General features: G+C 41.6%; 1 protein-coding gene and 1 pseudogene across 1 annotated transcript; one reads left to right on the top strand and one right to left on the bottom strand.

The window, feature by feature from the left end:
• Window positions 1-17,134: 17,134 nt before the first annotated feature.
• Window positions 17,135-25,883, bottom strand: LOC118704802 (annotated as a pseudogene).
• An 11,899-nt stretch (window positions 25,884-37,782) lies between these two features.
• LOC118704799 (GTPase IMAP family member 4) lies at window positions 37,783-45,026 on the top strand. The gene is made up of 3 exons (XM_036412745.2): window positions 37,783-37,846; window positions 39,863-39,934; window positions 43,876-45,026. Exons 2-3 carry the CDS (start codon window positions 39,877-39,879, stop codon window positions 44,805-44,807), a joined length of 990 nt encoding a protein of 329 aa, XP_036268638.1. The 5' UTR covers window positions 37,783-37,846; window positions 39,863-39,876; the 3' UTR covers window positions 44,808-45,026.
• Window positions 45,027-72,089: the final 27,063 nt, after the last annotated feature.

The following is a 72,089-nucleotide window of genomic DNA, read 5'->3' as shown; positions in this document are numbered from 1 at the left end:
GCCCTACACGGGAGTCCGGCGGATAGTCTATAGGAGCCCTGGGCATCCGGACCAAATTCCATACACTGATATCTGGATTGATGTTCTTTTTGATAACCCCAAATGATTGAAGGAGTGTGGTTGTCTCCTTGACAAAGGAAAATTGGGAAAGAGACCTCCCAGGTCCATCTTACTCGCCCGGCCACAGGCGAGCAGAGAGAAAGAAAGAAACCTTTAATTTGTTTAAAGCTGAGTGCTCTGGTGGCAGCACCGCCTTCGTCACCTGGGACCCGTTTGCTCCCTGCCTCCATTCACCTCCAGGAGTTGAGTAGCTGGAGGCAGCAGATAAATTAAAAACTGGTTTCCCAAGTCATTGTAAGCAGCTTTTGAAATTCCCCACCATGAGGCGGAAACTACCTCGTTGATAACGATAACGGTAAAGGCTAGGAGTCTTCAGCTAAAGAATGTGTTCAGCTGCATTTGAATGCTAATGTGATCTGCAGAGGGTGGCAGGTAATTCCATGGCCTTGCTTACAATGTTTAGTTTTTGTCATTGATACCAGCTAAGCAGAGTCTTATATTGTAGCTACTTAAGTATGAATTGTGATTGACCTATGATTTTCTGACATTGTCTTAAATCCTAGTAAACTGCCTCTGGTGTGGAGAGGTCTAGGGGAGGCCGGAGAGCGAAAGACTATTAGTTCTCCTACAAAGAGATTATTCAGTGCTTTGTTTGAACTTGCCAGCTTTAAAAGTTCAAAGTATAAATTGAATTAGGAAAAGTTAATTGCAGTAACTAGATGCCTAGAATATGGCAGGCTAAACTGTATTATATATGTTTAGAATAAGCAGTAATGATTCTCATTTGTCAGATGAAAAAGTATGTAATGCTTAATTATTCTAAGTCGGGTTTTCTGAACTTTTGTATTTGATTTGTTTTGTTTTGCTTTTTTCATATGCCATTGTTGTCAATTTGGGCTTGTACCTGCATCTTGTATTTTGTACATTCGGTTGTTTAAACTTTGGGAATCATTTTTGGTTTCAGTCATGTGTATCTACTTTATAGGCTTAAGTAGACTTCATCACAAAGGTTTATAATTTATTTAGAATTGTGTTAAAACAATGTGAAAACGTGGTTTAACCCCCCGTAACTGCTTGGACACTTTTCACCGTGTTCTATTAGGGGATTTAAAGGCACAGTTAAAATTCTCCTGTGCCCCTTTTCAGTCTTATCAGAATCTGAGATCTTTATCTGTAGGAAGAATGTGGCAGTTTAAAATTCAAGCGGCTATTGGGAACAGAGTGCTAGACCTGCTCTCTCTTCCCTCTGCCTTTCCTAAATATTCTAAAATAATGGTTATACATAGGAAGAAGGTTTAAGAGCTAATGTAAAATAGTGAAAGTTTTTATAAAAGTTGTACATGTGATGAGAAGGTAGGGAGCGACTGACAGTCTATCTCCAAATTCTAGTGGCCGGCCTCAGAGGAGCCGCGCGTCGGCCCACCAATTTGGCTAAGGTAAGGGATGTCCTTCAGGGACCCACGGAGCCTCCCTCGGTCTTTCTTGAGCGACTAATGGAAGCATTCAGGCGGTACCCTGCGACCGAGGGGCAGCGGGCTTCGGTGGCTATGGCCTTTATTGGCCAATCTGCTTTATACTTTGCAGGACTTAGTTAGGGAGGCAGAGAAGGTGTAGACAGGAGAAGAATCTCACGCGCATCTTGGCAGCAGTGGTAGGTGATAAGGGAGAGGTAAGGGTAGAACCTGGGCGATCGCCTCCCACTCGACCGAGATCAATGTGCCTACTGTAAAGAAAAAGGACACTGGAAGAGAGAATGCCCAAGAAGGCAGAGGAAGGAGAAGGAAGCCAAGACCATTTTGGCCTTTCATGAGGACAGTGACTGAGGGGGACGGGGCTCGGAACCCCTCCCTGAGCCCAGGGTAACCATCCAAGTGGAGGGGAAACCAGTAGAATTTCTGGTGGACACAGGAGCACAATAAAAGCTCCCTTGGGGCCGATATCTAAGAAAACTTCTTGGGTCATTGGGGCCACCGGTAATGAGCAATACCCGTGGATGACTAACCGGACTGTAGATCTTGGGACTGGGACGGTCACCCACTCTTTCCTTGTGACCAAAGTCTCTTGTTGGACGAGGGGAGAGTCCAATTCGGGGCCCCCGTGACATTGAATCCTGCCTCTCTGCTACCAGAAGCAGACTTGGAAAAGAGAGAGATTCTGCATTCCTGTCAGAAGATATTGGCTGAAGAAACGGGGGCCAGGCGGGATCTCAGAGACACACCCCTACCCGGGTCCCCCCTCACTTGGTTCACAGATGGCAGCAGCTACCTCTCAGACGGGAAGAGGAGGGCAGGAGCCGCAGTAGTCAGCACGGATGAGGTAATCTGGTCTAGCAGTCTGCCAGAAGGCACCTCAGCACAGAGGGCAGAACTCATAGCCTTAACACAAGCCCTCAGGTTGGCTGAAGGAAAAAGAGTCAACATCTACACTGACAGCAGGTATGCCTTTGCGACTGCTCATGTGCATGGGGCCATTTACAGACAAAGAGGACTCCTCACCTCAGCCGGAAGGGAGATTAAAAACAAACCCGAAATTCTCTCCCTCTTAGAGGCCATACATGCCCCCAAAGAAGTTGCCATCATACACTGCCCAGGGCACCAAAAGGGGACATCTGAGGTGGCGGAGGGGAACAGGAAGGCAGATGTTGAAGCAAAACAGGCTGCCTTGGGACTAAACATCCTGCCGCTAGCAAAAGTCTCTTTGGACCCTCCTAGGTCCTTCTCTTACTCCCCAGAAGAGGAGGGGGAGATGGCCAGAAAGCCTGGCAAATACGTCAAGGATAAGTACGGGGTCTGAAAGGATAAGGCAGGTGAGAAGATAATCGTCCCTGAAGAAATGGCAACACCGCCTCACCCATCTGGGTCCAAAATCCGAAAGCTCACCTCCCTAGCCGAGAGAACTGTCGCTAGCTGCAAGGCATGTCAGCTAGTAAATTCCCACCCCTCGCAAGTCTCTCAGGGGAAAAGGGAAAGGGGAAATAGGCCGGGCAGCTATTGGGAGGTTGACTTTACGGAAGTCAAGCCGGCCCGGTATGGTTATAGATACCTTCTAGTCTTTATAGATACCTTTTCAGGATGGGTTGAAGCTTTTTCAACGAAGAGCGAAACGGCAACCACAGTAGCCAAGAAGATTATTGAAGACATCTTTCCCCGGTTTGGAGTTCCAGAGGTAATTGGTTCAGATAATGGGCCGGCATTCATCGCCCAGGTAAGTCAGGAAATTGCCAAGGTGCTGGGGATTAATTGGAAATTGCATTGTTCATATAGACCCCAAAGTTCAGGACAGGTAGAAAGGATGAATAGAACGTTAAAAGAGGCTATGACTAAATTATCCTTAGAAACTGGCGTGACAGACTGGACAGTCCTCCTTCCCTTTGCCCTATTCCGTGCCCGGAATACGCCCGGGCCCCTGGGAGTAACCCCTTTTGAAATCCTTTTCGGGGCCCCACCACCACTCACTGCTGACCCGTGGACAGAAACTCACGCCCCTCAATCCCTGCTCGCTAGGTTGAAGGCGTTGGAGACGGTCCAAAAGGACGTGTGGGTCCCTTTGGCTGACCACACCAGTTCCAGGTTGGGGACTTTGTCTACGTTCATCGTCACTGGACAGCCAACTTGGAACCCCGGTGGAAGGGACACCCACCGCCATCAAGGTAGACGGCATCGCCTCCTGGATCCATGCCTCTCATGCCAAACCTGCACCACCGCCTGACGATGGATGGACTGTGGAGACTGCTTATAGACACTCTTTGGGGATGGTGGCTGCCACTGACTCCTACTCGCGGCGGGTCTTGATGATGCCCCGCCCAATCAGTTCCCCTTTTATGGGAGAACAAGGAGTGAGGCCCGGCGGTGTGGAGGGGCTGAGGTTTTCTTTTGTAAGAGCTGGTTTCAATAACCCTAGCTGTCTTGCTGGGGCTAGGGGTAACCGCCGGGGTGGGGACTGGGACAGCAGCTTTAATCCAAACCCCACAGTATAGAAGGGCTCAGAGTGGCAATACGAGCCATTGAACAATCCATCACTATCCCTGACCTCGCTGTCTGAGGTAGTAAGGACGGTGGCCTGTGTGCAGCTTTGAAAGAGGAGTGTTGTTTTTATAGATCATTCAGGCATGGTGAAGGACTCTATGGCCAAACTGAGAGAAGCTCAACAGGGGTGGTTTGAAAATTGGTTTATTCTGCTCCTACTTCTAACCCTCGGGCCCTGTATCGTACCTCTAACTGGGCAAGGGGAAACAGAATATGAGTTCCAGGGTTGAAACTCAGTCCTGAGAAGAGGAGGGAATGTAAGGTCAGGCCTGTTTCTAACTGCCCAGGAAACGGCCAAGAAATTGCAATCTCAACCTTATGTTTGCATTTCCCCAGGCCAATTTGCCAATTTCCCCAGGCCAATTTCCCCAGGCCACCTGCGTGTGGTTTCTGCCTATAAAAGCTTGTAACTAACCTCTGTTCAGGGCTCTCAAGCGGCAGTCTTTTTCTGGACTGCTGCTTGTGGGTCCCTGCGCAGCGCTTGGAATAAACCTCCTGCTCTTTGCATCAAGACTCGGGCTCTGCGTTTGATTTGGGGTCGCCGCTCATCCTTTGGACCGGGGGTCTTTCAGGCCTTACAGGCCAGCATGGGAGGGCAGTTGGGAGGGACTAGACCTACAAGGGAGGGCAGTTGTGGGTGATCAGGCCAATAGGGGAAGGCAGTTGGGAGGGACCAGATCTGCAAGGGAGAGCAGTTGGGGGTAATCAAGCCTGCAGGGTAGGACAGTTAGGGGTGAACAGGCTGGCAGAAGAGGAATGTTGAGGGCCACAAGGTCTGCAGGGAAGGGCATTTAGGTAGGACCAGGCCTGTAGGGGAGGGCAGTTAGGGGTGACCAAGTCTGCAGGGAAGGGCAGTTGGGGCAATCAGGCTGGCAGAGGAGCAATTAGGCATTAATCAGGTTGGCATGGGAGTAGTTAGGGGGTGATCAGGCTTTCAGGCAGAATTGGTTAAGGGCAATCAGGAAGGCATGCAGGCGAGCAATTGGGAATCATCAGTCCTGGATTGTGAGAGGCATGTCCGACAGGCCTAATAGGGTCGGGCCTAAATGGGAATTTGGACATTCCTGGAGGGGTCCCAGATTAGAGAGGGTGCAGGCTGGGCTGAGGATATCCCCCACCCATGCACGGATTTCATGCCCTGGGCCTCTAGCATTTCTTATAAGAATGCAGAGATGAATTTCACTTTTTGTTAAAACTACAAAATGATTTTGGAGTTCGGCTTGATCTACCCCTAAGATCTCTCTCATTTCTCCTGAAAGCTTTGTTAATGTAAAAAATAAATAAATAAAAATATTAAAATATTTTAAAAAAACAACACATTGAAACCTGTAAAGAATTTTTTGTGAGTTTATTTGAGCCAAACTGTCAACAATTGCCAGGAATTAGTATCTCAATGGATTGGGATAGTGCTCCAGAGAATGACAGACTTTTATCTATTTTTATACATTGCAATCAAAGGAGGAGACATAGTTGGGCTACATGAAATCCATTGGTGATGGGTTCAAGAGGCAAGAGAAAGCATAGAAGGGAAACCTCTGGGATTGGATATAAAATGATAGACACATACTTAGGTGGGTACAGGATAGTCAACAGTCAACAATTAATACGATAACAATAACAATTGAGGACCCCAAGGGGTCCAGAAAAAGGGAAGTTAGAAGTTACCCAGACATTTCAAGAATATGATATGATATCATAGACAGAAAAAGATAGATAGGCTCAGTTAAGGTAAAGTTTGACCTTGTCAGTGAAGGTACAAGCCTAGTACATAACTACCGACCATAACTGCTTTTAGTTAAAGTTTAATTTCAGAACATTTTTTGTGGTTACTTTAGGTCTCTGAGTTTTCAAGTCTGCCAAGCAGGCCTTCCCTGAGTTTATAGGTTAGCATGTGGCCCCTTTCTTCTAAACATCCCCCTTTTGGTCATGAATCAATCCAAAGGATACATTGATGACCAACCTTTTGGTTGGATAATGGAGTCCCTCTGTTCTAGGAAGGCTTATTTGTGGGAACCCCTTTCACATTCTGCATTGTTCAGGGTTGTGATTCAGGTTACAGGTTCTGAAGAAGGCTGCACACAAATGAAAAGAATTTGGGAATATTGGGGGCTAGGTGGGAGCCTACCTGTAGTGGGAGGACTCCTCCCTGCTCTGGCCTTGCTATCCCTTTTATTGAGACTATGGTAAACACCCATAGCCCTTAGGCAGGAAACTCCAATAACAGAAATTTACATAAGACAAACAGAGGCTGGGGCTGCTGCAGCTAACAATGTTTCAACTAAACAGTGAGGGAACTAACTGTGACCTTTCAGAGCAATGAAGGTTGTTGACAATGATCAGTTTCTGGCATGTCCCCTATTTCTTTCCTTTAAAAAATCTTGCATCTGCATACTAGAAATAAACGTACAAGAACAAAAAATCTTTAAGTCCCAATTTCAATGTCCAACAGTTTTGAGTACAAGTCAGCAACCATATCTGCATGGTGGACAAATGGTGGCAATGCAGGTCTGACCCTCTCTGATTTGGTCCTGGGTAACCTGTAGCGATGCACAGCTGCTGACTGCTAGCATGGCAAGGCATCATCAGCTTCTCCCATCTCTGGACTGTTTCTCCTTTTGTCGTCCAAGGCTTGAGTGAGGGCTATTAACTCGGCCTTCTGGGCCGAGGTACCTCGTGGTAGTGCCTGAGCCCAGATCACAGTGTCCAAAGTGACAACGGCTGTACTGGCCACTCTCTCTCCGTCCAGGAGGTAGCTGCTGCCATCTGTGAAAAGAGTTACCTCGGCATCCGCTAGGGGTTGGTCCTTCAGGTCTGGGCAGGTAGTGGTGTGTCCAGATAATCTCCACAGTGGTGGAGAGACAACGTCCCGTCCGTCTCCGGCAACAAGGTGGCAGGATTGAGCGCCGATGTCTGGCGGAATTGAATGCGGGGAGGGTCTAACAACAGTACCTGATACTGTGTGATCCGGGCATTCGTCATCCACCTGTCCGGAGGGGTGCGGAGCAGCCCCTCAAGGTTGTGGGCTGAAGTCACCTCCAGGTTCTGGCCAAACGTCAGCTTGGTGGCTTCTCGCACAAGGAGGGCAGCTGCTGCAACAGTTCGTAGGCACCCCAGCCAGCCAGCGGCAACAGGATCCAGTCTCTTAGACAAGTAAGCCACTGGCCTCTTCCAGGGTCCTAGAGTTTGGGTGTCCTTCGGCCACAAAAAGCTGAAAGGGCTTCTCCAGGTCAGGTAGGCTGAGGGCCGGGGCTTGAAGGAGGGCCTGCTTAAGAGTTTGGAAGGCCTCTTCCTCCTTCTCTGTCCAAATTAAAGGTCCTGCTCCCCCAGCCGTAGCTGCGTGGAGGGGCTTAGCCATTTCTGCAAAGCCTGGTATCCACAGGCGACAATAGCCCACAGTCCCTAGGAATTCCCGGACCTGCCGCTTAGTCTTTGGGACTGGTATCTGGAGGACCGCTTGGACTCTGCTCTCTGCTAAGGACCGAGCCCCTTCCTTTATTCGAAAACCCAGATAAGTAACTTCCTTGCTGCACAATTGGGCCTTGCGGGCGGAGACACGGTATCCTTGTTCACCCAAGGTCCTTAACAAATCCTCAGTCGCCCTAATGCACTCGCTTTCTTCCTTGGTTGCCACTAGGAGGTCATCTACATACTGAAGGAGTGTGGCTTCAGGGTGCCTGGCACGGAACTCTTGCAAATCTTGACTCAGAGCCTCATCAAACAAAGTGGGGGAGTTCTTGAACCCTTGGGGTAGTCGGGTCCAAGTCAGTTGGCCCGAGTCCCCTTCCTCAGGGTCTGTCCACTCAAAAGCAAATAGCAACTGACTCTGAGGGTTCAAAGGAAGGCAGAAAAAGGCATCCTTCAGGTCCAGGACACTGTACCACGTACGGTCTGGTGATAAAAGGCTTAAGAGAGTGTACGGGTTAGGCACGGTGGGATGGATGGTTTCCACCCTCTTATTTACTTCTCTTAAGTCCTGAACCATCCTGTACTCTCCTGTACCCTGCTTCTTAACGGGCAGGAGAGGGGTATTCCAGAGGGACTGTACTGGCACAAGTATCCCTGCTGCTTTAAACTTCTGGATGTTTTTCTTCACCCCTCTCCTTGCTTCCAGGGACATGGGGTACTGTTTAACCCTCACTGGCTGGGCGGTGCTAATAAGCTGGACCTGAATGGGGGGCTGGCCCTTGGCCAACCCGAGAAGGTTCGTCTCTGCCCAGACCTCTGGTATTTCTTTTTGCCATCGGGCTAAGGGGTTTCTCCTCCAGGGGGCTTCTTCCTTAAATAGAAGGTATTCCTCCTCTGCAGGAACAGTAATTAGGAGTTTGCCCCCGTTCAGCTCCACCTGAGGCTCGTTCCTCTCATCAAAGGTGATGGTGGCCTTTAATTTGTGGAGAAGGTCTCTTCCAAGAAGGGGGTCCGGGCACTCTGGTATTACAAGGAAGGGATGGGTTACTAGGCCTTTTCTCAAGTCCATAATTCTTCCCTCCGACAAGGGATAACTCTTGGTAGTGCCGGTAGCCTCTACTACCCGCACTCTCTTGGAGGTGTAGGGGCCCACTGGGGCTTGTACTACAGAATGCGTGGCCCCGGTATCCACAAGAAAGTCAATGAGTTGCCCTCCTACCGAGAGTTTTAGCCTGGGCTCCCGGAGGGCGGAGGGGCCTCGAGACCCCTAGTCCACCTCCTCCACTAGGACGGGGACAGGGCCTTTTGTCTTCTTTTCCTTTAGCTGGGGGCAGTCTTTCTTCCAATGTCCTTCTTCCTTGCAATAGGCACATTGGTTCTTGCCTAACGATTTCTGCCCGTTGCCCTTGCCTTTTCTAGGTCCCCCTTTCCGGTCCTTGCCTTCTTTGGCAAGTAGGACCTTGGCCATTTTCTGAGTTAACTCTTGGGTAGTTTTTACTGGGTCTTCCCTCTGATCGTATACCTTCTGGGTTATGGCCACCAACTCAGAGAGAGACTTGCCCTGGAAGCCATCTAACTTCTGTAATTTCTTCCTAATATCTGGTGCTGACTGGGAAACAAACTGGATTACCACAGCAGGTTGGTTCTCCGGAGCCCGAGGGTCAATGGGCGTCCAGGTCCCGTAGGCCTGAAGGAGCCTCTCAAGGTAGGCCGTCGGGCTCTCATCAGGGCCCTGCCATATGTCAGTTACTTTAGTAAGATTCGTGGGCTTGCGAGCTGCTGCCCGGAGCCCCCTCAAGAAAACCTGGCGATACTGGTGGAGAGCTTCCTCTCCTCCCCAGGTATTTGGATCCCACGCGGGCCTGTTTGAGGGAAATTGTCTCTCAATTTCCAGCTCATTCGCGGTGACCTCCCCTCTCTGGTCCCGCACCTGTTTTCTAGCTTCAGCTCGAATTCTCTCTCTCTCCTCCGTGGTGAAAAGGGTACGGAGGAGTTGTTGGTAATCATCCCAAGTGGGCTGATGTGTATAAAACACGGATTCCAGAAGGGTGATAACTTCCTCTGGAGCCTCAGAGAAGGATGGATTCTGATTTTTCTAATTATAGAGGAATTGGCCGTCCTATCTCATCTCTCTCACCAGTCTCCCTCAGTGGGAACACTCCCATGGGAGGTTCAGGAGCCCCGAACCCTACCCCACTCCGCGTGTGGTGGGGACTGCTGATAGTGGAATTGGGGCTCTCTCTCTCCTCCCGCGGGGCCTCCCGGGGAGGGGCTGTTGGCTCTGGAGGCGCCCGATATGGCGGGGGGCCCTCACCCCTTCTGACCCGCCGGGGACTCTCAGGGGGCGCCTGGAGAACCAGGACTTTCTTTCCTCCACCAGCTCCCTTTGCCCAAAACACCCGGGAAGTCTCTCTCTTCCCTCTTTCCCTTCGGCAACCACAGTCCTTCAGGTACGAGGGCTGATCCACAATGATATCTATCCAGGTGTCTATGTAAGGGATCTGGTCAGGGTGCCCGGGGTTTCCATAGCACACTGTCCGGACCCTCGCTGCAATTGACATTTCAAATGTCCCTACATCTGGCCATCCAACACCAAAAGTGGGCCACTCTAACTCACAAAATTTTCTAAGATCATAGACATTCACTGTGACCCCGTAGCTCCCAGCTCTATTCTCGAAGTCAACAAAATTCTTCATCAAACACTCTAGAGGGCTCAAGGGGCCCTTTGAATTGTCCTGTCCCATCTTGGCCGTGAGGGAGAGGACAATTAGGATTCCAGTGTCCAGAGACCCAACGAAGGTCAGGGGTCTCATGCAAGCGCAGTCGCGGGTGCAAAGGCAATCTTCACTGCCTTTCGGGGTCCCAGCAGGGGAAGAACAGGCGTCCCCTAGGGACCAACCGAGAGTCACGGCGCAATTCACACACAACAGCAATAATAACAACAAACAGCATTCCTAGAAGTGCCAACAACCAAACATACCACAACATTCTCTCAGTTTCACCCACTCGAACATCAAGAAACCAAGACCGCAGGTGGGGCGTCCCCCACTCCGGCCGGATCTGAGAACTCCTGGCAGCGTCCCGCCGTTCTCAGATCCCAAGCGCTCGCGAGAAACCAAGAACAAGAAACACAAGGAACAAATGAGGCCTCTACTTACCGGCGCCATTCAAGTAGTCCGGACGACGACGAGAATGGGGTGTCTGCCCATCTGGGGGTCTCCCATCCTGGACGAGCCCCCAAAATGTTGAATGGAGAAGAGACCACTCAAGAGGCAGAGACCCCTACCCGGGGAAACAACTCCAACTAGCCAATTGCGGAGTCAAATAACAAACTTTATTGCAGATTTGAATCTGGGCTGCTGCCGCGGCAACAGCGCGGGCCAGGAGCAGCAGCAGCCTTTACAAAGCAGTCTCCTTTTAAGCACTCTTCAAACAAGCACATTCCAAACAAGGGGGGGGGGGGGGGGGGGTCCGTGGGGCTGAAGCTGATTGGTTTCTATATTGCTTAACCTTGTGGTTGCATGCATCGGCCAGATGGCCTACTCTCCCTTCTTGGTTTGTTCTGCTATCTTAGCCTTGACTAACCCAGACTGTTGATTTGGCCTTCAGCCTTGACTAACCCAGACTGTTGATTTGGCCTTCAGGTTCAGGAGGGGGAGGGAGTAGCAACTTTCTACCCTCCAGGCAAGGTCAGTTATTTTCTATTCCTCACTTATATGCATGTATAAAAGTCCTTCGGTTAATCTATTATCTCCCCAAGATCTTCCTCCCCTCCGTGCTGTAATTTGACAGTCTACTTGTTGATATACTGTCTCTATATCTATCTTTTGGTTCATCAGTTTATAATGTTCTTTATCATCCACAAATGAGTGAGGTCATGTGGTGTTTCTCTTTCATTGATTGGCTTATTTCACTCAGCATGATGTTCTCCAATTCCATCCAGGTTGCTGCAAATGATGAGAATTCCTTCTTTTTTATGGCTGCATAGTATTCCATTGTGTAGATGTACCACAGTTCTTTGATCCAATCATCTGCTGACGGGCACCTAGGCTTTTTCCAAATTCTGGCTATTGTAGATTGTGCTGCTATGAACTTAGGGGTGCATATATCCTTTCTGATTGGTGTTTCTAGTTTCTTGGGATATATTCCTAGGAGTGGGATTACTGGGTCAAATGGGAGTTCCATTTTCAGTTTTTTGAGGAAACTCCACACTGTTCTCCACAGTGGTTGCACCAGTCTGTATTCCCACCAGCAGTGCACGAGGGTTCCTTTTTCTCCGCAACCTCGCCAACACTTGTAGTTTGTTGACTTGTTGATGTTGGCCATTCTGACAGGTGTGAGATGGTACCGCACTGTTGTTTTGATTTGCATCTCTCGGACAATTAGTGACTTTGAGCATGTTTTCATGTGCCTTTTGGCCTTCCTTCTGTCTTCTTTTGAAAATGTTCTATTTAGGTCCATTGCCCATTTTTTAATTGGATTATTCATCTTCCTTTTATTTAGTTGTATAAGCTCTCTGTATATGTTGGAGATTAAACCTTTATCAGTGGTATCATTTGCAAATATGTTCTCCCACACAGTGGGCTTTCTTGTTGTTTTGTTGATGGTTTCTTTTGCTGTAAAAAAGCTTTTTTATTTTGATGTAGTCCCATTTGTTTATTTTCTCTTTAGCTTCCATTGCCCTAGGGATAGTATCAGTGAAGAAGTTCTTTTGGCATATGTCTGAGATTTTGCTGCCTGTGAATGCTTCTAATATTTTTATGGTTTCCGGTCTGATGTTTAAGTCCTGTATCCATTTTGATTTTATTTTTGTGAATGGTGTTAGTTGGTGATCTAGTTTCATTCTTTTGCATGTGTCTGTCCAATTTTCCCAACACCATTTATTAAAGAGACTGTCTTGACTCCATTGTATATTCGTGCCTCCTTTGTCAAATATTAATTGAGCATAGTGATTTGGGTTGATATCTGGGTTCTTGATTCGATTCCATTGATCTATATGTCTGTTCTTGTGCCAGTACCAGGCTGTTTTGAGAACAGTGGCTTTGTAATGTAGTTTGAAGTCTGGTATTGAGATCCCTCCTACTTTACTCTTCTTTCTGAGGATTACTGTGGCTATTCAGGTTCTTTTATTGTTCCAAATGAACTTTTGGAGAGTTCTTTCTAGGTCGGTGAAATATGTCCTTGGTATTTTAATGGGGAGTGCATTGGACCTATAGATTGCTTTAGGAAGTATGGACATTTTGATGATGTTGATTCTACCAATCCATGAACATGGTATGTTCTTCCATCTCCTTACATCTTCCTCTATCTCTTTTTTCAGTGTCTTGTATTTTTCCGCATATAGGTCCTTTACTTCCTTAGTTAAATTTATTCCTAGGTATCTTAATTTTTTTGGTGCGGTGGTAAATGGAATGGCTTTTTTAGTCTCTGTTTATGCAGTTTCACTGTTGGTGTATAGAAATGCCATGGATTTCTTGGCATTAATTTTGTATCCTGCTACATTGCCAAATTCATTTATTAAGTCAATTAGTTTTTTAATGGAGTCTTTTGGGTTTTTTATGTACAATATCATGTCATCTGCAAATAAGGATAACTTTACTTCTTCTTTTCCAATTTGGATGCCCCAATAGAAATTTTAGTTAATACTTTAGGAACAGCTTTTTGCCCAGTACAATTAAACTTTCTTGAATATTCACTTATTTCAATTAGCCAATTTAAATTAATCTGAAAACTTGACTACTATTTTAATGTAAAATTTTCCAAAAGCCTCATAATTAAACAAAACAAAACAAAACAAAAAAACAAGCAAGCAAACAAACAAACAAACAAAAACCCCAGGGTGATAGTTGAATAATATAATGTAAGTAAAAAATATCCTGAAAGTAAATTACTTTGAAAAGTAATTTTTTTACTTTGAAAAGTAATTTTCATTTGCTAACTGTTGGACACCCATGTAAAGCACACATGATATCAAAATAAGGCAAAGGAAAATTTTTTGGGCAAAAAGTAAAAGGATTTCAAGTAAAATTTATAGAAAAGATTCCGTTACTAACTTTTGGTCGAGAATATGTTTGTATATTTTCAGAAAACAACTCCAAGACCATGTGGATTCCTGCAACAGAGGAATTGACAGGTCTGCTACAACCAGGAGGACAAGAGGAGAAACAGTCCAGAGATGGGAGAAGCTGATGATGCCTTGCCATGCTAGCAGTCAGCAGCTGTGCATTGCAGCAGGTTACCCAGGACCAAATCAGAGAGGGTCAGACCTATATTGCCACCATTTGTCCACCATGCAGATATCGTTGCTGACATGTATTCAGAACTGTTGGAGATTGATGCCAAAACCAGTTTGGCTCAGTGATAGAGTGTTGGTCTGGGGACTGAAAGGTCCCAGGTTTGATTCCGGTCAGGGGTACATACCTTGGTTGCAGGCACATCCCCAGTGGGGGTTGTGCAAAAGGCATCTGACCTATGATTTTGTCTCATCGATGTTTCTAACTCTCTATTCCTCTATCTTCCTCTCTGTAAAAAATCAATAAAGTATATTAAAAAAAGAAAAAAAAACTGCTGAACATTGAAAATGGGACTCAAACATTTTTTTAGTTCTTGTATGTTTATTTCTAGTATGCAGATGCAAGAATATTTAAAGGAAAGAAATAGGGGAGATGCCAGGAACTGATAATTGTCAACAACCTCCATTGCTCTGAAAGGTCACAGCTAGTTCCCTCACTGTTTTGTTGAAACATTGTTAGCTGAAGCAGCCTCCACTTCTGTTTGTCTCAGGTAAATTTCTATTATTGGAGTTTCAGGGGCCACATGCTAACCTATAAACTCAGGGAAGGCCTGCATGGTGGTCTTGCAAACTCAGAGACCTAAAGTAACCACAAAAATGCTCTGAAATTAAACTTTAACTAAAAGCAGTTATGGTCGATAGTTATGTACTAGGCTTGTACCTTCACTGACAAGATCAAACTTTACCTTAACTGAGCCTATCTATCATTTTCTCTCTATGATACATATCATATCCTTGAAATGTCTGGGTAACTTCTAACTTCCCTTTTTCTGGACCCCTTGGGGTCCTCAATTGTTATTGTTATCATGTTAATTGTTGACTGTTGACTATCCTGCACCCACCTAAGTATGTGTCTATCATTTTATATCCAATCCCAGAGGTTTCCCTTCTATGCTTTCGCTTGCCTCTCTAATCCAACACCAATGGATTTCATGTAGCCCACCTATGTCTCTTCCTTTGATTGCAATGTATAAAAATAGATGAAAGTCTGTCATTCTCTGGAGCACTATCCCAATCCATTGAGATACTGCTTCCTGGCAATTGTTGACAGTTTGGCTCAAATAAACCCACAAAAATTCTTTACAGGTTTCATTTGTTTTTATTTATTTTTATTTTTTATTTTATTTTATTTTTTACATTAACAAAGCTTTCAGGGGAAATGAGAGAGATCTTAAGGGTAGATCCTATTAGGTAGGATTTTGGAGCTGAGCTCCAAAATCATCTTGTGGTTTTAACAAAAAGTGAAATTCATCTCTGCATTCTTATAAGAAATGCTAGAGGCCCAGTGCATGAAATTCGTGCATGGAAAGGGGGTCCCCTCAGCTAGGCCTTCACTCTCTCTAATCTGGGACCCCTCAGGATCTCTGGCTCCTACCTGCTCATCTGCCTGCCAGCCTGATCCCCCTAACTGCTCTCCCCTGATAACCCGTTTGCCCTAACTACTCTCCCCTGCTGGCCTGGTCCCCCTAACTGCACTCCCCTTCCTGCCTGATTGCCTCTAACCTCCTCTCCCATGGCACTGCCAACATGCCTTTGTAGGGAAGGAAATAGGGAATGACATCCAGAAGGTCACCCCGAAGATGTTCAGTCTAATTAGCATATTACCCTTTTATTAATATAGATGCCACCTTGTCCTAAAAATGCAGGTTGCTCCTAGGTTTTCCTATCTTGGAAGGGGAGCCCCCAATAGCATCATGGGTTCTGATGAAGCCTTATGGGCTTGTGCTTTATCTCAGCAGATGTGATTCCTAGAAGACTCTTGGATGTACCTTGAACATTTCTATTGAATTTGCCAAATCATCCTCCAAAAATGTTGAACCACTTTGAACTCCCACCAGCAAACATGCATGTACCCTCCATCCCACTTTGATGCCAATATAATTGATTTCCCCCTAGAAGCTTCCCTCTCATCAGCCAGGACTGCTTAGCACTTGAGTCAGCCTCATTGTTCAACTGGGGACTTGTTTTCCCGAGATAAAATTATGGAGGAAGAGAAATAGTTTTCCTTTAACTTTCTGAATTCTTAGTTGAGGCCCTTGTAGTGAAAGAGAGATCGCTAAGAGAAAAACAAAAGTTCATTAACATGTGTACCTTGTATATATGTGGGAGATCCCAGGGAAAAATGAGTAACTCCCCAAGGTGGATTAGAATGCAGATTTAAATGCCTTCTTCCTAGGGAAAGGGGATGGGAGATCCAGGCCTCTTAGAGGAGAGTAAGTGATTTTTAGGAAAGATAAATGGGAGTGAGGGGGGAATAATTTGTAACAAAGTTTGGGTGTGATGTCAACTGCTACTCTCCTGTCCTGTGACAGGTGTCAGTCTTCTCTGCCTGATGACACTTCTCCCATCAAGGGGTCCTGTGACATTTAAGCTCCTTTTGGGGGGTCCAATTTTAGGCAGATCAGGAGACTTCAGTGAAATCCTCTGCATGCATTTGCTGTTTTTCAAGCATCTGCAGCTCAAGATCATCAATAAAACAACACGGCATATGTTGGGGTGGCATGTTCTCTGACCTTTAGAATAAACCCAACAAAAGCTTGTTTCCTCTCTTAGATTATTTGCCACAGTAGCATTATTCCCTGGAGATGGTATTCTGACCAGACCTTCCTGGAAGTGGTCATAACATACCCTGTGTTTATAGAAAGGTGTGGGCCACATCACTAAATAATGCATATTGTGGAAAGGGAGATAAAATTATGATACTTTATCTCCCTGTCCACAGGTTTCTTTCAGGTTTGAGTCTCCACTGCCCCCTCTCCCCTCCCCCTGCAGCCCTAGCACCTCCACCTGGGGCCTTGGGGCTGCTTGGGTGCCAGGCCTACAGGTTTGTGTCTCCAATGCACTCCTCTCCCCTCTACCGCCCCCAACCTGCACAGCCCCAGGTCCAGGGAGGCAGGGCATTGGGCTGCAGGGTGCTGGCCTCTTTTTTGTGTCTCTAATCCCTGTCCTCTGGATTCCTACCCCCTGCATTTATGTATCTCTGATCTGGGGCTTCTCAGTGCCCACTCCCTGCAGGTTTGTTTCTCTGATCCAGCCCCCATGGCAACCCCAATGTGGCCATGGCGGGGCTTGGGGCTGCTGGGTGCCCACCACCTGTGGGTTTGTGTATCTGATCAAGGGGTTGCTGGGTGTCCCCCCACTGCGGGTTTGTGTCTTTCATCCAACCACTGGCCGCTATGGGCCTCGCCATCTTGGTTGGGGTTAATTTGAATATACGCTCTGATTAGCTGGTGGGCATGGCTTGTGGGTGTGGCTTGGAGCAGGAGTGGTGATTAATTTGCATATTACTCTTTTATTAGGTAGGATTAGTAGCATTTCCCAAAATAAAAGAAATTCTACTTTTGCACAAAAGTGAGATAATACAAAAGTTTTATTATATCAATAGTAACAAAAAGCAAACAATTGAAGTGGGAAGGGGTAGCAGTGTGGGGCTGACCCACCTAGCAGTAAGTAATCAAGGTATGGGGTGATGGAGGTGCGGTGGCAACAGTTAATTTCATAGAAAGAGGAGAGAACTAGTTATTCAGAAAAATGGTTATCTTGAGGTTTCTCAAAGACTTAATACAGAAACTTCTGAATATACTGAACATTCTTCTCTTAGCTGTTGAATCTCTGTTTCTTACTATTTCTGGCATTTCACTTAGTTCAGTTCTGAGAAATCTGTTTTTCAGACAACTCTTCTTTCTTGAGTGGGCAGATGATGAGGAACTATTTCAGTCCTTCCAAAAGAATGTAATTCATCAAATATATGTTCATTTAGAAAGAATTCTATAAGCATCTCCAGCTATTGATTACCTAATAGAAGTTACTGATTTCTTTAACCGCATGGGGGAAAAGATAATTGTCATCCTAAAGGCAAAAAAGTGGAGTAGATACCATAGGCAGAGATTATGTGCCACTCTAGAAAGAATCTAGAGAATCATTGTCTTTTTTGTCTCCTGCAGTCCCTTTCTCTGTTTCCAAGCAAGCTCAGAAGATAGGGAACATCCATACTTTCTACTTTGGAGTTTTACAAATTGAGAATGTGTCTCATCCTTGTTAAATGAATCAAACAAATATCTAGTGATTGCCAATAAGAAATTTTACTAAACACCTCTATCCTGAGAGCCTGAGAAACAGAAACAGAGAATTCTGACTTTGGGGAATGAGTTATAGGGGAAGGAACACTTGAAAATATGCAGGAAACAGATTTTCCAAAAGTTTAATCATCATCGAATAGAAATGAGAAAATAGAGAAAGCGTTTTTCAATACCCTCAAGATAATGTCAATTATATTAGTATCTTTGTTACTCTCAAATTCACATTTAGCATTATGCTGCTTGGAGGAATAGTAATTTTCTCTTTCTATGAATTTCCTCTCCATTTCTGCCTTTGTCTTTTCTTACTCCAGTTTATCCTCTAGCTTTCTGATTTTGTCTTCATATTCCTCTCTTAACTGCCTTTTCGCTATTTCCAACTCAGCTCTGTATTTTTGTTGTATAATTTGAATCTGTTTCTGAATCTCCACCTCAGCCCTTTCGTATTTCCTATTAGTGTAGAATCCTCCCTGGTTCTCCATCACTATATGCTGGACCAGGTCCAGCAGCTGTGTCCTCTGAGCCTCCTGTTCATCCCCTGTTGCCTTATTGTTAAACTCACAGTGATGATCCTTGAACAGCTCTATCAGATCTTGAATGACTTTTGGTGCTTCCTTTAAGTAATCATGGAACTCCATGCCTTCCAAGTCATCTTTCGGGTGAATAAGAGAATCATGTATCTCCTAGCTTTGGATCCAAACATTGATAGCATCTTCTCCACAACTTTTGTTCTTCCTTTGTGTACCGGGCCAGCGGGACCACCAGGATCACAGCTTGAGGCCCGGGAGAGGTCAGGAGGATGCAATTAGCAATCTCTCTTTGCGTGTGAACATCTGTTTCCTCAGTGTCAAAAATACCAGGTGTGTCCACTTTCTCTCCCATTCCATGTGCTGCTGTCTTTCTTACAGAACTTGGTGATGGATTTTGATGCAATGCTTGACTGAAATGCTTTCTTTCCAAGGATGCTGTTCCCAGTGGCACTTTTTCCTGCTCCAGTCTTACCAACTAAGACCAGTCGCAGTTGTGAATCTCTGGGGTCTTGGTTTCCAAACCCTGGGACATCAGGAAACAAAACCACAGATTTAAAATTGAATTCCATCTTCCTCCATGGAAAGGCCCTGCCCAGTGATTTTTCTCTGTTGCAGACCAGTGTCCTTTCAGGGAGCCCACTCTGCATTCACAGGAGGTCTGTGGAAGCCCTACGCCTCACCTCCCTCCTGAAATACTTGGGGAATGCCAGCAACTTCTTAGGAGTACCTTCACCTGCTCTCTCTGACCTTTGGAAGCTAAGTGCCCATGGAAGAAGGTGAACAATTATGCAAGAGAGAACTCTGAGCCATTGCTGGCAGGTGTTCCTCATAAGCTAATGTAGGAAGTAACACAAAATCTTACTTTGGAACATCATAGTGGAAGATCCCCTTCCTTCAATTTATATCCAAAATGGAAGTTTTGTTCTTTCCATTAAGAAGGCAGGTACTTGGGGAAGTCATGCCATCCCATCTTAAAAGGGGTGTAAAGGGCACATGGCAGAAAGGCCAAGTGTTCCCTCATATTTCACATATACATCCATTTTCTCAGGGATTCTGAACCATGGAAGAACAAAATTCCATATTTTTAATTTATGACCTAAAAGTAGAAATCTAATGAAGTTTTTCTACCTTAAATTAATATTTAGAAGACTTCTATCCAGAAAGTAGTTACAGTTCTCTGGAGTTACTCTAAAATCCCTTGATACATAAATAATAGTAATAACAGAGTAGCATTAGTAGAGTTATACTTCTTTAGTTTCACTTGGTTAGACATGTCTACTTCCTAAGACACTTGGAAGTTAAAAATAGAACAGTGTAGCCTACCATCTGAGTTATATTTTAAAGATCACTGTGTCTAAGTTAAACAACAAATCATCTATATAGCTCTTTCCAATCAGTAATCCTCTGCTTATCTCTTTGATGTTTCTATAGAGATGAAGACTTCAGGATTTGTTGAGCACAGACCAGGACCATAGAAGTCAACTGACAAGCACATCTGAGAGCCTGTTTCTCCCTGAAAGAAGACCCTGTTAGCACAACCCTTGATCAAGACTGACTCTTGCAGGAGGAAACCTGTATTATAATGAATTGTCTGTGCTTTGAGTTGATGCATACATCAGCAAACTGACAATATTGCTAACATGATTATAAACTCCATTTTATTTTTCAGAGATATCATCACCATTCACCCAGTTCCTCAGACAAAGCTGGGAATCTCCCTGGATTCTTCTCTTTCCCTTACCTTTCAGATCTGACCCATCAGCAAGTTCACAAATCTGACCCCTTCTCTCCATTTTGAAGACCATCATACTAGCCTAAGCTATCATCACCATTCATAACTCAGCAGTCCCCTAAGTGGTCTCTTTAGTTCTGTTGTGCCCCATTTTTCTATTCTGTACATTGGAATTGTTTTTTAAAATTTTCAATCAAACAGAATAGAAATTTTACAGAACCCCCCACTGTGGCTTTCAAAAAATCGGTAGTTATTCCCTATCTTCCACACATTTATGGTGAAGTTGTTATTAATCCAAGAAAGGCAGAGTATCCCATATTTGATCACCAGAATTCTGAGATGGGAAAAGTAAATTTCTATAAGTAGAGAGCAATGGCTACAAGATGGCTAAGATGAAGAGAAAATGTGGGTGGGATTTCAGATTGTTATTTAGTTAGCACCACAGTGGGAGACTCCAACGAAAGGGCATTAGTTGGTCATCCAGAGACACGGAGGAAAATCATGGAAGCCCCTTGACTTTGGAAAGAAAAGTCACTAAAGGCTAACTCCAACACTGCAACCATTTGCCAATGCTGATAGCACATGGCAGTCTGTATGATGGACTGCAGAAATGGCCATGAATGAATCCCAGGCCTGTACTGATGTCTCTTTAGCATGTAGATCAGGAACTCCTCCCACAAGGTGCTGAGCCTGTTTCTCCACCCCTTGCATCTGGGTGGGCCCTGTGAATTGCTCTGGACAATAGGGCAGTAGAAGCATGATGCAAGTAGACTCCAAAGGTGCTGATGCTCTGGGGCTTGATGCCTCTTGGTCTTCAGAACCCTGCAACCGATTGATGATAAAGGACACAAGACCCTGTCATTCCTATCACCCTAACCTGCCAAAGAGCCTTCTAACCATGAGACATGGCCATGGAACTATCCATTCAAAAGTATCCAGTTGCTAGATCTTGATAGTGTTACCGGTATGCTAAGCGACAGAAGTCAGGTGAACTAAGGACAAGAACTATATGATTTCACTTATATATGGGATATAAAATAGAAAGCAACAAGGGAACAAATAAGACAAATAAACAAACAAACTCATAGGCACAGGCAGCAATATGAGAGTTACCAAGAGGGGAGTGAGGAGTGGGAACAGGTTGAAGCAGGTAAAGGGGGTGAAATATATGGTGATGTAAGGAGACAATGCAACACACAGATGAAATGTTATAGAATTATACACCTGAAACTTATATAATGTTATTAATCAATGTCACCACCCCAATTAATTTAATCTGGAAAATAAAGGTTATCCAGTTGTGAACTGAACCACCAGCTTAGCACTGGGGCATGAGCAAGTTTGGCTGAGAGGAGCCCAGTTGGCTCAGACCCAGAAACTTCCCATCTGTCTACCAAATTGTTTGCCAAGGAAAAGGTGGAGGTTTTAGGCTACCAAATTGTGTTGTGGTGTGGTATCAAACCAGCAAAAGTTCAACTGATATAGTTGATTTCTGTAGATAAGGAAGTGAAAGGAGGGTTGTGTGAGAAACTAAGTGAGCCAGTCTGTTGAATTTGTTGGTTTCTACTTCCAAATGGCTTCTACATCCAAAACTTGCTTCCAGGAGCAAGGAAATTTGGAGCTGAATTAATCAATTCCTCTCACATCCCTCCTTCACAGTCTTCTCTCAGGCTGAAGTGAGTGGCAGAGAAACAACAAGAGAGACTACAACTGGCCCTTCTGGTGTGTCTACGTTGTTCAAAGTAGAAAATAAGAAACCTCATTAGCCTCGGATCAATCAGGACACCTTAAGTTCTATTTCTCTTAGAGGTTATGCTGTGTCATGAAGAGACAGTGCAGAGGTTCATGAGATAAGCTGAGTTAAGTAAGAGAAAATAAGAAATGGGGTTGGAAATATTTTGTTGTTGCTCTGATGAAGACTGGCAGAGAGCACAGGAGAACCCACTGCCAGGTTCACTTTGCCCTACCTGGCCTGGGGAACCCAAGCACCTGCTCACCATGGCTGGTCCTGGGTTCACTGAAGTTGTAAGGAGTAATGTCCATCGTAGTTTGAATTTCTGTAGATAAGAAACAACTCATTTTAGGGAAATGGATAGTAACTGAAAACCAAAACCTCATGCAGCCAACAGTTTTTTATTTCATTTTCCATAAACTTGCCACTTTTTATCACCTTCCCTATTTCCCAACACTTCTACTCACGTCCCCACTGTCAGTTTCATTTTTACTGTTGCTTCTTCTCTACAGGAACATATTTCAAGTGCTTCCTCAGCTCTGGTTCTGGGAGCCTTTCCCCATCCACTCAGTAAATTATTGCTTTGAATGCCATTTGTATGTCCTCTTAGCCTAGACCCTCTTCAGAATTTTGAACTTTTATATTCCATTCTGCTTCCCTATTGGACAAGTTCATGGGCATTTCAAACAGAACTCGACAAAAATGGAGCCTTTGACCATCTCCCAACCCTAAACCCAGACCATGTAAATGATTCTGCATCCATTTTGGTAGATCCATTCTCACTATAAATCAATGGAGGAATATATTCGGGTGAAGATTAACAAAAAAAACACTACAACATAAACAAGTTCATAGATCCAGATAATGTACTGGTGGTTGCCAGAGGCAAGGGTGAGAGAAATGGTTGAAAGCAATCAAAAAGTAAAAATTAAAATAAAATAAAATCTACACTAATAAAAGAGAAACATGCAAATTAACCATCACTCTGCTATGCCCACCAGCCAATCAGGAGGGATATGCAAATTAGAAGAAGAAATATGGCAGCCATCCAGATGCTCTAGGCAAGGAGTGGTCAGGCCGGGCAAAACACCTACTATGAGAGGAAAGATGGAGGGTGAAGGGAACTTCAGGAGTGGCACTCTGGCCACAGCAGAGAGGAAGATGGCAGACTCCAGAGTCTGCAGCAAAGATGAAGATGGCAGATTCTAGTTTGAGTCTACAGCAAAGACTAAGACAACAAACAGACTGAAGCCTGAATCTGCAGAGAAAATGGCAGACTCCAGCTGGAGTCTGCAGCAAAGACGAAGAAGGCAGACTCTGGCCAGGTGCCAGAGGTAAACCGGTGCTAGAAGCCAAGGGAAGGAAGGCCTATTGCACAAATCTCTTTGTGCAATGGGCCTCTAGTATAAAATGAATATACATGTCAAAATATATACACACAAGTGGCCCAGTGCACAAAATTCATGCATGGGGGAGTTGGGGCAGGGTGTTTCCCACAGCCTGGCCTGCACCCTCTCCAATCTAGGACCCCTCTGGAGATGTCAGATTGCCAGTTTAGGCCATATCCATGTGATTTGGAATAGGGCCTAAACTGGCACTCAAACATCCCTCTCACAATCTGATACCACTGGCTCCTAACTGCTCACCTGTCTACCTGCCTAATCACCACTAAGCACTCTGCCTGCCATCCTGCTCACCCCCAACTGCCCTCCACCAGCCTGATTGCCCCCAAGTGTTCTTCCCACCAGCCTGCTCAGCAACAATTGCCCTCCCCCCTACTGCCCGGCTTGCCCCAAACTGCCCCCCACTGCCAGCCTGCACACCCCCAACTGTCCCCGCTGTCTGCCTGATCACCCACAACTGCCCACTCCTCCATGGACTGACCACCCCTAACTGCCTCTGCCTTGGCCCTACCACCAGTAGAAGTGTTGGGAAATAGGGAAGATGAAATCAAGAAGGACATCTGCAAGGTTTCCCAGTCCAATTAGCATATTACCCTTTTATCAGTATAGATATGAAAGTTAGTATGTAAGAAATATGTTCACAACATTGATTATTGAATCTACTAAAAAACAAGTAATGAATTTCATTCTATAAAAATTAAAATTTAACAAAACTGGGAAATTGGAACCATTTAGGTACAATTGGATATAACTAGGATATTCAGTTATGGTAGATTGATTATAAAATGGAAAATCTGAAGGCAACTGTTAACTTTGTGTTGTTGGCTTTTTTTAAAATATATTTTCATTTATTTTTTACAGAGAGGAAGAGAAAGAGATAGAGAGTTAGAGACATCGATGAGAGAGAATCTTGATCAGCTGCCTCTTGCACACCCTCCACTGGGGATGTGCTCGCAACCAAGTTACATGCCCTGTACCTTTCAGTCCGCAGGCCGATGCTCCATTCATTGAGCCAAACCAGTCTCTGCAGCAACTGTTAACTTTGTAAAACAAATTCTATTTGCTTTGTGAAGTCTGATTATGATCATATTTTTAAATGGCTTCAAATATTTACTGGTAAAGTGAAACAATGATATTTGCTTCAAAATAATGTGGTGTGGCAGGGGAGTGGTGATTTTATAGAATCTATACACTATATTATAAATGAAACAAGATTGGCATCACTTAATAATTTTGGAAGCTTGGTCTAGGTACATGAAAGTTCCTTGTAATGTCCAGTTATCTTTGAATAAATTAACATTTTTCAACAGTAAAATTTGATATGTGTGTGATATAACAATACTGACATTTTAAAATAAGCACTCTGATAATTTTTTTGTACATTATCTCACCTACTCCCCTATAATAGCCTGCAAAAAGCTAATTTTATTATTCTAACTTTTTAAATAAAGACATTGATGAGGTTTGAAAATGTTGGAACACTTTCCCAAAGTCACAGTGCTAACAGGTATTGGGCAGAGCAGGTATCAAATTCAAAGTCTGTCTGACTACCACCTTCCCTCCTAACCACTGCACACATGGCCTCCTTCAGTGTCTTCTCAGAATTCTAAAATTACATCGAATCAGAGCTAGATCAAGAGAGGGCAGGGAGGAGAGTCCACACTCTTTCCAGAACAGAACCTTTTCAGGAAACCTGCAACTAGGGCCAATGAGTGGAGGGTTTCATATACATTGTTCTTGCAGAATAGCCAACCCTTTATCAATGACACCCCCTCCTCATCTCACATGTCACACTACTCGGATTAGAGTTTCTCTCTGCTGAATGATGGAAAGGATTGAGCAACTGCAGTCCAGATTTCCTCTGCCCTTAGTGGCATGGGCAACCTCTAGAGTCACCACACTCTCCAGGATCCTGCTTCTTTTTCAGTAAAAAAGAGGAAGTTAGACAGGTCAGTCTTTATATCGCCTTCAAGCTCTAAAGACCTGCCTTGGGGACACTCATTTCCTATCCAGGGAAAAGGAAAGCTTGTCAGGCAGCCCTCAGTGTTTTTCAGAGCAGCAAATGCATGAAGGTGCACCAGTCAGCACAAATGTGTCCTGTTCAATATGATACATGTAACATCTATAATAATACTAATTAAACCAGAAGTCCTTCCTAACCATGCCAAAGCCCAAGGGAAGACAGCCCTAGTCCCAGATGCCTTCAGGCAGCCAGAGGAGGGAAGCCAGGGTCCCAGGTGCTGGAGGGAAGCTGGTGCTGGCAGCCCGGGGAAGGAAGGCCTACTCTTGCAGGAATTTTCATGCACAAGACCTCTAGTTGTACTAATAAAGCTCCTGACCCCCTCCCTACCTTCCTTCACTACCCTCTGACAGCACCCCCCTGCTGTACTTCTGGCACATAACCTGATCCTTCCTCTGACTAGAACGCACACCATGTACACTTCATTGACCTACTGCCCAAACAACTCTAGTGCTGAGAAGCAGTGAGTCTGCTTCTCAGCCACACTCACCTTCTTTTCAACCAGTTGATGAGTTCTCAAATTTTCTCCAAAGACACTCTGCAAGCTGGTGCTTTTGTTTTAATTGTGAAGAAAATTGTTCACACCCTCTGAAACTGCAGAGGCAGAAAGCATAGATTCGGTGGAGCCAGTGGAGGAACTGTTTGCTTTTAAAGAGACAGTAATATTTCCCCTAACTTGGTGGGTGCTTTCATTTAGCCAAGTGGAAATGTTTTCCTCCATGTGCTTGCTCTTGTACCAAAATTACCAAAGCTATATTTGGTATTTTGGGTTATAGTAGTGGATCCAAAGACCCTTATTAAATGATATAAATATTGCCCCCCAAAGCCAGGCACAGTGTCTGACACCTTCCCTGGTGCAGTGAAAGACTGTGGGGTCATTCTGGAGGAAGAAAGTTGGGCGTGGGACTTGGTGTATCCTGGGGTCTTGCTAATGATGGCACAATATGGGTTTTGAGTCTGTTCTCTCAGGAAGGTCTCAAGTTTCCCATTTAGAAATTATCAAATCTCAGGTACAAAGTCAAAGGGGCATAAACCATTGAGAGCCAAGTGGAAAAGAGGAATGAGAGGCCTGGGAAAAGTCTTCCAATGATCACAATTTCTCTGCTATTTTTTTTAATACGGTTCTTGTATGGTTGAAAGTATACATTACATGACATATAAAGATGTACCCAAGGAGTAGATGCAACCTTCCCTCCGACCCTTCCTATCTTCTCCCTCTTCAGGCCCAGACAGAGGTACCTTATCCTAGATTTACCAGCGAATGGATCCCAAAGGATCTAAAAATTGTTTTCAGGTGAGAGGCAGGCTGTTGAATCTCTCATGGTTGACAAGATGTTCTAGTTGTCTGTTGCAGCACCACAAATAGATTAAATTTTGATTACACATTTTCCTTCACTAGATTGAGAAAGTGGTTAATCAATGCTTAAACTTGAGGGTAGGTACTAAAAGAGCCAAATGTGACAGAAATGACAATAGGGTTGCTACCCATGGAGGGAAGCAGATAGATTTGGAAATGATGGTGTAAGTGGCCATATTATTGGACCAATTATTGGTATTGATGACTTCGGTAACATTGAAGGAACCCAATTAATAGTTTTTCTATTTACAATAAAGACACAGATCAGGGCCAGCTATGTAATTCATAAGGTCTGGCACAAAAGGAAAATACCAAGCCCATTGTTTTAAATCATGATTAAAAATTATACACTCTAAGCACAGGTTCTTGAGCAACCCTACAAGTCACACATACAGGAAGCCCACCTTCACAGGCTGCATATATATGAGTCCAGAGCAGAGCCAGAACTGCATCTCCTGCTCAAAATATCTCCTCCACTGCCCCACTTTCACTTCATTCTCCATATTCCCTGAATGAAACTTGTCCTGCCAGAAGCTGCCTTTTATGATTTCTTGGACAATTCATTGCTTCTCCAGGCACACTCAGAGGTTCCCAAAAGGAAAGAGGGACGTGGTTGAAATAGAATCCATTGATGCTGTAGGGAATAGAATGCAGTCTTGAATGGTCATAGTCCTGAGGTCCTTGGCCATAGAGGGACATCTGGAACACAGCTCCAACCCCTGTATCCTCTCTTAGAACTGACCTCCCTCTAGGAGACTTTTGATAGAAGGAATTCTGCCTCATGTCTCTACTGTGTTGTTCAGTTGGCCATGCTTCTCATCCTTATGAGTTTCTTTTCACATCCAGCTCTGCTGTGAGCCTCCTGTCTCTCTGCTGCTGGTCCCCACCTGCAACTTCATGAAGGTGCTCTCCCCTCTCCCAGGATGCTGATCCTTCCACATAGTCAGAAGGAAAGAGATGAATGTATCGAAAGACATGGCTTCCTATTTTACATTTTCCTATTATTCCTTTCCCCCTTTGTGCTTTACATCATGAACATACACGTCAATGTGCAAATATATATATTTAAGATTTGGGTTATAAAATACATTTCTTCAACTTCTATCAGTGTCTGCCTTGTGCAGTTCAAGGCTTTTTCTTCTGCTCAAAATTATTACAATTTTGCAAAAATAATAACAGGAGGAAAAAGGAATGGTTTCTTGAACTATCCTGACACTTCCATAATAAACAATTAACTTGGTATATCAGTTGCCTATTGCTGCCATAACAAATTACCAAAAAATTATTTTTCTGAGACAATGCAAATTAATTTTCTTAGTGTTATAGAAGACAGGAACCTAAAATAAGTCTTATTCAGATAAAAATGAATGTATTTTGTGCCTGAGGGTATCTCCCAGAGAGAATCTATCCCCTGCTTCTTCAAGCTTCTAGAAACTTCCAGAATCCCTTGTTTTGTGTTCACATCACTCCAATCTCTGCTGCCATCATCACATTGCCTTTTTCCTCCTTTGATCTTGCCTCCCTCTTCTGCGGGTCTTTGTGATTACATGTAGGACCCACTCAGATAATCCAAGACAATCTCCCATCTAAAAATCATTAATTTCAAAGAGAGGATCCAATATGGCTGCACACGTAAACACCTAACTGCAGCCACACCCAACAATTTCAATAAAATACAACTAAAATACAAAATGGATATTACCCAGAACTACAGAAAAGTTGACTGACTGGAAATTCTACAACGAGAAGGAAAGAGAAAACCAGAAGGAAAAGCAGAGGAGCTGGAAAAGCCTAAGATACGGAGACACGCGGCGTGCACAGAGAGGATGGAGCCAGAGAGGAGGGGGAGGCTGAGTGCCTGGCTGGCATTCCCTAGTGGGAAGGAGATAAAAGCTCCGGACTGTGCTGAATTCCAGATCCAACAGCACTGAACCTCAGTTCTGGGCCAGACTCTGGGGACCCAGGCTCAAACAGAGGGAGCCTGGGCTGTAAGGCGGAAACCGAGGGGAGTGGCGAAAGGAGGTCCTTGTGGTGCACACATTTTGTGCAGGAACAGAAGGTTGACTGTGCCATGGGATTGCCCTAGAGGGAAGGAGACAAACACTCCAGACTGCTCTGAACGCCACCCCCAACTCCACTTCCAAATGAACTGAACCCCAGTTCCGGGTTCATTGGTGGAGACCCTAGACTGTTTGGTAGCTGGAGAAACTCCAAGGCACTTTCTCTCAGAGGTGCTTGTAGTGAGTACTGAAGGACCCTGAGAAACACTGAGACTCAGGAGCCTCATAGGGCATGGCTGATGGAAGCCAAGGCTTTAGGCTCCACCCTGATACTTTGCCCTATCCAAGCTGAACACAGAGACTTTTAAGGGTACCAACTCAGGGAAGCTGTGAAAATGCCGAGACAAGGAAACAGATCACAAATGAAAGAAATGGAGGGCAGGAATTTAGAGCTCGAGTAGCTGAAGGCACAGACTCAATAATATGACTGGGTCAATTATCAAGTCAATCCCTAAAACTTGCCTGTACATCTGATAAATCTAGTAAGCTTCTAAAGGTACTAATACAAAAATGTGACCAGCCGGAAAAATAAAAGAATGGCAGGCCCGGAGCATCCAGGCTTGGAGCAGCAGCCAGGCTTGGAGTAGCCAGGCCCAGAGTAGCCAGGCCCGAAGCATTAGCCAGGCCCGAAGCAGCCAGGCCTGGAGCAGTAGCATCCAGGCATAGAGCAGCCAGGCGCAGAGCAGCCAGGCCCAAAGCAGTAGCCAGGCCTGAAGCAGCAGCCAAGCCCGGAGCATTCAGGCCTGTAGCAGCAGCAGCAGCCAGGCCTGAAACAGCCAGGCCTGGAGCAACCAGGCCCAGAGCAGCAGCAGCCAGGCCCAGAGCAGCCACACCCGGAGCATCCAGGCCTGGAGCAGCAGCCAGGCCCTGAGCAGCCAGGCCCAGAGTGTTGTGGGGTCGAACCCTAGGTTCAAAATGAAAGGAAAGAAGGAGCAATGCAGCCAATTTGGGTACCAGAGTGTTATGTCCGTCATCACAATAGACTCAGAGAAGCTTCTGTGTGCCTTCACCCAAAAGGACTGAGAGTTGCCCAGATGACAGCAAAATGGGAGAAGAAAACTGAAAGCTACACAAGGGACTGAGGGGCCAACATGGAGTCATCGGAAGAAATTAAAGACTGAAGTGGAAGCTACTTCTTTAATCATGCTTCTGCTCATGCTAGCATCTGATACCTTCCAGTCTTCTGCAAAGTCTTATGCATCAAGTCCAAGAACTCTGAGTAAATCCACACCAACAACAAAAGAGACTCATTTAGTAGCTAAAAATGTTAATATGTCCATAATTCTGATTTCTCATATTGTTGTTTTGCATTGGCATTGTTGTTATTATTTAATAGCCAGAGTTTTGCTCTTGACATTCAAGTTTTGAAAACAACATGTACTGGTTTGGCTCAGTGGATAGAGCATCGACCTGTGGACTGAAAGGTCCCGGGTTCGATTCCGGGCAAGGGCATGTACCTTGGTTGCTGGCACATCCCCAGTGGAAGGTGTGCAAGAGGCAGCTGATCGATGATTCTCTCTCATCGATGTTTCTAACTCTCTATCCCTCTCTCTTCCTCTCTGTGAAAAATCAATAAAATATATTAAAAAAAAAAAAAAAAAAAGATAAAGGAGTTCATCACCGTCAAACCAGAATTATATGAATTGCTGAAGGGGGTTCTTTAGGAAGAGGAAGAAAATAAAGATAAAAATTATGAACAACAAATACGTAACTATCAACAAGTGAATCTAAGAACCAAGAGAATTAAAAAAATCTGATGAACAATATTAACTGTTGAATATAATAGAATCAGAGGTATGGAAGGGGAGTGACCTGACGATTATCAGGAAAAAAGGGAGTGGGTGGTGCGGGAAGAGACTGGACATAAACCTTGCACCTATGGATGAAGACAATGGGAGGTGAGGAAAGGGCAGAGGGTGGGGTGGGAACCTGCTTTGGAGGGGGGAAAAATGAGGAACATTTGTAATAATATGAACAATAAAGATTTATTAAAATTTAAAAAATAAAATTAAAAAAAATCAACCATAATGTTACAAATTTAAAAGGATCCCTTTGTGGTAGTGAAAACACAATACAGTTTATAGATGATGTGTTGTAGAATTGTGCTCCTGAAGCTTGTATAATTCAATAAAAAGGAAAGAAAAAAAATAAAAATCATTAACTTCATCACTTCTGCAATAAGGTAACATTTATATGTTCTGGATTAGGACATGGTTATCCTGGGTTTAGGGAGGGTGTAATTTTTCAGCCTACCACAGGTGGATAAGTTAACCTCTCTGTAACTCCGTTTAGTGACCTTTAAAATGGAGTATTGACTTCATTGGATCAGTGTATAAACCAGGAAGTGGGATTCTGCTGTAAAAGAAATGCTTAATAAGGACACATATGTAACACCTTATTCAATAAAGAAATTTAAAAGTGCTTAAAATATGATTGTCGTTGGGGAATTAGGAAAGGCACAGATACTGGGAGCATTCTGGGGCACTTGATAGGAAATGCCTATATATCCTTGCTGAGTCTGTTGCTGGGAATTTGATATTAAAGGTGAGATCTTATTTCAAATTGAGGACCATGGTGTTGCACAAGGGAAGAAAGGTGATACTTGTTACAAAGTGGGAGAGAAGTCGCTGAGTTATGTTCTCCTACTGGATGCCAAGAAGAGCTTGAAAGCAATATGCTTGAGTTTCCAAAGACAGTTTGGAGGGTACAGCCTGGGTTCTCCTGGTAAAATGCAACAGCCAAGAAATGAGAACAATGAATCCATAAGCCTAGGACCTCCAACAATTGCAAGCAGCCACAAGGAGCTGGGAAACAGCACAGATCCTCTCCAGCACCTTGAGAGAGACCATGGCTCTGCTAACCTTTTGATGCTGGATGCCTAGAACTATGGGACCATAAGTTTCTGTGGCTTTAAGCTACACAGTTAGGGGTTCTGTGCTACATCAACCCTAGGAATCTCACACAACACCCTTCTCCTTCCCTCTTCATGTTTCATAAGCTCAGCATCCCAGAGGTTTCCCCTTCTGCATGAGCTGTGTTTACTACAGTAGTCCTTCCCACCCCCACCCACACATCTGGCCCAGGTGGGCCACAGAGGCTGCTAATAAGAGAAGTGCTGGCTTTCTCAGAAATGCCTATAAATTCTGCCTGACCCTGTCTCTCAGCAACGCCTCACTGTTCAGGGCTCCCAGGCTCTATAATCACACACCCCCATTCTCCTTACTTTTACAGTGTCTGAACTCAGCCCCTTACTGAAGAATTTAGTAAATATGCAGCACCAAAACAAACCCCACATTCTTTCTTTTTGAGAGAGAAAGTGCTAATGAAGGGCTCCTGGACTCTCAAGGGAGTGGGCAGACTACCAAGCTGGTGTGAACACAGCAGGTTCTGAGACCACCTCTGCCTGAGAGCATGCTCCAGGCCCACTGGCAAGACTGACCTCACACTCCCAGCAGAAGAACAAAGTCACACAAAAGAATAAGTAGTTTCACAAAAAGTCAGAGACAAAGATAACAATACGGTGGTTACTAGCAGAATGGAGGATGGAGATTTATAAAGGATAAATGGAGTCAAATATATGAAGATGAAAGAGACCAGAATTTTGGTGGTGGGTACACCATGTAATATACAAATAATGTACCATAAGATTTCACACTAGAAATACACATATTATTAATAACCAATGTCACCCCTGTAAATTTAAATTTTAAAAATTATAAATAGTTTCATCTAAAAAACACAGTAGGGCCTCATTCTTTGCAAAGTAAAACAAAAAGAATGTCCATGCATTTAAATACACAGGAGCCACCTTGCTCGGCTGGCAGCACACAATGCTAACATGTCTGACAGTGTGAACCCTTCTGTTAACCTCAGTGACACTGGTTTTGATCCATGAGCTACAGAGCAGATTGTCACATTAGCACATCAGCACTACTGTCTGCCATAAACACATGAAATGCAGTCAGGAAAGCTGTATTGTTCTGGTTCTGCCAGTAGCAGCATCTATGGTTTTGGACAAAATGATAACCTCTCTGAGGTCAGAAATCTCTACAGAGAAGATAGATTAAGTGTCACATCATCTAAGTCTGATGCCTCAAAGGAATTACATTATACACCAATTTCTGGGCCTTGCCCCATGAGAACACGTCCTTATACTCTCCTACTGGTTGAATCCTGAGCCCTTCTTACCCATACTTTCTCTCAGTGTGGCTGCTTACCCACACTTCCTCTCAGATGTTGTTTGTGCCAATGAACAGGGGTCCTCATGGAAGAGCACATAGAGGGACCAGTCCTAGGACTATTGGCTTGAGGGTCTGTGTGAAGGAGCGATATCACTGCGGGCCTCGACTCCCATGCTTTGAGTGCCTGGGGTCATCAGAGTCATGTGTAGTTAGAGACAGTGACAGATCCCAGGCCCGTTACCATGTGGCACCAACAGACAAGAAGGCAGGAAGCAGGGAAGCAAGTGTGCTTCTCCCACAGTTCTCTGCCACTCTCAGCACACTCTCCACTCCCTTCATTACTCATCTGCCAAGACTTTTTAGTCACTTTACTTCATTAACCTTTGTTTGCTTGGACAAACCTGAATTCTTAGCCCTTCCATGACCCTAGGGGCAGAAGAATAGAAGAGAAATAATTCAGAGTCTGCTGGATCCATCTGTTACCATTCAGTCATTTGCCTCCTTTCTGGGATTTTCATTTTGGTTTGCACAATTTTTCTGCTGTTATCTGCATTTATTCCTTTTGGGTTTAATTTGACTTTTATTTATTTATTTATTTATTTATTTATTTATTTTTGCTTCACTTTAGTTTTACCATAAACATATGTCCTTAGGTGCTTTATTAGTACTGATAAAAATTGTAAGTACCTCTTTACCAAGCGACAAAGGTGCAATTTTAATGTTTATCCAAGTGTATCACAGCACAAAATTTGTTATTGTCTCTCATAATCCACTCTATTTCCAAGAGATGAGCTACAGGATGATCTATTGTAAACTCATTTGTGCACAGGACAGCACGCATCCTGCCTTCACCGCAGCACTTTCCAGCCCTCACTTCCTCCTTGTCTGTTTCATTCATCACTTCATGTTTTGGTCCCAGCACAGGCTAGAAAGGCTAGGTTACAGGGCCCACGTTCCCTTATCTGTACGTGCTGAAGTGTTCAGAGGGGTGAGAGGAGAAGGCTGGGCCAAGAAAAAACTTCACCATAAAGATCACCCTGAACTCTATTCAGGATCACTTTGGACCCCTCCTAGGCTGGTGCTGGCCTGAGGATGAAATGGAGGAGTTGTCCTGTGAGTCTCCAAACCCTCACCTGTTCCTCCTCCAGAGCAGGCACAACACTTAGCACTTTGACTCTGTCCTGAGCCAAACAAAATAAATTCTACTCTGAATTGAACCAGTGCTCATGAATCTTTCAAATTCTAACAATTATATTCTCCAAGCTTAACCGGTGAATAAACAGCTGTTGCAGCCTCATTGTTTTGGAATATTTCTTGAAGAAATATCACTTGAAAGTATCACTTAAAATTAGAATTAGGGGACTCATTTCTGAGCTGTGAAAGACCACAAATAACTATTTGGAAATATAAGGAGACACCAGCATTTCTCCTATCCTCTGCAAGTATAATGCATCTGCATTGATTGGAAAGCCAAGGACCCCAGATAAACAATGCAATCTGGAAGGCAAGGGAGCTGTCATCTAAGCCCCATTTAGCAATAGTTCATTCTACTCCACTGAAGAACAACAAAAATGGAACACTAAATTATACAAATTCCATGCACTCAGCAGGAAGGAAGATGAGGGGAGCTAGCAAAGTAACCAACATTGAATCTAAAACTACTGACAGGGTTTCCATTTTCAGACAGGATTGTGAGGGGCCCTGCAGGTGGAACAACCATATATGGTGAATTTCAACTAAAGTCTCTGAAATTGCCCTAAGGTAATATAGCAAATGAAGAAATGCTCATTTTGTACAATGTACCAAATTTTTGTAATAAGAGTGAGAATCTTAACTACCTTCTTTGCAGGCCTGGTCCCTCCCAACTGCCCTCCCCTGCAAGCCTGGTCCACCCCTCCAACCGCTTTCCCCTACAGGCCTGGTGGGAGAGATATACAGAGATGGCTAGAGTAAGCCCTGAATGACAGTTTTCATCCTCTCCCTGTTCTCCCATTTTTAATACTGAAAATGCCTTCATTTCCTTTGAGAACCAGAAGACTTTGCAGGTGATTCCTGGCAACAGGACCACCTAGGTGTCACTGTCCCAAAGAAGGAGGCTCCCAAGAGGCCATTTTGTAGGAAAATAGTAAAAACAAAAGGAGTTAAGATTTGTCATCAAGGTTAGAAGTGAAAATAGGCTCCAGAAGCCTAATATTCTCTTCTCTGAGGTTATAGCCCCTTAGGGGACAAGTGCTAGTGTCACAGAGAGCTTCTGAGAACATCACTACAGTCCAAAGCTGTGTTTCTCAGTGGAAACTGCCCATCCCTCTGCCTCAGTGGTGAATGTTCCTGTCTCTTTAAGTTGGGCCCTTGGGCCCCCTCTCCCTGAGCTTCCTGCCTCTGAGTTCTGAGAATCAGGACACTTCCCCATGAGCTGGGAGGAAGAGCCTGCTGCACTCACAACCAGAGGACAGAAGTAAGTCAGGGCCTTCTGGGTCAGCCTTGGAGCCTGTCACTGGTTCTGCAGGAAAGCTAAATGCCAGCAGGGGAAGAGAGCAGGCCAGCGAGCAGGATCTTTGAGGACCTGGAAGAATGCAGTGCCTGCAAGAAGCTCACTGAGTGAGCACCTCTATTCTAGTAGATATCAGGAAGGGGCATGTGATCTAGAAAGAGTAACTCCACACTCTCAGGTGTGTAAGGATGCCTGACTTTCACACACAGAAGCTTCAGGAGCAGTGGCAAGCATCTCCTCCAGCCTAGAGGCACAGGCTCTCGCTTGGGCTAAGCCCTCTCCTAACCTACTCCCTAACAAGGAAGGAAGGGGTCTGCTCACTCTCCTGTGAGAATCAAAACAAGCTTTAGAAGGCAGCAAAGATGCCCCATGTGCATATCAAGCAAGGCAAGGGATTTCTGAGGATATATAACTGAATCTAAACTCAGAACACATTAAGTTAAAAAAATCCTTTGTGTATCTGGACTGAATCACCTAATGCACTTCACTCTTCTCCAAGTGTCCAGAAAGCAACTTGCCAGAGACTGCAAAGGTCATGACCATTGTCTTCCATCACTTGCCCTAAAACACTTGCTCCACAACACAAGCTGCTCAGGACTGTGTAGTTGGCTGTGCCCTCTGAACTCCCTCCCCTCCTCTGCATGATGAGGGGCTGGACTAGGAATTCTGATTCAGACACTGAGATCAGGCACTGAGTGCATCACAGTCATTGGCCTGGGTGTGGGGGCGCTCATATTATGAAAGTACAGGTATGTGAAGCAAAATCTTTGAGAAATACACATTTGACAGAATCCCCTAGCTAATTCACAGAGAAAGGAGGTTCAGGAAGCCCTGGATTAGGTGAATAGACTCAGTCCCTTGGAGGTTTAACATATAAGATCTCTGAAAGAAAAGAGCCACATGCTAACCTGACAAGCTCAGGGAAGGCCTGCGTGGCAGTCTTGCAACCCCAGAGACCTAAGATAACCACAAAAGATGGTTTGAAAATTAAATATCTAACAGGGTATAGTAGGTAATCATGTCCTAGATATTTCACCTCTCAAAGATCAACTTTGATCTTTTACTGAGCCTCTCTGATTTCCTGCATCTAAAATAACATATATGTGAGATGTCTGGGTAACTTGTAACTTCTTTTTTACCCGGGACCCCTCAGGGAACAACAAATGGCCTAGAGACATTCCTCATTGTTATTGTTATCAAGTTAATTGTCAACTGTTAATTACGTTATAGTAACCTGTATCCATCTCTGTGAAAGAAGCTCATGTCCATCATTTTACCTTTTACCCTATCCCAGAGATTTCCCCCGCTTAACTTTGTCCCACCTGCCTAATCTATCACCAATGAATTTCATCTAACTCACCAAGTCCCTTTCCTTTGATTGCAATGTGTAAATATAGAAATGTAACCCGCCATTCTCCGGAGCATTATCTCAATCTGTTGAGGTTCTGTTTCCTGGCATGTGTCAACAGTAAGGCTCACATAAACTCACAAAAAAATTCTTTACAGGTTTCAATGTTTTTTTTTCGTTAACACCATTTAAATGACAAAGTGTGCTGGTGTGGGCTTATTTATCTTTATGTTTGGAAGTCTCTGTGCTTCCTGGACTGGTGTATCTATTTATTTCACCAGCTTAGGAGAGTTTTCAGTCATTTAATTTTCAAACAGGCTTTCAATCTCATACTCTCTTTTTTTCTTCTGGTACCTCTATGATGCAAAGGTTGTTATGCTTCATGCTGTCCCAGAAGTCCTTTAAACTATCCTCACTTTTGTTGTTGTTGTTAATCCTCATTCAAGGATATTTTTTTCATTGATTTTTTTAAGAGAAAGGTTTGTTGGAGAGATAGAATAGAAATAGAGGTAGATAGATAAAGAGAGAGATAAAGAGGAAGAGGGAGAGAGAAACATTTATGTAAAACAGACACATCAATAGGTTACCTCTCAAACATGGCCCCCACAGGGGCTGGATATTGTACCTACAACCCTTCTATGTGTGGGCCAGGACTTTAACCACTGAGGAAAACCAGCCAGTCGTCCTCACTTTTAAAGATTATTTTTTTCTTTTTTCTTTTTTTTTAAAATTTTTTTTAATATATTTTTATTGATTTTGTACAGAGAGGAAGGGAGAGCGATAGAGAGTTAGAAACATCGATGAGAGAGAGTCATCGATCAGCTGCCTCTTGCACACCCCCTACTGGGGATATGCCCGCAACCAAGTTACATGCCCTTGACCGGAATCGAACCCGGGACCCTTCAGTCCCCAAGCCGATGCTCTATCCATTGAGCCAAACCGGTCTCGGCTAAAGATTATTTTTTTCTTTTTGCTGCTCTGACTGGTGTTTTCTATTTGCTGCTCTGAAAGGTGGGCAGGTCTTACATGCTCATACAGCTCCTCCCCTTACTTTTTCTTTCCTCTTTCCCTTCAATATCCTTGCTTAGCATTGCCTTCAAAGTAAGAGAAGAGAGCAGAACCCAGATTTTCCAGGTAAAAGAATATTGGCGTTCAGTGTGTGTGTTGCGGGGAGAGGCAGGAAATGTGGGATTTGGTTCTGAGGGGACCTCTCCCCTGCATTTATTTCTGAAACCTCCGGCATACTGTCTCTCCTCATAGGTTACTCATTGCTTTTTGTTTCCTGTCTCTGCTGATTTTAGGCTATAATCCGTTTTAAAGGCTGAGCCCCACAAATTAGTACCTTTTTTTAGGAATTGCTTCTCAGAGGATGTTTGTACAAATAATTCACTTCACCATTTATAGAATTTACAAATAAACTAGAAGCTTTCAGGAATAGAGTTGGGCAAGCAGACAGAATTAGCTCTGAGAGCCCAATTAGCTCTTAGGAAAGGTGGGTGAAGAGCACTGGGAAGTATAAGAAGCGTAGCTCAGCATGCTAGCCCTCAGAGTACCCATCACCAACATTAACTTTGTGGCAAAAGCTTATTTGTAAACATTCTGTGATATCCCTTCCCAGTTTGTAAGAGGCTGTTTTCTATTCCCTATCTTTAAGGGATAAATACATAACTCTTCTTTCAAAAGGAGCATCTGTCTTTCTAACAGTGTTTCAAGTTCATAGTTGCGGGCTTCCTGTGAGATGAGCCTGTCAGCCTGTTCCAGTCAAAGACCACACTAATATGACTTATACGCACAGCTTTCTCTATTGCAAACGTTTATAGGTAACAAGGAGACAAAATATTTAAAATGCAACCCTATGTTTCTATTATACTAAGCATTGTTGCATAAGAAAAGAATAATCTTTTTCACTGAACAAACAAGATCAGAGAGGAAGCAAAAATCAGAGAAACATTTTTACCAAGTAAATTTATAAAACACTTATTGCCAAGACCGGTTTGGCTCAATGGATAGAGCGTTGGCCTGTGGACTCAAGGGTCCCGGGTTTGATTTCGGTCAAAGGCATGTACCTGGGTTGCAGCCACATCCCCAGTGGAGGGTATGCAGGAGGCAGCTGATCAATGTTTCTCTCTCATTGATGCTTCTAACTTTCTATCCCTCTCCCTTCCTCTCTGTAAAAAAGCAATAATATATATATATTTTTTAAAAAATTGTAAAATACTTATAGAAAACCATTCTTCCTTAATTACTGTGCTTGTCCCCAGATAATAAGGGCAATACAAGACACAGATGGTCCAACCATCATCTCAAAGCTTACACCAAAAGGGGCAATGTAAAAAGAGCAGACAAACAATGTCCTGTAATGATATGTGTTCTGCAGGAACCTCTGGGAATATGATTGTAGCAAATAGTACAACTGTATTGTTGGCAGGTGATGCTATTTGGGGGAAAGGTATTGGAAAAAAATGTTTTAGTTTAAAAAGGCATCTAATCATAGAAGAAAAAAGATTGATGATGAGATAATAGGTTAGGAGCCCTTTACATGGCAAACAAATGATAAAGATGAAGGTGGGGAGAAAGAATAATTTTGCATGTTTTGCAGGTAGAATTTATGGGACTTGATGGTGGACTGATGAGCAAGTGAGGAACTGTAACTAGCCCCAAAGCCCCCCTGAAGCCACAGGTTGAATGGTGATGAAATCTACTGAAATGGGGGCAGAATAATTTACGTGATCTGGAGACAGGATAGGTTGGGAATTTGGGAGGTCAAGGGTTACATTTTGGCCAAGTTCTGTGTGAGATATCTATCAAGTTGGCCAATGAAAAAAATTAAATGGGATATAAAGGTTCAGAACTCTGAGGAAGGTCTAATCCACAGAGTATGGATAAATAGAATTCAAAGTAATAATTACTGAGTAGTAGGGGAAGAAGGTCCAGAACCGGAGCTGATGAAGCACTTGAAATATGTTTGTGTAAAGAAAAAGCAACAAGTGAAAATGAAACTGACAATAGGAGTTGAGGAGAAGTGTTGGGAACCAGGGAAGGTGAAATCAAGTAGCAAGCTATGGAAAAGAAAAAACTACTGGTTGTACTTGGTTTGGGTTTGCAGTTACTCCCAATTTCCCTAAAATGAATTATGTTTCTTATCTACAGGAATACTAACTACGATGGCGACTCAATTGCACAGTATGCCTTCCAACTTCAGTGAACCCAGGACCAGCCATGGTGAGAGGGTGCTCGGGCTCCCCAGGCATGTGGAATGGAGGGAACCTAGCAGTGGGTTCTCCTGTGCTCTCAGCCATACCCATCTGACCAAGAACAATATATTTCCAACCCCATTTCATATTTTCTTTTTATTTACTCTTCTCTTTCTTTTCTCTAGCCCCTCTGCACTGTCACCTCATGATACAGCATAATCTCTAGAGGAAAAGAGGTTAAAGTGTCCTGATTGATCCCAGACTGATAAGGTTAATGTGAACACACCAGTAGGGCCCATTGTAGCATCTCTGGTTGTTTCTCTTCACCTCTCTTCAGCCTGAGAGAGGACTGGAAAGAAGAATATGAGAAGAACTGATTCTTCATTCAGTTCTCAAAATTCCCTGTTTTTAATGTAACTCACAAATTAACCAGTGTAACTCACAAATTAACCAGACTGGCTCACTTAGTTTCTCATTTAACCTTGCTTTATCTATAGAAATTGACTTTATTAGTTGAACTATATCAGTTTTTCAAACCACACCACAATTTAGCAGCCTAAAACATCACCCATTCCTATGGCTTTCAACTTTATAGTTTTATATTTCACTGGTTAGTCCTTGGTTCTGAGTCAACTGGGTTTATTTCAGACAGATTTGTTCATGTACCAGTGGTAAGCTGGTGGTTCAGTACACAACTGGGTAGCCTCTTTTTCTTTTTTTCATTCAATTTATTGGGGTAACATTGGTTAATATTATATGTTTCACGTATGTAGTGCTAGGATATGTCATATGTATATCGCATTGTGCACTCTCCATCCAAATCCTCCTGTCCTTCCTGCACCACTTATTTGACACCCGTTATCATCTACACAAACTTCCCCCACCCCTCTTTCCCTCTGGTAACAACAATACTATTGCTATGCCTATGCTATTTTTTTTTATTAATTTGCTTGTGCCTTGTTATGTTATGTCTCATATATGAATGAAATCATGTGAATCTTGTCTTTTTGTCAACTGGCTTATTTAACTTAACACGGTATTCTCAAGATCCTGAAACTGGATAATTTTGCATTGGATATCCCCATGGTCATTTCTGGTAGTTAGCAGGCTCTTGGGCAGGCCAGGGTGATGAATAACTGGACTGTGTGTCTCACATCATCAAGCAGGCTAGTCTAGGCTCCCTTACAAAGCAGTTACAGGGTTTTGAAGACTAAAAGAGACAGCAAGCCACAGCACATCAGCACTTTTGGAGTCTACATGCATCATGCTTTCCCTGTTTTATTGTCCAGAGCAAGTCACTCCCCCCAACCATCCCCTATGCAAGGGGTGGTGAAACAGATTCAGCAACTTGTGTTAGGGGCTTCAGATCAAAATCTCAAAAAGGCATGTGTACAGAGATGGGAATAATTCATGGTCATATCTACAATGCATCTCACTAATTGTCATATACTCTTGGTGCCTTCTGGTTTCACTTCCTATGATTTTCCTACTTCTCTATGGATGACCAACTAATGGCCTCAGGATATCCTTAGGTTGGAGTCTTTCACTGTGGTGCTAACTAAATGATAATCTGAACTCCCATCCACATTTTCCATTAATCTTAGCCATCCTGTAGCCAGTGTTCTCTTTTTCTGGAAACTTACTTCTCTCATTACAGAATTCTGGTTATCTAATGTGGGAAACTGTCTTAGGGATAGTTTTGATAATTCCTGACTTAGCAACAGCTTCATCATAAAGTGTGTGGAGATGGGGAATAACTACTGATTTTGTGGAAGCCAGAGTGGGGGGTTCTGCAAACTCTCTCCTCTGTTTAGTTGATATTTAAAAAAATCATTCCACAGAAGATGGCACAATGGAAATATAGAGACCAGTTAGGGGACTGCTGAGTCATGCATGGTGATGGTAGCTTGGGCTAATATGATACTATTTAATATGGAGAGAAGCAGCCAAAGATAATCTACCCAGCAAAGCTAGCACTCAGAATTGAAGGTCAGATAAAGAGCTTCACTAATAAAAAAATAAAAAATAAAAATAAAAAAAAAGCTAAAGGAGTTCATCACCACCAAACCAGAATTATATGAATTGCTGAAGGGGGTTCTTTCGGAAGAGAAAGTAAATAAAGATAAAAAATATGAACAACAAATATGTAACTATCAAGAAGTGAATCTAAAAACCAAGGAAATTAAAAAAAAATCTGATGAACAATATTAACTGTTGAATATAATAGAATCAGAGGTATGGAAGGGGAGTGAACTGATGATTCTTGGGGAAAAGGGGAGAGAGGGATGTGGGAAGAGACTGAACATAAACTGTGCACCTATGGATGAGGACAATGGAGGTTGGGGAAAGGGCAGAGGGTGGGGTGGGAACCTGGTGGAGGAGACCAATGGGGGGGGGGGGGGAGGAACATTTGTAATAATATGAACAATAAAATTTTATTTAAAAAAAAGAAATGTAATTGTGAACTAAAAAATAAAATAAAAATAAATGGAGAGAAGCAGTCATATTTGTGGATGGAGTCTTGCGATCTTTCAATTGCTTGGATGTGGAAAGTAAGGGGAAGAGAGGAATCAACAGATATTCCAAGATTTTTGGTCTGAGGTACTTGGTGAATGGTGATGATACCTCTGAAAAATAATCATGTCTGCAATATTGGCAGGGATGGATGTAATACAGGATTCCTTCTACAGGAATTGATCTTTTAAGGGCTGTACTGACAGGGATTTCCTTCAGAGGAAAAAAGGATCTCAGATGTGGTTGTCAGTTATTTTCCATGGTCCCAGGCTGTGCTCAACAAATCCTGAGGACTTCAACTTTACAGACACATTAAAGAGATGAGCAGAGAATATCTGAATTGAAGTAGGGAAAGAGCTATGTAGATTATTTGGTATTTAAGTTAAGACATAGTTATTTTTAAAACAACTTTCACTTATAAGCTATGTATACTGTTCTGTTACCAATTTTAAGTGTCCTAAGAAGTATATATGCCTACCCAAGTGACATTAAATATATAATTCTAGCTGAAACCGGTTTGGCTCAGTGGACAGAGCATCGGTCTGCAGACTGAAAGGTCCCAAGTTCGATTCTGGTCAAGAGCATGTACATTGGTTGCAGGCACATCCCCAGTGGGGGGTGTGCAGGAGGCAGCTGGTTGATGATTCTCTCTCATCAACGTTTCTAACTCTCTATCCCTCTCCCTTCCTCTATGTAAAAAATCAGTAAAAAATAAAAGAAAAAAATATATAATTCTACTAATGCTACTCTGTATGAGTTACTATTATTATTGTATTATTTACGAATCAAGGGTTTTATAGTAACTTTAGAGCACTGTCAAAACTTTCTGGTTATATGTCTTCAACACATTAATTAAAAATAAAAAACTTTACTAGATTTCTACACTAAGGTGGTAACTTTGAAAGTAAGGTTTTTGTTCTTCTGTGGCTCAGAATCCCTGAGGAGATGGCTGCATATGTGAAATATGAAGGAACACATTGCCTTTCTGCCCATGGGTCCTTTTTTCTCTTTCAAGAGTGGGATGGCTTGAATCACCCACCTATCTGGCTTCTTAATGGGAAGATGCAAAGTTCCATTTTAGATATAAATCTGGGGAGAGGACCCTCCACTGTAATGTTCCAAAATCAGATTTTAGTTTACTTCCTAATTAGATTATGAGGGACAGCTAACAGCAGCAGATCAGAGATCTCACTTGAACCATTGTGTCCCTTTATCCATGGGCACTTAGCTTCCCAATGTCATAGTGAGCAGCCTAAGGGACTCCTGAGAAGTGCCCAGCATTCCTCTAGTTCTATAAAAGAGGTGAGGCCCACGGGTTCTACAGACCTTCTGTGAGATCTCGAAGGACTAGACTCTAACAGTCAATAGAGAAGAGCACAAATTGGCAGAGGCCCTTCAGGGGAAAATGTTGGAACTAAGTCTTAACACTGTACCTTTTGTTTCTGGATTTTTCAGGGCTTGGAAACCAAGACTCTAGAGATTCACAACTGCGACTTGTCTTAGTGGGTAAGACTGGGGCAGGAAAAAGTGCCACTGGGAACAGCATCCTTGGAAAGAAAGCATTTCATTCAGGCATTGCAGCAAAATCTATCACCAAGGTCTGTCAGAAAGGCAGCAGCACATGGAATGGGAGAGAAATTGTCGTTGTGGACGCACCAGATATTTCTGACACTGAGGAAACAGCTGTTCACACCCAAAGTGAGATTGCTAATTGCATCCTCCTGACTTCTCCTGGGCCTCACGCTGTGATCCTGGTGGTCCCGCTGGGCTCATACACAAAGGAAGAACAAAAGGCTGTGGAGAAGATGCTATCAATGTTTGGATCCAAAGCTAGGAGATACATGATTCTCTTATTCACCCAGAAAGATGAATTGGAAGGCATGGACATCCATGATTACTTAAAGGAAGCAACAAAAAGCCTTCAAGATCTGATGGAGCAGTTCAAGAATCGTCATTGTGAGTTTAACAATAAGGCAACAGGGGATGAACAGGAGGCTCAGAGGACACAGCTGCTGGACCTGGTCCAGTGCATAGTGATGGAGAACCAGGGAGGATTCTACACGAATAAGAAATACGAAAGGGCTGAGGTGGAGATTCAGAAACAGATTCAAACTATACAAGAACAATGCAGAGCTGATCTGGAGAGAGAAAAAAGGCAGTTAAGAGAGGAGTTTGAAGAGAAAATCAGGAAGCTAGAGGATAAATGGGAGCAGGAAAAGACAAAGGCAGAAATGGAGCGGGAACTGGAAAAAAGGGAGACTTCCTCTATTTTAAGGCAACAAAATGCCAGAGAAGAAGTTAAGAATCAGAAAGGGATACTTGACTTAATCTTGGGAAGATTGAGAGGAATTTGGAGAGACATCTCATCTCTGTTCAAGGAAGATTAGGCTAATGAAAATATGTCTATTGTTCCCAAGTATTTTGGGGTGCCCCTCCGCCATATAACTCATTCCCCCAAGTCAGAGCTCTGTTTCTGTATTCCAGGTTCTCAGAACTAGTGAGTGTAGTACTAGTAAGTTCATTGTTGGCAATTGGTAGACTTTTGCTTGATTTAAAAGAGGAGAGACACATTCTCAATTTCTAAAACTCCGAAGCAGAAAACATAAATGCTCCCTGTCTTCTAAACACTTCCCCAGACACTCAGAGAAAAGGAGTGCAGGAAACCAATAGATGATGACCCCAAGCTTTTGCTATATATTTGTAGTAACAATTTCTCATCTAGATTATTTCTAGATTAACATAAAATCTCTGGCCTGGATTTACTCCATATTTTCCCTTTAGGATGACAATGGTTATTTTACCCATGTGGTTAGGGAAGTCAATTACTGGCATCACATAATATATAGTTAGAGATGCTGATAGAATTCTTTCTATATGAACACACATTTGTTGAATTATGTTTTTATGAAATTATTCTTTATTATCTGTCCACTGAAGAACAAAGAGTTCTCTGGAAAATGGATCTCTCAGAATGCAACTAATTAAAATTCCAGAAAGAGCAAAGGTTAGAGATTCAACAGCTGAGAGAAGAATGATTAGACTATTAAGATGTTTCTGTAAAAACTCTTTAACCAACTTCAATGTAAGCACTTTGGTGAATAACTGGTTACTACTCTTCTCTGAAACTAACTGTTGTCACCAAACCTCCATTACCCCAACCTTGGTTCCTTACTTCTAGGTGGATCATTGGCATACTGCTATCTCTACCCACATGAATTACTTTGCTTATTGTTACTATTTACAATAAAACTTTTCAATTCTCTCATATTTGTGCAAAATTGGACTCTGTTTTACATTAGGAAACACCACTAAGAGCACATGGATGAATTTCACATTTTAGTAAAAGTTCATCCTTATTTCTGAACTTGGCTATGTGTTCCTCTAAGATCTCTCTACATCCCCCTCTAAGTTTCAACCATGTTCATAACCCCTATGCGCAGCAAATATCACATTGTTCTGGCATTCATTCATTACAAGCAACTTGGTGAAATTATGTGTAACCAACATTTGTGAGACATTTGTGGTTCTCTGGGTGGGGAACTCCTAAAGGATATGGATAACAATCATTGAAGTCTATCCTTTTTCTACTGGGCATTCCTACCCTAATAAGTTATAAGATTTCCCAAAATACATGTCCATGTCCTACCAGGATGTGGTTGGGGTTCACATGCCACTCACCTGCCTCCACCATCTTGAAATTGATATCTCCATGCTCTAACCATTTTGCCTGCAACATGACATATACCTCTCCCTTACTTCCCCCAAACAAAATGAGTTTAGCCTACATTTTAATAAAAGTTAGCCTGAAGAATAAGAGAAAAGGAAATAAGCTAATGAATCTTTCAGAAATAGGTGCTCATATATACAGCTTTGGACACTTTTGGTAATCAGTACTTCCCTAGGAAATTATCCACTTCCTCCAGATTTGCAAATTTATTTGAAATTTTTTTTTAATTTCTTCTATTTTAATGGTTATTTCCTCCTCCATTTTGAATCTTTTATTTTTGCCTTTTCTCTTTTTGCTTAAATAAGCTAGTTGGTAGTTTGCTTAATTTTTTTTTGAAAATAAGCTGCAGAATAGTTGTGTGTTTTTTTCCCCCCCAAAAAATTGCAGAATATGCTGTACATTGTCTATTGTTTCATCATTGGAGTTTTAGAGAAAATTTTGAAGTTGGAATTTTATATCCTATTGTATCTCAAGCTTCTAGAAGCACATCTTTAACAAAAAGGTACATATACTTCTCAAGAAAAATTAAATAGTTTTAATATGAAAACAGACTTTAACTTGCTCTGTGATTACTTTCTGTGTAAATGCACTCAATTATTCTTACCCTTGCATTCAGATTAATGCTGTAGATGAGACAAAGTAAAAGGTTCCGCTCTTGAGAAGCTGTGAAGATGTGAGGAGCCCATGCAGAAAACCCTCAGAGCAGTGTTGCCCATTTGTCTCATGGGGCTGAAGGCAGATAGAAGGACTTGATAAATACCATGCATTGTGATTAATACAATAGAAGAGTGAGGCATGTTCCCTTCCCTGAGGAGTGTTGGGAGTTTATACACTTCTTCCATTCATTAACAGTCAGTGATTTTTTTGAACTTGATGCAAGATTTTATATGAGGCACTGAGAATCTAGAGAAAATAAAGCAATATCCCTTTTGAGACTGGCTTCCTTCACTTAGCATAATGATTTTGAGAATCATTCAAGTTGCTTATGTCAATAGCTTTTCTCTTTTACCAAGTAGTATGCTGCCTTATGAACATATCAGTTTCCTTATAACTTCTACTTTATTTGTTCTTATGCCCTCAGTTTATTGCTTTAAACTAATTGTATTGGCTAAAACCTCTATTATGATGTTTAATAGTAAAAACTGGGCATACTTGCTTTGTCCCTGGTTATACCTTCAGTGTTTTCAGTTAAGTAAGTGAGATATTGGACTACAGGCATATCCTATATAATAAAAGAGTAATATGCAAATAGACTGCACCTCTGCTACACCCACCAACCACATCCATCAGCCAATCAGAAGTGAATATGCAAATAAACCCAACCAAGATGGCTGCAGGCCACACAGAGAAGAAGGGAGGCTTGAGTTTCCCCTGCAATGGAGGAAGCCAAGCTTTCCTCCTGCCCTTGCTGGCCTTGTCCACTGGAGAGGAGCCTGGCAACTGAAGCCAGATGGGGTCCCCTGAGAGCAACCAGAATGAGCTGGGGGTCCCTGCCCAAGGCCAAGCCTGGCCAGAGGCTTTTGGCCTTAGCAGGGGCGGAGCTGGAGGTTGGAGGAGATAGGTGTGAACACAGAGGAAACACCTTTTCTGACTGCTCATTGGCAAACTCTCTGTATGCCACTGGTAATATTCTTAGTAACTTGGGTATAAGAATCCAAACAGGTGATCTAGGGCTTTTCTCCACACTCCTGGGGGAAAAAACGAAGGTCTGCTACTGGAGGGATAAGAAATGTCATAACCAGCCCTAGGCTGTTTGGCTCAGTGAATAATGCCTAGGTTTGCCAAACGCAGGGTCCAGGTTAGATTCTGATCAAGGGCCTTTACCTAAGTTTCAGGCTCCTCTCTGGCTGGGGCCCAGGTCAGGGCTGCCTGCAGGAGGCAACCATCAAAGCATTCTCTCACTTTGATGTTTCTGTCTGTCTTTCCCTTTCTCTTCCATATTCTCTGAAAGTCAATGGAAACATATATGCAGGTAAGGAGAAAGAAAGACGAAGGAAGGAAGGAAGGAAGGAAGGAAGGAAGGAAGGAAGGAAGGAAGAGAGAGAGAGAGAGAGAGAGAGAGAGAGAGAGAGAGAGAGAGAGAGAGAGAGAGAGAGAAGGAAGGAAGGAAGGAAGGAAGGAAGGAAGGGAGGAAGGAGGGAGGGAGGGAGGGAGGGAGGGAGGGAGGGAGGGAGGGAGGAAGGAAGGAAGGAAGGAAGGAAGAAAGAAAGAAAGAAAGGTCATATCCTATGAAAGACACATCTTGAAAATGCCTAAAGAAAGTTGTCATTTTTCCATGGTGAAGGGACTGGAGTCCGTGTTGATGAAAACACGTTGGTGGCTATGGTGACTGCCAGTGGTTCCAGCAGTGGGGTGATGGGGCTGGTGCCTTTCCCTGAACAGCCAGGTTGCCTTCCACAAAGGTAGGCCAGACTGCGACTTAGGCTATCAGTAGGACATCCTCTGAGGGTTCCCAGTATGTAAGAGGGGGCAGGCTGAGCTGAGGAGACTCCCCCTCCCCCAGTGCATGAATTTGATCCACGGGCCTCCTAGTATGGTATATATTTGTGTGTATATGTTGTGTATCATACTAAGCAAGTATTTCACAATCCAATCAATATTTTCTTGAGAGTTTTTATTATGAAAAACAATTAATTTTGTCACAGGCTTTAAAAAATCATCTATATGAATAATCTTATTATTTCTCCTTAACTCTATTAATAAGTGAATGATATTCATTGATTTCCAAATATTGAAGCAGTTTTCCTTTTTTGTTTGAATTTTACTTGATTATGATGTATGACATTCTTCATGTAGTTTTGAGGTCTATTAGCTAATATTTTATTTAGTACTTTTTTATTGATATTCACGAGAAATATTGGTCTATATATTATTTTTTCCTACTGTCACTGTCCAGGTTAGATTATTAACATTATATTTGCTTTGAAAAGTTCATATGAAAATTTATCTTCATTGTCGATGCTGTGAAACACTTTAAAGAGCATTAACCTATCTGGTCATTGAAGGCATACCACCCCTTGCTGACTACACACCATTGCAATTATTTTTGAGCCCAGGCCCATCTCCCTCTGACAGACAGCAAAGATCTCTTGGCTCTGAAGGAAATTGTCATTCCTCTTCAGCAAGAAGCAGCTAAAGAGGGACCCTACACCCCTATTCTCTTAAAGAATTTAGAGCAAGATTCCTTGGGGCGGGGGAGGGATAAATGTAGTAGGCAGTTGGATAGTCTTGAACAGAGCAGGAATGATGGACATAGTGCAGAAAGTCCCCTAGGCAGAAAGCCCTGGGTGCCTATCAATGGGAAAACCACAAGCCCTTGCATGACCACTCTCTTAAGCACTAACCCCTGGATATGACACATAAGCCTAAGCTGTGTTTCAGCTCCAGGCCCAGCAAAGCACAAAACCGGACAAGTGAGCCATGCTGACATTAGGACCAGCTGCATTGACTAATGACCCTCTGCCCAGAGACAGATCTGTTCGTTGAGGCCATAACCCTGAGGTGATACATTTGAAAAGCTGATGAATATTCTATTGATATTCTCCCCTGAGATCTCAGGTAAAAGCTCTCAGTATGGAGGACCCAGCATGGTTCTCTCCATGGAGCACACTGTGCCTTTTCCCATATGCCTTTACAGTACAACTTGTATCCTAAGCCTATTTCTTCTAAGGCTCACTTCACTTCTACCTGTGGGTCACTATAAATGAACATTTTTCTTATAATCAAGTCTTAGCCAGAACTCAAGTAATGAAGTTGCTGAACTGGGGTCCAACACCTGGCACCATTTTCACCACTAACAATAAGGCATCCCAATCTAGTTCTCAAATTGTGCCTAAAGAAACATCAAAATTGGAGTAGTCCCTGGCTAATGACATCTAAAAGCAGCCTTCTGAAGATCAAGATTTTGTGCCCATAACTTGTGTGCCTGCTTAAAAGAAAAACATACCCAATATACTTCAGGAGAAGTATTAATATCCAAAGCCTCTATTATAAACTATTAAAATTCTTCTTTTCTAACATAAGGGTTGGAAAGCTAAAAAATTTCCTTCTATAAATTTATATCTAAATCTCTCAAAATTTTGTACATTCTGTTTACACTATAATTCAACTTAAAATATTTTCTATATCCTTTGTGATTTTTTCCACTGGTGGATTACTTAGACGTTTGTCCTCAATTTCAAACATTTGAGTATTTTTATTTTTATAAATTTCAGTATCCAATATGGTAGCCACTTTCCACATGTGGCTCTTGAGCATTTGAAATATAGCTAGCATGCCTGAGAAACTGAATTTTATATTATATCTAACTATAAATAGCTTTAATTTAAATTTAAAAGCTAAAGCAGTATCAAATATTTCACCATGAAACACAGCATTATTGTTTTGGTAGAAATATATGTATTCTAAGTGTTGTATCACATGTTATCATTGTTCTATTGGAATGCATCATTTCCAGAATTAACATAAACACATCATTGACCTAGTCAACACCAATAGTCTGATACAATTTGAATAATTATTTTTACTTTCATTTGAATACTTTATGGAGACAGCATGAGTTATAGTGAAATCTATCTACATTGGCATTGGTGATTCTTTTATTTATAATGTAATTAAATTAAAATTAGATTTAAAATGTAAGTATAGACAACTTTTTTTTTTATCAACAAACTTTATTCAATTTATGAAAATTGTTTCAATGATATATTTTTTTCTTTTTTTATTTTATTTTATTTTTAATATATTTTATTGATTTTTTTTGCCCCCCTCCCTCCCTCCCACACATCCCCTCCCTCCCCAGAGTTTTGTGTCCATTGGTTGTACTTATATGCATGTATAAAAGTCCTTCGGTTGATCTATTATCTCCCCAAGATCTTCCTCCCCTCCGCGCTGTAATTTGACAGTCTACTTGTTGATATACTGTCTCTATATCTATCTTTTGGTTCATCAGTTTATAATGTTCTTTATCATCCACAAATGAGTGAGGTCATGTGGTGTTTCTCTTTCATTGATTGGCTTATTTCACTCAGCATGATGTTCTCCAATTCCATCCAGGTTGCTGCAAATGATGAGAATTCCTTCTTTTTTATGGCTGCATAGTATTCCATTGTGTAGATGTACCACAGTTCTTTGATCCAATCATCTGCTGACGGGCACCTAGGCTTTTTCCAAATTCTGGCTATTGTAGATTGTGCTGCTATGAACTTAGGGGTGCATATATCCTTTCTGATTGGTGTTTCTAGTTTCTTGGGATATATTCCTAGGAGTGGGATTACTGGGTCAAATGGGAGTTCCATTTTCAGTTTTTTGAGGAAACTCCACACTGTTCTCCACAGTGGTTGCACCAGTCTGTATTCCCACCAGCAGTGCACGAGGGTTCCTTTTTCTCCGCAACCTCGCCAACACTTGTAGTTTGTTGACTTGTTGATGTTGGCCATTCTGACAGGTGTGAGATGGTACCGCATTGTTGTTTTGATTTGCATCTCTCGGACAATTAGTGACTTTGAGCATGTTTTCATGTGCCTTTTGGCCTTCCTTCTGTCTTCTTTTGAAAATGTTCTATTTAGGTCCATTGCCCATTTTTTAATTGGATTATTCATCTTCCTTTTATTTAGTTGTATAAGCTCTCTGTAGATGTTGGAGATTAAACCTTTATCAGTGGTATCATTTGCAAATATGTTCTCCCACACAGTGGGCTTTCTTGTTGTTTTGTCGATGGTTTCTTTTGCTGTAAAAAAGCTTTTTTATTTTGATGTAGTCCCATTTGTTTATTTTCTCTTTAGCTTCCATTGCCCTAGGGATAGTATCAGTGAAGAAGTTCTTTTGGCATATGTCTGAGATTTTGCTGCCTGTGAATGCTTCTAATATTTTTATGGTTTCCGGTCTGATGTTTAAGTCCTGTATCCATTTTGATTTTATTTTTGTGAATGGTGTTAGTTGGTGATCTAGTTTCATTCTTTTGCATGTGTCTGTCCAATTTTCCCAACACCATTTATTAAAGAGACTGTCTTGACTCCATTGTATATTCATGCCTCCTTTGTCAAATATTAATTGAGCATAGTGATTTGGGTTGATATCTGGGTTCTCGATTCGATTCCATTGATCTATATGTCTGTTCTTGTGCCAGTACCAGGCTGTTTTGACATCAGTGGCTTTGTAATGTAGTTTGAAGTCTGGTATTGAGATCCCTCCTACTTTACTCTTCTTTCTGAGGATTACTGTGGCTATTCAGGTTCTTTTATTGTTCCAAATGAACTTTTGGAGAGTTCTTTCTAGGTCGGTGAAATATGTCCTTGGTATTTTAATGGGGAGTGCATTGGACCTATAGATTGCTTTAGGAAGTATGGACATTTTGATGATGTTGACTCTACCAATCCATAAACATGGTATGTTCTTCCATCTCCTTACATCTTCCTCTATCTCTTTTTTCAGTGCCGTGTAGTTTTCTGAATATAGGTCCTTTACTTCCTTAGTTAAATTTATTCCCAGGTATCTTAATTTTTTTGGTGCGATGGTAAATGGAATTGCTTTTTTAGTCTCTGTTTATGCAGTTTCACTGTTGGTGTATAGAAATGCCATGGATTTCTTGGCATTCATTTTGTATCCTGCTACATTGCCAAATTCATTTATTAAGTCAATTAGTTTTTTAATGGAGTCTTTTGTGTTTTTTATGTACAATATCATGTCATCTGCAAATAAGGATAACTTTACTTCTTCTTTTCCAATTTGGATGCCTTTTATTTCCTCCTCTTGTCTAATTGCAATGGCTAGTACTTCCAGTACTATGTCAAACAGGTGTGGCGAGAGTGGGCATCCCTGTCTTGTTCCTGTTCTTAGAGGGAATGGTTTTAGTTTTTGCCCATTGAGTATAATGTTGGCTGTAGGTTTATCATATATAGCTTTAATTATGTTGAGGTATGATCCTTGTACTCCCACCTTGTTAAGAGTTTTTATCAGAAAGGGTGTTGGATTTTATCAAATGTTTTTTCTGCATCAATTGATATGACGATATGATTTTTATCTTTCCATTTGTTTATGTGATGTATCACATTTATTGATTTGCGGATATTGTACCATCCTTGCATTCCTGGAATAAATCCTGCTTGGTCGTGGTGTATGATCTTTGTGATGTTCTTCTGGAGTCGATTTGCTAGAATTTTGTTGAGGATTTTGGTATCTATGTTCATGAGGGATATTGGCCTGTAATTCTCTTTCATTGAGTTGTCTTTATCTGGTTTTGGTATTAGGGTGATGCTGGCTTCATAGAAGGAGTTTGGAAGTGTTCCTTGCTCTTGGATTTTTTGGAATAGTCTGAGGAGGATAGGTTTTAGCTCTTCCTTGAATGTTTGGTAAAACTCTCCTGTGAAGCCATCTGGCCCTGGGCTTTTGTTTGCTGGAAGCTTTTTGATGACTGTTTCAATTTCTTCCCAAGTCACTGGTTTATTGAGATTTTTAGATTCTTCCTGATTGAGTTTTGGAAGTTTGTATTTTTCTAGGAATATGTCCATTTCCTCCAGGTTGTTCAGTTTATTGGAGCAGAGTTGTTCATAGTATTTTGTAACAATCCGTTGTATTTCAGTGGGGTCTGTTGTTATTTCACCTCTTTCATTTCTGATTTTGTTTATTTGGGTCCTCTCTCTTTGTTTCTTGGTTAGCCTGGCTAGAGGTCCATCTATCTTGTTTATCCTTTCAAAGAACCAGCTCTTGGTTTTGTTGATCTTATGTATTGTTTCTTTGGTCTCTATGTCGTTTATCTGTGCTCTGATTTTTGTTATTTCCTTCCTTCTGCTTACACTGGGCTTTTCTTGTTGCTCCTTTTCTAACTCTTTGAGTTGTAGAGTTAGATCATTTGTTACCCTTTTTTCTAGTTTTTTTGCAATAGGCTTGTAAGGATATGAACTTCCCTCTCAAAACTGCTTTTGCTGTGTCCCATAGATTTTGGATTGTTGTGTTTTCATTGTCATTTGTTTCCAGGATGTTTTTAATTTCTTCCTTGATTTCTCTGGTAACCCAGTCCTTGTTTAATAGCATGCTGTTTAGTCTTCATGTGTATGATTTCTTTGGATTATTTTTATTGTAGCTAATTTCCAGTTTTATGCCATTATGGTCTGAGAAGATGCTTGACATGATTTCTATCTTTTTGAATTTGAAGAGACTTTGCCTATGTCCCAAAATGTGGTCTATCTTTGAGAATGTCCCATGTGCATTTGAGAAGAATGTATATTCTGTGGCTTTGGGGTGGAATGTTCTGAAGATGTCAATTAATTCCATATGGTCTAGTCTCTAGTGAGTCATTTAGGATTGATATTTCTTTGCTGATTTTTTTGTTTAGATGATTTGTCGAAGGGTGACAGTGGGGTATTAAAATCTCCTACTATGATTGTATTGCTATTAATCTCTCTCTTAATGTCCTCCAGCAGTTTTTTTTTTATGTATTTGGGTGCTCCTGTATTGGGTGCATATATATTTACCAGGGTTATTTCTTCTTGTTGGATTGTTCCCTTTAGTATTATGAAGTGGCCTTCATTATCTCGTTATGTCCTTCACTCTGAGATCTAATTTGTCAGATATAAGTATTACTACCCCAGCTTTTTTTTCATTTCCATTTGCCTGGAAACCTTTTTTCCATCCCTTCACCCTCAGTCTGTGTGCATCTCTTTTTCTGAGGTAGGTTTCTTGTAGACAACAGATGTATGAGTCTTGTTTTCTTATCCAATCTGTTACCCTATGTCTTTTGATTGGAGCATTTAAACCATTTACATTTAATGTTATTAATGATAGGTACTCATTTGACGCCATTTTTATTCCATACCCTTGTGTTCCTTCTTCGCTTCCTATTTCTTTATTTTTACAGTAGTCCCTTTAGCATTTCTTGCATTGCTGGTTTGGTGGAGATAAATTCCTTTAGTCTTTTTTTTGTCTGTGAAGCTCCTGATTTCCCCTTCAATTTTTATTGATAGTGTTGCTGGGTACAGTATTCTTGGATTCAGACCCTTTCTTTGCATTGTATATTTGATGAAATGTACAATATGCTTTGTATATTTCATCCCATTCCCTTCTGGCCTGATAAGTTTCTGTTGAGAAATCAGTTGTTAGTCTGATGGGGGTTCCTTTATATGTAACTTTCTGTCTCTCTCTGGCTGCTTTTAAGATTCTTACTTTGTCATTGGTGTTTGCCAATTTAATTATAATATGTCTTGGCGTCGGTCTTCTGGGATCCATTTTGCTTGGGACTCTGCGAGCATCTTGGATTTATGTGGGTTTTTTCTTCTCTATCTCAGGAAAGTTTTCTGTCATTATTTCTTGAAATACGTTTTCCATGTCTACCTCGGTTTTCTTTCCTTCCGGAACCCCTATTATTCGAATATTGTTTTGTTTTGCATTGTCCCAAAGCTCCCATAGGCTCTCCTCCTGCTTTTTAATTTTTTTTTCTAGAAGCTGCTCTAATTGGGTATTTTTTTCCATCTTGTCTTCTAGCTTACTGATGCGATCCTCTGCTTCTTGTAGTCTGCTCTTGATGCTTTCTATTGAGTTCTTCATAGTAGCGATGTCATTTTTCATTTCATCTTGAGTCATCTTCATTTTCTCTTGGGTTTTTTTTCATTTCCTATTGGGTCTTACTCATATTGTCAAATTTGTCTTCCATTCTTTTCAGCCATCTTAAGATCGTTACTCTGAATTCTTGCTCAGTTAGGTTGCTTGCCTCTAACTCGTTTACTTCCTTTTTTTGGTGATGCCTGCTTTTCTTTCATTTGTGGGCTCTTTCTTTGTCTCCCCATCGTCTCTCTTCAGGATGTCTGTCTCCTGTGTTGATTTATCTCTCCTTTCCGTGGATGATTGAAGATCTCCCTTGAATCCATGCGTTTGCGCTAATTGGGGTGTCTCAGCTCCTCGATGGTCTCCTCTGCGGTGGTTTTTCCAGGCCTCCTGTTCCAGTCTTACCAGCCTAAGGAGATCAGGCTCACAAGTTGGGAACTGTGGCGAAACAGGGACAAGCTGCCATCTTTTTTTTTCAGTATGGACAACTTTTATAATTGAAAATAAACAATCAAATACTTCGAAGAAGCTCTGTTACAAAATTTATGACAAATAGAGATTGCAATTACAGTATAGCTAATACAGAAAAAGCTGCTAAAGACATTGGTAATTTGATAAAGCACATTCTTTCAAGAAACAAAAACAGAATAAGCAAAACTAATCACTGAACCTACAATTGCAAATCCAAGGAAAAGATCCTAAACAACTTTTTTTTTTTTTTTTAATAGGATCTGAGTTTGTAACTTGGGCCAGCTACAAAACCCTTAGGATAAAATTGCAAACTCAAAAAAAGGAACAACAAAAATAAATAAACACTTTTATTACTTTGATCATAGAGGGTTTCATTGGAAAATTTTAAGAAAAATTAAAACATTTAAAAATATACAGAACATGAAAAACTTCCTATAAAAGCACCAAACAATTGCCCTTAGAAAGCAAGACATTTTGAGTAATATAAAAGACTAATTTAAAAATGTGGGGGGAAAAATGCTTGTATTTTTCTTTAGAGTTACAAGAGATGTGTGTAAGGTATTGCCCCAAGAATATTGTATGTCTTAAAGAATACCCAAATTTATTTTAAAAAAAAAAACTTTTAAAAACTCAGGAGGAAGGATTCAAATTGGTGTAGAGATATTATAGCATTTGATTAGGAAAGCTGACCTCAATGTTGGTGTTAAAAGTCAGATAGGGAGAACCAAGATGGTGTTATAGGTAAATGCCTGTACTTGCCACTTACTATAATCCCATGAAAATTATAAGTCATATACAGAACTACTATCACTTAGAACCACCTGAAATTTGGCTGAATGGCAGTCCTACAACTAGAGAAATAATGAAGAAAGAACATGGATACTAATAGGAGGGGCAGATGCATGGAAAGAGCTGGTCCCATACCCACTTGTGGTGTTTTTTTTATTTTTTTTATTTTTATTTATTATTTGTTTGTTTGTTTGTTTGTTTGTTTTAATTGGGAGAGACATCTACCAGATCTTCTGTGAGAAGCAGGGGGTCTTAGCTCTACAACAGACCCCAGCTGAGAGGAGAAGTAGCTGTAACTTTGGGCTGTAGAAACCAGTGGGGATTGTGGCTGAGTGACATAGAGGCTGCAGGAATCCCAAGTGTTCCTCTTAAAGGACCCATGGAAAAACTTACATGATCTAACTTCCTCTGAGTTCTTGCATCAGGTGGTTGCTTTGAGGAAATCCAAGGGCATATAGGGAGAACTGGACTGTCTGGAATTGGTGCAGAAACTCCAGGGAAAATTTCTCAAAGATAGGGGTGCTCACAGGGATCACTGTTTCTGTGCTGGGACCTCCACTGTTGCAGAACTGACTGGTAGTCATATCTGTGTTGCAATCAGCCTGGCCCACACTGTTTGTATCCTGTCCCATCCCATTTGCAGCCCCACAGAAGCTATTTACAGAAGCCTTTCCATATAAATGGCCTGCTCTGTCTCAGGCTTCACTTTGCTAAAATCTCTTGAACAAGTAGCAGTTTGAATTGGCTTGCCCCAAACCTATCAATAAAAGGCCCAAGAACTGGCCTAGCACCAACCTTCCTTGCTTTATGGTTCATCCTCGCCTGGGCACTTCCTAGCCTGACTATGCACCTTCTTGGAGGCCCAGAGAACACAGTGGACAATTTCAGACCATACCAGATTAAACTCTACAGTCCACAGGCAACATACTCAAAGAGCAGACTCAGTGAGTATCAAAGCCCCACTGAAGCAAGTCCTGCTCCATAGAGATGTCCAAAGAGCAGACTCAGTGAGTATCAAAGCCCCACTGAAGCAAGTCCTGCTCCATAGAGATGTCTCCTGCATATCAGCTCTTCCATTTTAGATGCAATTGGTCCTCACAGTCAATTGGCCTGGAGGCCAATTCTTCTCATTGATGGAAGCAACAATCAAGGCCCAACTACAAAAAGATGGTGAACTCAGCCCACACAGGAGCACACCTAGAGTGGCCAGCTTAGGTAAATGAGAAGGCTGATCCACTGAGCCCTACAAGACACCTGCTACACAAGACCACTCTACCACTTCCAGGAGACATACAGCTCTATTTAATACATAGGGAAAAAAATAAAGACAGGGACACAGATAAAATGGGGAGGGGGGAAAAATCACAAATGAAAGAAATGGAAACAAGCAAGATCCTAGACATATAGTTCACAAAATGGTTATAAGATTACTGAATGTTCTTAATAATATCTTCAAGGGACTTAGTGAGACTTTCAAGGCTCTTAGTGAGATTGTCAAAGACATAAAAAAAAGACCAGTCAGAAATTAAGCATACATTAACTTAAATAAAAGATAATTTACAGGAATTCAACAGTATAGGATTCTGAGCCTCAAATCATTTGGAATATGAGGAAGCAAAAGATACCCACAGAGAAGAGCAAAAAGAAAAAAAGAATTAAAAAAAAATATGAAGGTAGTGTAAAAAGCCTCTGGGACAATTTCAAGCATACCAACATTCACATTATGGGCATGCCAGGAGAATATAGAGAGCAAGATATTGAAAATCTCTGAGGAAATAATGACAGCAACTTCCCCTACCTTGTGAAAGACATGTAGTTACAAGTCCAACAAGCACAGAGTCACAAACAAGAGGAACCCAAAGACGCCCATACCAGGACACATCATAATTAAAATGCCAAGTGTTAGAGATACAGGAAAGCAGTTTCTGATGAGCAAGAGAGAATCTTAAAAGCAAGAGGAAAGCAGTTAGTTACCTATAATGGAGCATCTAAATGACTGTTAGTTGATTTCTCAACAGAAACTTAACTGAAGGCTAGAAGGGAGTGGCAAGAAATACCCAAAGTGATGACTAGTATATAACTACAACCAAGATTACTCTACCCAGCAAAGCTATCATTTAGAATTGTAGGTCAGATGAAGAGATTTACAGACAAAAAAAAAAAAAAAGCTAAAGGAATTCATCATCATCAAACCAGTACTGCATTAAATGTTGAAGGGTATTTTTTAAGAAAAGGAAAAAGAGCCCAGCCAGTGTTGTTCAGTGGTTGAGCATCCACCTATGAAGCAGGAGGTCATGATTGGATTCCTGATCAGGGCACATGGCTGGGTTTCATGCTCAATTAAAGTGCAGGGCTTACTGGAGGTAGCTGATCAATGATTCTCTCATTACTGTTGTTTCTATCTTTCTTCCTCTCCCTTCATCTCTGTTTACCATAATGGCAGCACCAGTCTGCATTCCCAGCAGCAGTGTACTAGTGTTCCCTTTTCTCCACATTTTTGCCAGCACTTGCCATTTGTTGATGGTAGCCATTCTGACATGTGTGAGGTAGTACCTTATTGTCTTTTTAATATGTACATTTCTCATGAACTTTGAGCATTTTTTCATATGTCTCTTGGCTATCTGAATGTCTGCTTTAGAGGTATCTATTTAGGTCCTTTGCCAACTTTTTAGTTGGATTGTTTGTTTTCCTTTTGTGAAGTTGTATGTGTTCCTTATATATTTTGGATATTAAACACTATCAGATGTATCATGGCCAAATATATTCTTCCACACAGTGTGCTGCAATTTCATTTTATTGATGGTTTATTATTTCTTTGCAAGAGCTGTTTATTTTTATGTAGTCCCATTTATTTATTTTCTCCTTAGTTTCCTTTGCCCTAAGAGATGTATCTCTAAACACATTGCTATGAGAGATGTCTGAAATTTTGTTGCCTATGATTTCTTCTAGCATTTTTATGGTTTCAAGACTTGCATTTAAGCCTTTTATCTATTTGGCATTTATGCTTTTATATGGTGTAAATTGGTGGTCTAGTTTCATCTTTGGGTATGTATGTATTCAATTTTCTCAATGCCATTTATTGAAGAGACTATCTTGAATCCATTATGTATTCTTCCCTTCTTTGTCAAATATTAATTGAGAGTAATGGCTTGGGTTGATTTCTAGGGTCTCTATTCTGATCCCTTGTCTATTTGCCTATTCTTCTGCCTGAACAGGCTGCTTTGTTTACAATTGCTTTGTATTATAGTTTGATATTTGTATTGTGATCCTTCCAACTTTGTGCTTTTTTCCCTCAAGATTGCTGCAGCTATTTGGGATCCCTCCCCCCCCCCTTTTTTTTTGTTCCATATAAATTTTTGGAGTAATTGTTTTAAATATGTGAAATATACTGTTGGTATTTTAATAGGTATTCTATTGGGGTACTATGAACATTTTAAGAGTCTCATGCTCTACCGACTGAGCTAGCCGGGCACCTACTATGGACATTTTAACAACGTTGACTATACCACTGTCTATTTTTTCACTTGTTTATTTTTCCCTGTACCTCTCTTTTCGATGTCCTGTAGTTTTTCTGGGTACAGGTCTTTTACCTCCTTGGTTTAGTTTATTCCTAAGAGAATTATATTTTTGTTGCAATGATAAATGAGATTATTCTTTCAGTTTCTTTTTCTTAGTATGCATTATTGGAGTATAAAAATGCCATCAATTTCTGGTGTTAATTTTATAGCCTGCTACATTGTCTAAATCATTTATTAAATCTAGTTTTCTGGTAGAGATATTAGGGTTTTCTATGTATCATGTCATCTGTGAATAATGGCGGTTCTACTTCTCCTTTCTAATTTGGATGCCTTTTATTTCTTCTTCTTGACTGATCCCTTGGCTAAAACTTCCAGTACTTTGATGAATAAAAATGATGAAAGTGTATGTCCCTGTCCTGTGCCGGTTCTAAGGAGAAATGGTTTTAATTTTTTCCCATTGAGTGTAATATTCACTATAGATTTGTCATTATGGCCTTTATTATGTTGAGTTTTAATCCCTCTATTCACATTTTGCTGAGAGTTTTTATAAAAAATGATTGTTGGGATTTGTAAAATGTTTTTTTCTGAGTCTATTTGTGTGATCATGTGGTTTTTTTCCAACTTGTTTTTGTGATATATCACCTTTATTTATTTGCTAATATTGTAGCAACCTTGTATCTCTGGAATTAATCCCACTTGGTCTTGGTATGTTATCTTTTTAATATCTTGTTGGATCCAATTTGCTAGTATTACCTTGAGGATTTTAGCAACTATGTTCATTAGGGATATTGGCCTGAAATACTCTTTCTTTGTAATGTACTTATCTGGTTTTAGAATTTGAATAATTGTGGCCTCAAAGAAAGAACTTGGAAGCATTCCTTTCTCTTAAATTTTTTGGGAACAATATAATGACCATAGGTATTAGTTGTTTTTAAATGTTTGGCAAAACTCTCCTGTGCAGCACCAGGACCAGGTTTTTTGTTTGTTTGTTTGCTGGGAGGTTTGTTTTTTACTGCTTCTATTTCATCAGTGATTATTGGCCTATTCAGGTTTACTGATTCTTTTTTTTTAATAAATTTTTATTGTTCATATTATTACAAATGTTCCTTTTTTTTTTCCCCTCCCACCATTGCTCTCCTCCACCAGGTTCCCACCCCACCCTCTGCCCTTTCCCCACTCCCCATTGTCCTCATCCATAGGTGCAGAGTTTATGTTCAGTCTCTTCCCACATCCCTCTCTCCCCTTTTCCCCAAGAATCATCAGTTCACTCCCCTTCCATACCTCTGATTCTATTATATTCAACAGTTAATATTGTTCATCAGATTTTTTTTTAATTTCCTTGGTTTTTAGATTCACTTGTTGATAGTTACGTATTTGTTGTTCATAATTTTTATCTTTATTTACTTTCTCTTCCGAAAGAACTCCCTTCAGCAATTCATATAATTCTGGTTTGGTGTTGAACTCCTTTAGCTTTTTTTTATTAGTGAAGCTCTTTATCTGACCTTCAATTCTGAGTGATAGCTTTGCTGGATAGATTATCTTTGGCTGTAGGTTCTTACTATTCATCACCTTGAATATTCCAAGAGCAAAAGACAAAGAGAGAATATTAAAAGCAGCAAGAGCAAAGAAGGTAGTTACCTATAAAGGAGAACCTATACGATTGTCAGCTGATTTCTCAACAGAAACCATGCAAGCCAGACGGGAATGGCAGGTTTACTGATTCTTTTTGATTCCTAAGAGATTGTGTTTTTCTAGCAACTTGTCCATTTCACCCAGGTTGTGGAGCTTATCTGCAATATAGATATTCATAGTATTTTCTTACAAACCTTTGTAATTCTGTGCTGTCTGTTGTTACTGCACCTCTTTTGTTTATTATTTTATTTATTTGAGTACTCTCCTTTTGTTTCTTCATGATTCTGGCTAATAATTTATCCATCTTATATATCTTTTCTAAGAACCAGCTCTTGGTTACATTGATGTTTTGTCAGTTAGAGTGACTGTTTCATTTTTATTTTTTTTGAAAGATCTATTCAGTGAAGTCAATGTGGTAGTAAAGTCACCTTCAATGACTGTACTCTTGTCAATCTCTCCCTTAAAGTCCTCTGGATTTAAAAATTATTTATTTATGTGCTTCTATATACAATGCATGTATGTTTAGCTGGGTTATATTCTCTTGTTAGATCAATGCTTTTATTATTAGTGACCTTTATTGTCTCTTGTGATTGCCTTCATTTTGAAGTCTACTTTGTCAGATATGTGTATTGCTACCCCAGGTTTGTTTGTTTTTCATTTCCATTTGCCTGCAAAAATGTTTTCTATCCCTTCCCTCTGATCCTGTGTAAGTCTTTTGTTCTGTGGAAGCCCAGACAGCCTTTTTGTGCCTCCATCCTCCCTACCAGGCTATCTGCAGTTTCCACTTTCCATTTTTGGTTATCACAGTTCTCTCCACCTAGTCTTCAGTTGATTTTTCATAGCAGTTTTTCAGTACTTTAGTTGTATTTCAAGTTTGGTCCTGGAAAATGTCAGTGTATCTTCCACTTACTCTGCAACCATTTTTTGGCATACTGAATCTTATACTTTTTGCCTAGTTCCCTATGTATATTTGTCCTTCTACCCAATATAAGCAGCAGGGGGGTAGTAGAGCAGATTTTTGTAAATGATCTTCTACTCTCCCATGTTGCCAGCAATGTTGGAAAATAAAATGACCAGATAGAATTCAACCCTGTGTCTGTTTAATGGACTGAAGTAGTGACAGGCAGCCTGACACATTTGTAGTCCAGTTTCATTTTCTGGCAACACTGGTGGGACCACAAATGGGATTCCTCTGGGGTCAGTTCCGGTAATCTGTCTTGCTTCAGGACCTGGGGGTTCATGAAGCTGCAGCTGGATTCTTTTATTTGTAGCACTGACAGAAATTTTCCTGTTTTCAGTCCCAGCCACAGTCTCAGTAATTCCCATCAGCTCACCTAATTTGAATTGAGTGTTCTATAACTAGAGACTTCTATTGTCTGTTGCCTTTTGCCTTCTAACCAGTGTGAGCTTGATCAGCTCCTGTTACCAATCATGGTCCTTGGCTGGTCTCTGAACGTGAGCTTGATTAAATTAGGGTGGAGTCATAGCCCTGTGTGGTGCAGGGAATTCTGCCTGGTTGTGCATGGTAAACCACAAATGCTTGTCTGTCTGTTGTGTGCATATGTAAATATCTCATATTAGGTCTAGTAATAATTAATGTCGTTTTCTAATACTTTTTAAAATCGAATTTATTTAAACAATACAACAAAATTTAATCAACAATATAGTTGCCGTTGTTTTCTACTGCTTGTGCCCAATGTTCAGGAAGCATTTTAATCCCTCTGTTGTAAAATTCTTGTGATTTTGATGCAAAAAATTTGGTCAATGCATTTTTGAGGCATTCTTCATTATTAAATTTTTTTCCAAGAAGAAAGTTTTGCAAAGAACGAAACAAATGGTCATCGGAAGGGGCAATATCAGGAGAATATGCAGGTTGAGGGAGAACTTCCCATTCCAACTGGCGCAGTTTTTCAGCAGTGATTCTTGCAGTATGCGGTCGTGCGTTATCGTGGTGAAGAATTACGCCCTTCTGATTAATCAGCGCGGGTTCTTTTTCTCTTAAAGCTTGGGCTAACCTTTCCAATTGGGCACTATACACTGCACTTGTAATGGTTTGGTTAGATCACATGTGTCAAACACAAGGCCCGCGGGCCAAATCCGTCCCGCCAGGCCTTGCAATGTGGCCCGCACCGCGCTGTCATCACTGCACTCCGCTGCGTTTCCATCACAATGACAGTTTATGACTGTTCAGTAAACCATTCGGCCCGCGATTTAGGCTGGATTTTAGATTTTGGCCCTTCTCTGATTGAGTTCGACACCCCTAGGTTAGATGGTAAAAGTTCATAATGAAGAATTCCTTTAAAATTCCACCAAACACACAACATCACTTTTTTCGCATGCAAGTCAGGTTTTGGCGTGGGCTGCGGAGCCTCATTTTTGTCCAACCATTGAGGCCGCCTTTTCAAATTAACATACAGCACCCATTCTTCATCTCCGGTAACAATTTGCTCTAAAAACGGCAAACAGTTTTGACGAGAGAGGAGCGAACTGCAAATTGTGACTCTTTGATTACGGTTGTTGTCGGTCAACTCATGAGGAACCCATTTTCCAAACTTTTGGACTTTGCCAAGTGCACACAATTGATTGGAAATTGTTTTTTGTGAACAATTTAAAGTTGTCGCAAGCTCTTGTTGGGTAATTTGAGGATTTTGCACCAAAAGAGCTTGAAGAGCTTCTTGATCAAAATTGGACACACGGCCTCGACCACTCTTGTCATGTAACGAAAAATTTCCCTCGCGAAATTTCTCAAACCAACGCTGGCATTTTCTGGCGCTAACTGCATCTTGACCAAGAGCACTACAAATGTTTTTAGCAGCCTCACTTGCTTTTCTTCCTAATTGGAACTCGTAAAGCATGCAGTACCGAATATGCTCTTCATCCACCATCTTCTTAGCCCTAGTTTTGCAACAAAAACCAAACCAAACACAAACTTTTTCAAGCAAAACTTGTTAATTGCACTTCCCACGTTCTGTAGATACCACGTGTTTGAAGGTTATGTCAATACAAGTCAACGCCAAGCAAGATTTTAAACGAATGTTAAAAACGACATTAATTATTACTAGACCCGAAATTAAGCTGATTTTGCCTCATGTAATTTTGCCTGTAATCTTGCTTGAATTGTTTAAGGATGTGTGCTAGTGGCTCAATCCCAAAAGATACTCCATTAGGATATTTCTTGGAGGACTGGGATATTTATACAATATTTATCCACCAACTAGAGGCTCGGTGCATGAAATTCGTGCATGAGTGTGTGTGTCTGTCAGCCCAACCTGCAACCTCTCCAATCTGAGACCCCTCGAGGGATCGGCATCAGGCCTAAACGGGCAGTCAGAACTGCTGGCTTCCAACTGCATGCTTGCCTGCCTTCCTGATCACCCACTGATCACTCCCCACCAGCCTGATTGCCTCTAACTGCCCTCCCCTGCAGGCCTAGTCCCCCCAACTGCTCTCCCCTGCAGGCCTTGTTCCCCTGCAACTGTCCTTCCCTGCAGGCCCAGTCACCTCCAAATCCACTCCTCTGCCAACCTGGTCACCCCTATCTGCCCTCTCTTGAAGGCTTGACCACCCCCAACTGCCCTCATTTTCAGGACTGGTCCCTCCTAACTGTCCTCCCCTTCTGGACTGATCCTTCCCAACTGCCTTCCCCTGCTGGCCATCTTGTGGTTGCCATCTTGTATCCACATGGGGGCAGCCATCTTTGACCACATGGGGGCAGCCATCTTATGTGTGGAGTGATGGTCAATCTGCATATTACTCTTTTATTAGAGAGGATGACAAGAAGGAAAGTGGTATTTTACTGTAATACTGTTTGGGCTAAATATGTTCTAGATTCTTGGGAAAGGTAGCCACTAAATGGTCTTTAAATTATTATACTATATTACAATTAGAATTCTTTCATAGAAATGGTGATCATAGAAATGGTGAGAAGTGACATATATTTAAGCCTTTATGACTTTTCATAACACTGACTCAAAAGAAATAAGACCAGGCAAAGTTAATGGTTTATAGAAAAGATGTGGTATCTATAATACAAAAAGATAGAGAAGAAGAGGAGCTGGAAGAGGAAGAGGCTGATTTTCAGTCTGTAGTTAGGAGACTTCCTCCAATGGCCATAGAATCTATTTCTTCCTTATCTTGGACTCCCGGGCTCTGAAAATGAGCTTGAGATGGTCATCTCCTCTCCCTCTATTTGCTAAATTGGAAAAATTCCTATCCCTCCTACCACAATGATTTTGCTAAGATCATAGATTTAATTGTTTTCATATTCACCACTCATAACCCCAATGGAGCTGATATACAGGCACTATTAAACATCCTCTTAACTGTGGGTTAGAGGAGATTAGTGTTTGGGAAAGTGAAAGAAGTAGAGTGGATCCATGAAGAGGACCTGAATGTGGTTGGCCTTGCCCAAGCTAATTCTCTAGTGAAGCTCAAGTGAGACCCCAATGATGGGGGACTGCCTCAACTTGAACATTATAAGAGATGCATTGTTGAGTGACTCAGGAGGGGAGTTCCCAAGTAAGTGAGTCTAAACCTGGTATAGGGAGTTCAGCAGAGGGCAGATGACAATCCCTCTGTCTTTCAACAACAATTTTTTTTAGGTATACAGGAAATATACCAATATCGATCCTCAAGTGGCTGAGAATATCTGCATGGTAAATTGGACTTTTATCAGCCAGTGTTTTCCAGACATTAGAAAAAAAAAAAATGCAGGTGGTAGGTAGGGTACTCAGAATGAATCATTCACAAGAGGGAAATGAAAACAAACAAACTAACTAAAACAAACAAAACCAACCAACAAACAAAAACACAGCAGCTATCTTTATAGAACAGACCAATTTTTAAAGGCAGAGAGGGCCAAAAGGTATGGAAAATAAAAGGAGATTCCCCTCTATCCCTTGATCAATGTGCATATTGCAAAGGTTTGGGCCACTGGAAGAGTGAATGTCCAAAGAGGGAAGACAATTTGGGAGAGAAAAGTGAAGGACAAAGCGTGTCCACAATCATGTTAAGCAAGGACAGCTCTGATGAGGATTTATGGGCCCAGAGGCTCAGTTGCACCAGTGGTCAATCTCTATTATCCCCTAGGAACCTCGGGTAAAATTAACAGACAAGAGAGCAAAAGGTGGACTTTTTGATTGATACAGAGGCCACTTATTCCATCCCCAACACTCCTCTAACCAAACCTTCTTCCCAAACAGTGATGATGATAGGATTTTCTCGAACTCCAGACCAGTGGCCCTTTTATGAGCCATTAGAGTGTATGACTGTCAATGCCTAACTCATAAATTTCTATATAGCCCTGAATGTCCCATTCCTCTCCTAGAATGAGACTTGCTTTCTAATCTGCAGGCTCAGATCAGTTTCTTCCTGCAGCAATAACAGCTACACTTACTGGTTCCCTGGGAACATACCTGGCCATTTCTTTCACAAGATCAAAGTAAGCCTGAACCAGCCCCATTCCCAGCTGAAACAGAGACCAAGGGATAGCTATTGATAAGGGCTCACAGGGAACCAGGAAGTGCCAGACAGGCTTTCCTAGTCAGGATTGAACTAAATTCAGGGGCAAATAATTCCTATAAGCAGCATTATCCCTTGAAAAAAAAAATGAGTCCTCAGAAGGAATCCAGCCATTGACTCAAAAATTTCTCAAATTTGCTCTAATTTGGCCATGCCTGTCTCCACATAACACTCTCACACTACTATTAATAGTAAAGTGACACCAAACTGAGGAATGCAAGTTTGTCCAGAACACACAGGCTATAAATGAAATCACTCAAGGATATAAATTGTACTGTGTCCAATTCTTACACCTTAATTAATGGGATACTTGGAGATAGTGGTACTGGATGGTACTTGATCCTGGATCTCAAAGACACTTTCTTCTACATGCTGGTCAACCAGGCTTCACAGACACTTTCCCCACTTTGAATGGCAGGACCAGGAGAGTTTGGTTTAGTCCCAGAACTGTCTAACAGTCCACCCCAGGGGTTCAAGAACTCCCTTATCATTTTCAGGGAGCCAATAAGCAAAGACCTGGAAGAGCTGCAGTTTCAGAAAAGTGTCCTGCTACAATATGTGCATGATCTCCTGATCACAGGGCCCATATATGAGGACTTTTTGAAAAAACAAAACAAAACAAAACAAAAACATTGACACCCTCAATAATCCAGCAAGCTGTGGCCAAAAGGTCTCAGTCCCGAAAGTTCAGATTTGCAAGCAGGCCATTGCAGTACCGGGGTTTTGCCCTAGCTGGTTTTGCTCAGTGGATAGAGCACCAGCCTACAGATTAAAGGGTCCCAGGTTCAATTCAGGTCAAGGGCACATGCCTGGTTGCAGGCTTGATTCACAGTAAAGGACATGCAGGAGACAGCCAATCAATGTTTCTCTCTCATCATTTATGTTTCTATCTCTCTCTCCTTTTCCCTTCTTCTCTGAAATCAATAGGAGACTATAAAGACACTATCATTGCAGATGTAGCCTCTAAAGACCAGGAGATAGTTAAGAGGATTTGGGGAAATGGTTGGGGACTGCTGCATTTGGATTCCTAATTTAGACTCATAGCAAGACACTGCATGCGGCTCTAAAGTGGCCAGAGTTAAGTCCCTTGGAATGGGATAAGAAATTTTAATGGGCCTTTGAGATCATAAAAGCCCTTCTGGAGATAGCACCTACTTTGGTTTTCCCAACTCTGCTGAAGCCTTTCTATCTATATGTGCATGAGGGGAAAGGAATTTGCCTTGGGGTTCTCACTCAGACTGTGGGAGCCACCCACTGCCTGTTGCCTACTTGTCTGTATAATTAGACCATACATTTTAGGGATGGCCAGCATGCCTGAGAGTAGTAGCAACCACTTATGAGCCTATACAAGAAGCAGATAAATTCTCTGTTTGTCAACAAGTCAATATTTTGGTGCCTCATCAAGTCCTGGGCCTGCTGGAGTAATTAGGAAACTCCTGGCTGACCACAGAACAGATGGGAAAATACTAGGTTGTACTTTAGACAATCCCAATATCACCCTTTTTTTCCAACAGCATGAAAAAAAGAACAGTCTGAGATAAAGAATGACTAAACATAAATAAAGAACACATTGGAAGGAATACACAGCAGATTAGAAGAAGCTGATGATCCAATCAATGAATTAGAATACAGAGTGGAAAATATCGCTCAATTAGAAAACCAGAACAAAAGAAAAAAACAATTTAAAAAATATGAGGACAGCTTAAAGGAGCTGTGAGACAACATGAAATAAAACAATATTAGAATAGCATGTGTGCCAAAAGAGGCAGAAATGTATAAAGAAGGTGTTTGAAGAAATAATGGCAGAAAACTTCCTTAACCAGATAAAGGAAAAACTCAAGCAAATTTAGGAGGCAAAGAGATCCTCAAACAAGAAGAACACAAACAGGCCCATGCCCAACACATCATAGTTAAATTTCTAAAAATTAAAGACAAAGAGAGAATCTTAAAGGCAGCAAGAGAAAAGAAAACTTTTACCTACAAAGAAACCCCCATAAGGCTAACACCTATTTTCTCATAAAAAAAAACTCTACAGGCCAGAAAAAAAATGGCTTGAAGTACTCAAGGAAATGGAAAGCAAGGATCTGAGTCCAAGTTTACTGTATCCAGCAAGGTTATTATTCAAAGTAGACAGTAAAATAAAGAGCTTTTCAGACAAAAAAAAAAAAAAAAAAAAAAAAAAAAAAAAAAACTAAAGGAACACATCAACACCAAGTGAACATTATAAAGGAATACATCAATACCAAGTCAACATTACAAGAAATTTTAAAGGGATTTCTGAATGAGAAGAAGAAACATAGAGAGAAACATAATCATATAGAAATATAATGGCAATAAATAAGTTCCTATTAATAATAACCCTAAATGTAAATGGACTAAATGCTCCCATCAAAAGGTGGAGGATAGCAGTATGGAGAGAAAAACATGACCCACGTATATGCTGTCTACAAGAAGTCAACCTCAAAACAAAAGATACATGTAGGAAGAGAGTGAAGGGAAGGAAAAAAATCCCCATGCAAATAGAAAAGAAAAAAAAAAGCTAGCGTAGCAATATTCATATCCAATAAAATAGACTTTAAAATGAAGGCCATCACAAGAGATTAAAAGGGTCACTACATAATACTAACGGGATTTATCCAACAAGAGGATCTAACCCTGATATATATGCACCCAATATAGGAGCACATAAATATATAGACAAACTTCTAGAGGACTTTAACAGAGAGATCAACAATACAGTCATGGTGGGGAACTTTAAAACCCCTCTGACTTCATTAGATAAATGTTCCAGACAAAAATTCAACAGGGAAACAGACATACTAGATTTAATTGACATTTATAGAACATTTCACCTCAATGAAGAAGAATATACATTCTTTTCAAGTGCACATGGATCATTCACAAAGAGAGGCCACATGTTAGGACAGAAAACAAGTCTATTCAATTTCAATAAGGTTGAAATCATATCAAGAAGACTGAAATCATATCAAGCATCTCCTCAGAGCACAGTGGAACACAATTAGAAAACAACTATAGTAAAAACACCTAAAAATATTCTAAACACATAGAGGTTAAATAGCATTAAACAATAAATGGGTTAATAAAATAAATAAATAAAAATTCCTGGAAACAAATGAAAACGAACACACAACAATTCAAAATTTCTGGATCTCTGGGACATAGCAACAGCAGTCTTGAGAGGACAGTTTATAGCACTACAGGCATACCTATGAAGAAGAAGAAGAAGAAGAAGAAGAAGAAGAAGAAGAAGAAGAAGAAGAAGAAGAAGAAGAAGGAGAAGAAGGAGAAGAAGAAGAAGGAGAAGAAGAAGGAAGAGAAAGGAAAGAAAGAAAGAAAGAGAAAGAACGAGAGAGAGAGAGAGAGAGAGAGAGAGAGAGAGAGAGAGAGAGAAAGAAAGAAAGAAAGAAAGAAAGAAAGAAAGAAAGAAAGAAAGAAAGAAAGGGAAAAGTCAGCAATAAACCATTAACCTTACAACTCAAAGGACTAGAAAAAGAATAACAAGAACAGTCCAGAATACATAAGAGGAAGGAAACAATAAAGATTAGAGCTGAAATAAATAACTTAGAGACAAAAAAAAAGTCCAAAAATAAATGAAACCAAGAGCTGGTTCTTTGAAAGGATAAATAAAATTGATAAACCATTAGTGAGACTCATCAAAAAACAAAGAGAGAGGGCCCAAATAAATAAAATCAGAAACAAAAGTGGAGGAGTAACCACTGACATCACAAAAATACAAAGGAATGTAGGAAAATACTATGAACAACTATATGCCAATAAGCTGGACAATGTGGATGAAATAGACAAATTTCTAGAATGAAACAAACTCCCATAAATGAATCAGGAAGAATAATAAATAAATAAATAAATAAATAAATAAATAAATAAATAAAAACATGCATAGGCCAATAACAACTGATGAAATAGAGAGCAGTATTTAAATACTCCCACCAAACAAAACCCCAGGTCTAGATGGCTTCACAGGAGTTTCCAAACATTCAAAGAAGAACTAACACCTATACTTTTCAAACTATTTCAGATTATCCAAAAGGAATGAACACTTAAAACCAGATAAAAACACTTCATGAAAGAAAATTAGAGGCCAGTATCCTTATTCAACATAGATGCTAAAATCCTCAACAAAATATTAGCAAATTTCATCCAGCAATATATTAGAAACATCATTCACCATGATGAAGTGGGATTTAACCCAGTGATGTAAAGCTGGTATAATATTTGCAAATTAATAAAGGTGATATATCACATAAACTAACTGAAAGACAAAAATCACTAGACTTAATTAATGAATTAGGCAATGTACCAGGTTACAAAATTAACACCCATAAATCTATGGCTTTTTATACATCAACTAGAGGCCTAGTGCACAAAATTCGTGCATGGGGGGTGGGGGGGAAGGTGGTGTGCCTCAGCCCAGCCTGCACCTTCTCCAATCTGGG

Source organism: Pipistrellus kuhlii, unplaced genomic scaffold, assembly GCF_014108245.1.
Source record: "Pipistrellus kuhlii isolate mPipKuh1 unplaced genomic scaffold, mPipKuh1.p scaffold_m20_p_47, whole genome shotgun sequence".
In the NCBI taxonomy this organism is placed as follows: domain Eukaryota; kingdom Metazoa; phylum Chordata; class Mammalia; order Chiroptera; family Vespertilionidae; genus Pipistrellus; species Pipistrellus kuhlii.
Note: the sequence above shows the minus strand (reverse complement) of the source record. Positions and strands in the feature narration are given on the sequence as shown.

Bases quoted from the DNA above. Each gene is read 5' to 3' on its own strand.
- LOC118704799 (XM_036412745.2), top strand. From the start codon at position 39,877: ATGGCGACTCAATTGCACAGTATGCCTTCCAACTTCAGTGAACCCAGG. The intron at 39,935-43,875 runs GTGAGAGGGTGC...TGGATTTTTCAG, and splicing joins TGAACCCAGGACCAGCCATG to GGCTTGGAAACCAAGACTCT.